Source organism: Poecile atricapillus, chromosome 2 (assembly GCF_030490865.1).
Source record: "Poecile atricapillus isolate bPoeAtr1 chromosome 2, bPoeAtr1.hap1, whole genome shotgun sequence".
Classification (NCBI taxonomy): Eukaryota; Metazoa; Chordata; class Aves; order Passeriformes; family Paridae; genus Poecile; species Poecile atricapillus.
In genome coordinates, this window is record NC_081250.1 from 127,036,296 (window position 1) to 127,108,384 (window position 72,089).

General features: G+C 39.7%; 1 protein-coding gene and 2 long non-coding RNA genes across 6 annotated transcripts in view; 2 read left to right on the forward strand and 1 right to left on the reverse strand.

Annotated features, from left to right (window-relative positions):
• The first annotated feature begins 17,260 nt into the window (after positions 1-17,260).
• LOC131576407 (uncharacterized) lies at positions 17,261-25,754 on the forward strand. 3 transcript variants are annotated; one of them, XR_009276970.1, is made up of 3 exons: positions 17,261-17,679; positions 20,492-20,635; positions 24,675-25,199. It is a non-coding gene; the product is annotated as an uncharacterized LOC131576407 (long non-coding RNA). The 3 variants fall into 3 exon arrangements; XR_009276969.1 differs by lacking the exon at positions 24,675-25,199 and adding an exon at positions 20,935-24,659; XR_009276968.1 differs by lacking the exon at positions 24,675-25,199 and adding an exon at positions 25,206-25,754 and having other exon boundaries at positions 17,262-17,679.
• Positions 25,755-33,966: 8,212 nt separating this feature from the next.
• LOC131576406 (carbonic anhydrase 2) lies at positions 33,967-51,839 on the forward strand. 2 transcript variants are annotated; one of them, XM_058833114.1, is made up of 7 exons: positions 33,967-34,211; positions 34,720-34,917; positions 45,113-45,231; positions 46,629-46,721; positions 47,471-47,533; positions 48,553-48,708; positions 50,994-51,839. In XM_058833114.1, exons 1-7 carry the CDS (start codon positions 34,178-34,180, stop codon positions 51,111-51,113), a joined length of 783 nt encoding a protein of 260 aa, XP_058689097.1. In that variant the 5' UTR covers positions 33,967-34,177; the 3' UTR covers positions 51,114-51,839. The 2 variants fall into 2 exon arrangements, with proteins under 2 accessions (XP_058689097.1, XP_058689098.1); XM_058833115.1 differs by lacking the exons at positions 33,967-34,211; positions 34,720-34,917 and adding an exon at positions 42,954-42,972.
• A 17,189-nt stretch (positions 51,840-69,028) lies between these two features.
• LOC131576408 (uncharacterized) overlaps positions 69,029-72,089 on the reverse strand; it is a 4,749-nt gene continuing 1,688 nt past the window's right edge. The window contains exon 3 of the long non-coding RNA XR_009276971.1: positions 69,029-69,483. This is a non-coding gene — a long non-coding RNA (uncharacterized LOC131576408). The remainder of the gene's footprint in view (positions 69,484-72,089) is intronic.

The following is a 72,089-nucleotide window of genomic DNA, read 5'->3' on the forward strand; positions in this document are numbered from 1 at the left end:
TGTTTCTTCTGCAAAGGTGCCTTATTAGGTAAGTTCCTGGTTTAAATCCTTGATGGATTTAATGAAACAAGCAAAGTTCTGCAAGTAGATGTGAACTCTTGACATACCTAGTTTCTACTTAAATTGACTGTTTTGGTTCACTTTGCTAATGATAACTCCTGCAGCAAGATGACATGTGGGATGGTATTCCTGAGTGTCTTTATTAAAATTGCGTAAAGTAGGTTGCAGTTCCAAAGTAATTTATAAGCTTCAGAAAGAGTAGCTGAAGAGACACTTGAACAGATGCCCTAGGAGAAAAACTGTGTCTGTGCATATAAAGTGTCATGTCTTTATTTTGCCCATTTAATGATAAAGGCAAAACCAGACACACAAACTGATAAATGCTCTGTCAGTGCTGCTCATGGTTACCTACCAGCCCTTATAAATTTATAAATGAAAAATACCTTACTGCTTAATTATTGATGGGCTTTTTGCACATCTCCAATGAAAGCTAACACTATTGGGGCTTTCACAAGTAATTCATTTTGCAGTGAGTCAGGGTAAAATGCATGACACACCGATTTCAGAAGCCTCTGTGACCTGTGGGAATTGTCAGTGGAATGATTGCTCTGTCCTCTTTGAAATGGCTGTGCAGCAAAACCCAAGGAAAGTCAAAGCCCTTTCCCAGAGGGGGCCTGGATTGCTCCCATCTTCCTAGCTGCTCCATGCAACCTGCAGGAGAGAAAAACCTCAAGACAATTTCTTACTTTATCAAATTTGGCCAATAGATTCAAACGTGGAGGGGCCACCTGCCAGACACGTGCACATAAGGATATGCAAAAAACCATTTTGTTTTGCTAAACAAAATGACATGTCAGCTATTAAAAATCAAAATGGCCTTTATAAAGAACAGAAAAATATGAGCTTGCTCATCTAAAATTTCATTATTGCAAATATGTTTCCATCTCTTATAAGATGATAAAGACACTATTTCTGTGGGCTTACTGTTTTGCTAACATTTATGAATAAAGACAGTAATAATACTTACGTGGATACGAGCTGAACACAAAGCATGACATAATGCATTTAATTGATGGCATATAATAAAGAGTGAGCTTGTTTTGCTTAGTGGTTGTCGTTTGAAACTGGTAAACTCCTGTTCTTTTTTACTGAGATTTTAAATCACTCTCACTCCCTCCCTTCCTGGTTCTCTTGTAAGGATATAAAATTACTGATATTCTTTTGAAGAGATTGGTAATAGGCAGATCTTTATAGATCAGTATTTCAGATGATACTTTCAAAATATAGATTTTTTTAATAATAAAAATAATAAAATCAGGGCAGATTCTTAGCTGAAACACATACTTAAGCAACATGAAAGTGTGATTGAAATGAATTGTTTGTGAGGGTCACCCATTTTTTTACTTTTTCATTAAAATAAATCTAACTATTTGCATCTGCATAAGGCCATTAAGAAAGAGGAATGAATATCAGTAGCTACACTCTTCCCTATTACAAGCCCTTCCAGGCTGCTATTTGACCCTCCAATCTGGCAGACCAACTCTTTTATAGCTTTTTACTCATGACATTGGTGTGGGAGGTTTCTGAGGCCAGGGCCCAATGTGTCTGAGCAGCTGTTCTTCTAGGGATCACCGATGATCTTTGTGTGAAAAAAGGTGATTCACTAGAAGATTAAGTGTATATTTGCCCTACATACAAGTCACATAACTGACATCTATCCCTTTGTTTATTCTGGCAGACCTAGGAAAAGATGCAGACAGGTTTCACCTCAGATACGTCAGTGCCTCCCCAGTGTCTTGCTCTGTCCAGCCAGGCCAGGATGAGTTTCCCTCAGTGTCTTTACAGAGTGCAATGTAGCCCTAGGGCTAACACTGACACTAGTCTTACCTTGCAAAAGTATTCAGTCAATGAGTGGAGTTCAGTGACTCAAGCCACTAAGGTACTTCATGGCCTTTGGCAGGTTCTTTTCATCTTTACATCGGAATACAGAAACTAGTCCTAGGAGAAGGCATGTAGAGTCCTGCCAGTGTTTGGCCCAAGCAATGACTTAGAATAAGCAGTCACTGTGCATAATGAATGCAGCATCTTTCGGGACTAGGAGATGGGTCTCATATCCATGTGAAAATCCCAACTGTCCTACTAAGGGAGTTGGGCATCCTTTTTTCCTCCCTCTCTCACTCTAGACCCCTGAATATTTCACATTTTTCTTCAGGAACTCACCAGCTTCAACTCTTGGAGTATCAAGAATCTCCAGGACCTGGAGATATATGCTATATATTGTAGCGTATGAACCTTGGCTGGAAAAAGTCTTATGTCTGAACACTCTTTGGCTGGACAACTGCAAGGTCTAATACATGCAGACTGTCCCAAAAAAACATTTTAAAGAACAGTGGCAAAAACTACTTTAGAGAAGGTTTTGCTCTGCATTTTGTATTAGTTTTGCTTGAAAAAAAAAATGCATACTATATGGCTGCTTCTTGGGTCTATCAAGAAATACAGTAAAATTCTGAGTGTAGAATATGTTTAATAATTTAAACGCTGTTGAAACCTTAGGTACCAGAGTGGCTGTCAGTCCAGATATGAAGGCTTCTCTATTTTCTTTGCAGAATTTTTTTCATTTCATTTTTGTTCTTCTGCAGCTATATTTGGCTAAGATTTATTGGATGTTTAGCAGTAAACATCAAATATATGAGAAGAAAATTTATCTGTGATCTGGCAGCAAATAATCTCACCTACTAGAACTGCAATTGTATTTTTTCAAGGTACAACAAGATTTTAGTTTATTGATTTTATCTTCTATATGTCTAGGCAAGGTGTGCATTTAAAGTTGTTTGTCTTATGAATAAAGTTGAGATATTAGCATCCATTTCTTGGGTCCAACCCCTGTCTCCTGAGCACAGTCCCACTGAAAGCCTTTAAGCAGAAAAGCTATTTCAGGGTTTCTAGGAGTGTTCTGCTCTACTCTGCAGTGGTGAGCTCTCAATGTGTAATGAATTTCAAGAACATGCACACTGTGATCATTTGTTGAAAACGGTTTCTCTGTAACAATAACACAAACAGTGGACATTTTCACCTGAAACACTGAGGTTTTCTGTTCCTTCTTTCTTCAGGGGTGTACCACGTTGAGAGGTTTTCCACAGCAAGTTAGGAATGTGGATTCACTTGTTACCATCTAGGCTAGAATTGATAGATCTTATACATTACAGCCTTCTGCATTCAAAAGAAAAAAAAAAATGGGAAGACACAGGAATTGGTGTGCTTTTCTGGAAAAGGTTGCTTTTATGTTTGCATATAAATTCTACACATCTCCTGGCAGATATTGCACTGAAGATTACCAGCCACACTCCTTAGAAAATATGGATACTGGCAAATTATAGAAATATATTAAAATTTCTGATCATTTCCTAAGTTTATAAAAGGTTATCATTCTATTAGTCTCAGTAAGCAGCATGGTCTTAAGCCTGTTCTGACAAATCAATTGGTTTTAAGGGCTGTGAAGAAATTCTAGCCTTGCTTGCCCTACTAAGCCTTGAAGTTTCATCCTAGTTCTTTTCACCCCTTTCCTATTTTCTTCCTTTGAGCTATTCCAGTGTGACTCCATATTCTCTTCAGACTTCAAGGGAAGGTCAGTATCTGTCAAACTTAAACTTTGCCTTGGGAGACTCATCAATCTGATGGAATTTCACAGTGAGTCTGGAGTTGATAAATAAGCTTAGGTCAAACTTTCAATCCTGTATTACTCCAAGCAGGCTGTGCCAGAGCACGTGTGCAGACAGATCAGATCAGATTTTCATTCTTGAAAATTCTTGCAGCCTTGAGTTTCAGCAAGCACATCATTCAAGTGAGTTCATATGAAAGCATGGCAATAATCACCTAAGGAAAGAGAGTATGCACTATGCATGAACCCTGCACGCTTTTGTTTTAAAGGAAGCAATTACAACTGGAGGGTAACACTTTTTTATAGAAAGGCCGGGGGGGTCAATGACCTCCATGAAAGAGAATGAGATTGAATAAATGTTTAAATATAATTTGGGTCTTTAGCAGGGTTACCTGGTACTGACATGTACAGTGATTTATACAGTGCGTGGCATAACAAACCCCAGATATAAATTTTCTTCTCAGACACTTATCAACATAGCTATGAGAGATCATGTTATTGCCAGCAGAATTGCCACATTGGGATGGCAACATTTATCATCTCAGTTCGTGTGGGTCACATGGATTGCAATCTAAATAGTTAATACAAACATATATATATATATAAACACAAACATGCATATTGAAGCACATAGGTAGTATCACTGAAATCCATGATTTTTAAAAGGTAAGTCTCTAGTATCTGTCATAATAATTTTATTTACTTAACGTCACAGGAAACTATTAAGCAACAGTTTCACCTGCCTTTCTTTCTAATTTACAGATCTCATACCCAGAGAGAGGAGATGGAAGAAGGCAAGGAAATTCAAACTCGGATAATTATACCAACATGTAAGCTGAAGGACTGAATTCCCTTGGATGATTTTCAAGGACCTGGTATAGCTGGATCAGAAAACGGAGTACAGAAAAAAAAAGAATACTGGTTTTCATTTCCCCATTACATTCAAAACTCATAAGGAAATTCCTGCAGAGAAGCAGAGAAAGTTCAGCTGTCTGAGCTGGCTGGAAAGACAATTGTGCAGGTGGGATCCAGTGCTTCTTCTTTACACATGGAGAAAGAGGGAACCACTGGGCTTACCTTAGCTGCAAGTCTGAAATCTGTTGCTTGGCAGCTCCCTTTTTATGTGCACAGCTTTGTTGTTGCACCACTTTGAGCCCTCATCATTACCAGTCCCAATACCAAAACCTTCAGGCACTGAGATACTCTCCCCCATGTAATTTCTTTGCATATCACAGTCCTGATACTCCTGCCACACATGGTGGAAATCTCACTAGAGGACAGTATTTAAAAAAAAAATTAAAAAAAAAAAAAAACAGGAAAAAGGAAAAAATATTCAGGTTGTAATTAATCTTCATGCATTTTATCTTGGATGAGGCAGCTAGCTTGAGTTGGTTATTAATTAATTACTCACATCTGTTTCTGCAATAGATGAGCCTACCAGAGGTCTCCAACACTCAGACCCAGGAAGCACCTTTGATGCCTGCTTGCCTTCAGTATTTTGGTTGAGTTGATGCTATCTCTCATTTCTCTGACACAAAATGATTGTATCTCAAAACAGAAAATTTCATTTGCTGAATGGGAAACTGAATCGTAAGGTACTGTCAATGCTATTGCTCTTGTCCATACTCAGGGAGGGAACTACCATTCAGAAAGTACTATTGCAGGTCTAGAGAAATCCAGATAGGCTGTTAGTTTCTCTCAGAATCCTTTGCACTAAAAGTTAGTAGCAACAGAGGAAAAGCAGTTGTAACTGCCATGAGTCCCACGCAAGTAGCCCATTGGGACCCCTATTGTCCCAGGGGTATGTGGCCAGGCAGGTTCATGGAGTGGCTCTCACTGACTTCAGAAAATCTGGATCAAGCCTGAGGGCTGTGCACAACTTCCCTGATGATCAGAGTTTTCCACACAGCTGTCTGGAGGAGACAAGCAGACTGGTATAGGACCACGCAAGGCTGTCTTAGGGTTGTCACTGTAAAAGCTTAGACATTACACTTCAAATAGCTCCCCGATGGAATACAGATCCCACTCTGTGATAATCTCCGTTGGTGACTCACTTGTGGCAGCAGCTCATTAGTTTGTCCAATATTTTCCCACTTCTGCACCCCCACTCTCTCTGGCTCTTCTCGCTTGCACACATCTACCCAGACATATTCCCACAGAGCCAGGAACAAAGGTGCTGTGAGCTGGGGAAGCTGGTGGTGAGGAGAAGGTGCCATGACCATGTGTCAGAGTGGAACAGCTTTCTCCCTGCTCCTGGCACGCAGGAGTGTCTGGCACAGGGGGACAAGATACCAGTGACTGTCTGGGATGTCAGCAGTGTGCTGGGTCATCAGGGAAAAAACCCTGCAGTTGCAGGGGTAGCATCCCCTCAGTAAATCTGTTTTTAAAAAAGCAAAACCCCTGAATAATTCATTACCATACTCCAGAACTAGAGAAAGACTCCACAGGAGTCAAAGTAAAGCAGCTCAAACCAAAGACACTAATAACTAGTGGAGATCAGCTGGGAAATAGACCCTTCTGCAAACACAAGATGAAGGAGAAATCTGACAGCTTAATATTTTATTCTGGGGCTTCAGGAAACTTACATAGTGCCTGACATCTAAAATATTAAAAAACTTAAGAGATTTCAGATAAAACAGCAAAATGTAATCAGTGAAATTTTTGTCAGAATATCAAAGTTGCTTTTTAATAAACACCTTGACACTGCAGCATTTTTATGATCCTTTCAGTGGCCTAGTATTTATAATTGAGTTTTTTCTTCTGGTGCATATCTGGGAAGATATGAGGAAATCTCTACAATCACCACAATGCTCACAAGGTTTTGAATATTTTCATCCCAAGTTCAAAATGTATTAATTGTCCTAAGTTATCTCACTGAATTCAGAAAGGTATTTCATGTATCATATCTGAATGCTCCAACTGAATGTCAGAGCATGCACTCCTTTTCAGCCCTTCACCTGATCCAGGCTGTGATAGGGGCTATGGTATAGGGTATGATAGGGGCAGGGGTGTTCCAGAGACCCCACAGGGCACTGTCCACTCCCTGCTTCCAACTGGCCACCTAAATACCCACCCACAAGGTTGTGAGATACACTCATAAAGCACTTACTTTCTGGGGACAACAGCTTGCTTAAATGCCTTATTGCTTTTCTTAAGTCACTGTTCCAGAATTCATTGTTATGAGACAGAACCTGAGGACTGAGAATTTTAAAAAATTCTTTAAACAAGCTGTAAAACAAAACAAAACACAAAACAAAACAGCTAGCTAATAAAAAACATTTATAAGTAGATTCCAGGGAAAAAATGCTCCCCTACTACAAAAACAGCATTTCCAAACTGTTTTTAGGCACAAGATCAATGCTAGCCAATTAGACCATGCTTGATAATTTGGAAAATAAAATTGTTTTTTCATTCTTTACACTAAGTATCTTATACACAGGCAAATGATTTATACTGTGATGTCTGCTCTCATGCCATGCTTTCAGACAAAGTGCTACAGTAGAAACAGAACAAGTCCCAGATTTCCTTTTTGCCTGGTTTTAAGAAAAGTAAATAAAGAATACCAAAAAAATCTTTACTTTGTTACTTTTCTTAAGATAAATGAGAAACTAGTTTAGCACATGAAAAATTAGTTTGCAGGCCCTCATAGATATTGGAGAAATTCCTATTACCTTAGGAAAGATTTCTTCATTAGCATTCTTAGTATAAATTTAGTTTCTTAGTATTTTCTCTATTTTTATGTTGAAAAATGATAGTGAGGTGAGGGAATCGTACTATCTTTGGTGGGGCATAATAAGCCTGGACTTTGAGAAGCTGCAGTTCAGTCATTGAGCCATCTCTCACCTGTTCATGGAGTTGATCATTCAGCCAGCTAAGCCTCCTGCCAGAGCTGGGATGTTTTCTGCAGCCCCAGCACTCCTAGTAGAAGGCAGAGGACAAGCAACGCAAGCTTCAGTGCTTCGCTCACGATGTGCCGTGAGTGATTTTGTGATAAGGGACTTTTTTTCTCTTGCACATGGGTGGACCTGAGGCTCGCCTGGGCTGCAGAAGTTCCCAGCTGCTGTGGCCAGGAGTGCCCTTTATCATTCCATCTCAGTCTTGTGTGAATGAAATCTGCTAGCAGGAGCAGCAGGTCATAGACACCGCACCTTTCCTCACCTCTGCCAAAAGAGGTGAGGACCTCTGCCTGGTCCACATCATCAGGAGTCACAGTCAGCAGGAAATCCAGCCAAAAAATTAAATTGGCACCTACAAGTGATAAAAGTCACAAAGCATTGATGGAACCATAAAGGCAGGAATAAGCATGATCCTTTTGCCTTTTCAATTTTGATTGCTGATCTCTGAAAGGTATTTTCTCTTTTTTTCCCCTCTTTGTTTCCCAGGTTTCTATTCAGTCCCCTCTTCACATGTCTGTTTTATATTTCTGTTTCTGTGGTTTCCACCTTCCTGAAAAGATCCTGCAGGCCTTTCAACAGTATTGTTAGATACATAAAGCCATGGTAAATCTCACTTACTTATTTTTATATATGCATATATTATATAACAGTAATTAGTTACTTTCTTTTTTTAGTCAAAGCTGCTTCATTTTATTCTTCTTCTGCTGGTAATTTGGTTCAAGACATGTGAGGGAGTCTGCTTTCTGCAGTGGCCCGAGGCAAAGCTACAGGGACTTCAAAGGAAAATGTAGAAATTAGCTGGTGGCAAAGACCTCTCTGAAGAAGTATGACTCTTCTTGCCAAACTCCTACCAAGCAGATCATTGGACTGGTTTGCATTATTGTCATTTTGCACAGTGCCCCCCCATCCCAAAATAGACTTCCTGAAGCTCTGACGAAGTAGGATTTCAGCTCCATGTTTCTGAAGTGGACAGCTGTGAACAGGACAGCTCTAATGGGACCTGGAACAAAGTGCAGAGGCAAACCTCCACGAGCTTTACTCTGAACCTGTGCAGAGCTGCAGACCGAGGGCCTTGTTTGGTCAGCAAAAATGAAGTCAGTCCTTAACACAAGTGCAAAGCATCGTCTCTGCAAAGAACTGAATGTTTCTGGCCCATTTTTTATTAACACGGCACTCCGACTTCCCAGTCCATACTCCTCTGTTTTCTTCGTTCGGGCCATTCAGCACCTCCTTCTGTCACTGCAAATGCCCATTTTCTGCCTCACTTTCTGTGACATCAGCGTCGACAGACACCCATCCCCTTCTTCTTAAGAGGCCTCACTTCAGAAATACGACCAGACCTTGGAAAAGGGCCAAGCGTAGCGTGTGGAGGGAGCGCAGCCGGTGCCGGAGTGTTTGTGTGGCGGAGCACGGCTGCCCGGCCTGCCCGGCTGCCCCCGCTCCCGCAGCCTGTCCTGCCCTCTAGTGCCGGCCGGCGGCTCCCGGGCCTCCGTCTCCGGGACAAGGTGCCAGAAACAGCCGAGCCCAGGGTGCGCTGCTGCGAACCCCTGAGGGATGCTGTGAACCCTGGCCCAGGAGGACTGTGCAGTTTCCATCCTTGAAGCCACTCAAAAACCCGAGTGGACGTGGTCCTGGACAGTCTGCGCTGCCTTGCACTGCTTCAGCAGGGGGACTGGGCTAGATGATCTGAAGAGGTCACATCCAACCTAAATGATGTTTTTTCCAGGCTTAAGCATGGCTAAATTTATCAACATCTATTAAAAATAATTTCTATAATTCTGTTTGCTTGAAACAAATCTATCAGCAGCATTTGTATGTTTGTAGATGCCTTTGACTTGGTGTACATGCTTATATATTTTTGAGACATTCCTTTTAGCCTTAGACTTGGTGAAGCATGAGGAAGCTTATAATGTCTTTCCTTGATTTTCTGGTTTCTTTTGAGCTTTGTACTAAAGACATAACTAAGAGCAAGCATATTAGGGCAGAAAATCAACATTGTGCCTTTGGGAAGTAGAATAATTTATTTGGATAGTTGGGTTGTTTTTTTTTTTGCGGGGGGAGGTTGGGTTTTTTTAGGGTTTTTTGGGTTTTTTTTTTTTTGTTTGTTTGTTTGTTTCTGATTTGTGGTTTTGGTTTTGTTTTTTAATTCTGGGTTTAATTAATGAGGTGTTTTCATCATTGATGGCTGCAGTAACTTCCTCACAGGCAACAGCTGAAATCACTGTAGAAGGATGTAACTCTTCAGCCTCATCTCTCTTTGCTGAGGCAGGAGCAGCAGTACCTTCCAGCTAGATGTGAGAAATCATATTTTTTTTCTTCAGAAAAAAACCCCACCAAAACCCCTCAGAATAGATGGATATATAACCTGTAGACCAGATTAGTTGGATCTTGTTGAATAGATATTATATTTTTTCCTTTCCTCCCTCGTATGTCAGAAATTGGACACATCTAGGGATATGATGACAGATTTGATGTATCACCAGTGTTTTGGTGAGACACAAACAATTTTCAGTGCTGTCTCTTGAGCACATCAGTTTGAATTATTTCAAATCTGTATGCAGTGTAATAACCTGTGAAACAACCACTATAAAGATATAAAATTACACAACATTACACCAAAGTCAAGTTTGTAATAAGGAATTTTTGCTGTTTACAGCTAAGAAAAGCATTACTCACAAAAATAGGTCACAAAGTGCTCAGTAAACCTATATGCTTTTGTCTGAAAACAAAGTAAATAGATGCCAATGAGGAGTGAGTAAACACATATGCAAGATGATTAACCACATAAATAATCCGTATCATTCTTTGCACTTTTTATCAACAGTAAAATTTAATCTGACTAGTCTTGCTTGCATGTGATCAGTGGCAAAATTATCTTTATTACTGTATTACTTTATCTTTACTATCAAATTTTATAATAACTTTGTGAGATGAAGTGCCTGCTCTGTGTTCATTATTACAAAAGGATTATGGTGAGATAAAAGCTTATCCATTTCTACAATTTAATTGTACCGAATACATTTTTTAACTCCGCTGCTTCTTTTTCATATTCTTTTTCTTTTTCAAAAGACAACATTTAATATGTTGAATAATTGGGATTTTTTTTTCAAGCTGTGAGTTACCACTCCAGTTTGCAGAACTGGTTTCTGCTGGAAGTTTAATGCTTTCTTATAAGGACAGACACTGATTTCCAAGTCTATGCCTGACATCCTTCTACCACTGCTGAACACTCAGTACAGAGGCCACCAAGGAATCCTGTCTTTGTTGTTTCACTTAAATTAATCCTTCTTTCGGGAACATTATTTTCTGCTTCCTTCAGATGCTCAGACAACAACTTGCATTGTCCTTGCATTGCTGGTGTGATCTCATCAGCTTCTGACTATTTCTGAAGCAACAAATTCTGAAAGCCATTTCTAGGCACATTAGGGACAAAAAAATGATCAGGAGTAGTCAGCATGGCTTCATCAAGGGGAAGTCTCGCTTCACCAACTTGATAAATGACTTACAATGATCTACAATGACTTGAGTGACCTGACAGACGAGGAAAGTGCAGCAGATATTGTCTACCTGGACTTCAGTGAGGCCTTTGACAATGTCTCTCATAAGATCCTCATAGAAAAGCTGTTGGTATACAGGCTGGATGAGCAAACATTGAGGTGGACCAAAAACTGGCTGAATGGCCAGGTCCAGAGGGTGGTCTTGAGAAGCATGGCACCTAGTTGGAAGCCAGTAACTACTGATGTATGCTGTGAGTCAATACTGCATTCAGTCCTGTTTAACATCTTCATTAGTGATCTGGATGATTGGGCAGTGTCCCAACAGCAATTGTCCTGATGACTCAAAACTGGGAGGAGTGACTAAAACACCCGAAGGTCGTGCTGCCATCCAGAGTGACCTTGGCAAGCTGGAGAAATGGGCCAACAGGAATGAACTTCAACAAGGAGAAGTATGAAGTGCTGCATGTGGGGAGGAACAACCCTCTGCACCAGTGTATGATGGAGGCCATTATAAGTAAAGGGTTAATGACATTTGCATTTTATACATTAAACAATGGGTGGTGAAATCTGTTGCAGAAAACATCATAGGTGCCTATGCACAAGCTGAAAACAGAACAAAGTCCCAGATCTGGCCTTGCCAAGGCAGGACCAAAACTGATATTTTTCATTAAAACATTAATCTGTTGAGACTCATAGAGTAGATCCCTCCCCAGACACTGAACTGAGACCTGAGAAAACGGAGTGGTAAAACACACACACTCTCTTGCCTCTCATGCTAACGAGGGATTGTAAATGGAAACTCAGGGAATGAACTGGATAAGACCTCACCAGCAAGAAGCCCAGGACACTGAAGGACCAATGGGATGCTACTGGATCCATGGTGGTGATTATCTTCTGCTTGCAGTATCTGTCTCCTGCTTCCTTTCTCTTGCTCATTTTGTCTTTCTCTCTTGATTCCCTATACAAATAATTTTACAAAATAAAGCTGGTATTTTTGAACCATCATTTGGTCTCATTTGTACCTTAATTTGGGCAGAGGACTTTAAGATTGAATCATAACAGCCATTCATCTGAAAATACCTAAAATGCATGCAGGACAGTGTGTTTCAAGGTCTTCCATGTGGTACTTTTATAAACAGATGAAAATTTCCAAGACTATTTTGCATTGTTTACCTAAGTTAAACCAACGACATATAATTAAAACCAGGAGCAGTAATTTTTGAGTTCTTTCAGGCCCTTTATTAATTCCTGACCAAGACAAATATAATTTTCAAAAAGATGAAATTTTGTGACTAAAAGTGGCCCAGACACTCTAATCATATCTGCCTGAAAATTCATAAATTGTGACAGAATAATTATTGGTCCCAGAAGTCAATATAAAAATACAATATGAGATAAGCCTTGCTGACGTCCTAGAGAACATGAATCTGTTAGAGAACATCCTTGGAATACACATGTCTTAATGACTCAGGGCTCATATCTCTGAAACCAAAGATAGAATTGGCAGAACTGTCTTAGCTATATGCCTTCTCCACCCAAAACCAAGATGTAAGGAAATAGGACAAGAGGAAAACCAGTGTTCCCATGAAAGAAGAGATAAGGCCATTACCTAGCAAGTCCTTCACCTCAATAGTGAGCAAAGACAGAAAGTTTATTCTACCACAAGGTAGCAGATACCTGTGATTACTGACTACAATATTAGAGCAAAACGATGATTTGACCCACCTTTTGAACAGCTATAAACAGAGATACCTGTTTACTTCATTGTTATGAGAAAGCTTTAAATTCTCTAGCTGGCATAATGGAAACCACAGGTAGCATTTTGCATCTGTCTCTTAGGATTCTTGCAGTATTTTTATCAAGCCTGATTTTCAGTGCAGTTCATGCCTGTTTTACCTACCTGAAGCCACATGTCTCTATCCATGAGAGCGTGCACGTGCTGTTGCCATCCATCAATGCCACACACAGAGGTGAAATTGCAAAGCCAGCCTTGAAGGTTGTGTTACTGTGTGCCACTGAACCACCAGCAGGTGTGAAGACACTATTCCCACAGCACCTGTTGCATGGTCCTGAAAATCTGCCCCGGTGTCTCTGCCCTACAGAAGGGAGGGCTGTGTTTTACTCTCTAAGGCAAAGTCCTGGGAACTTAAAATTTTACTAGAATGACTGCTACTAACAATCAGCCAGGGCCTGGCATTTGATTTTAAGCCCTCTGAGGGCAAGGGCCATGTATTTGTTTCATGCATCTGCAGTACCTAAGTACCTGCTATTGCTGAGTAATGTCTCATGATTGAAAGTGTTGCTACCATATATATAGGTGAGTTTATGAGTGGCAAATAATTACCTCTGAAATAATGAAACCCCAAATCAATGTGACACTGCCAGATTAATTAAATGTCCATCAAAACAGTCATTTTCCTCTCTTATCAGCCCAAGTGTTCTGAACAGTATACGTAGATCTGTCCAGCTATCAGATGAATGATCCATTCCTCTTTCAAACCTAGTGATGATAATACTGAAAAAAGAACCCGAATCCCAGCTGAGATCAAAAACATGCTGCAAAAAAATTAGACCAGTGAGTCAGCACTTATCTTTTATGTTGTAAATTAATTTCATACTGAAATTAATATACTCAGGTGAGCAAAAGAACAGGATCTCGGCATTTTTGTCCCTGAGGGAACAGTGACTCAGTAATGACCCTGCTTTCATCAGAGGCACAGATAAATCTGTAGCTGATGCTATGCAACGTCGATAGCTGAGTCAGAAACAAGGATCTGTATTTTGCAGCCAGAAGCTCATGAGATCACACCAGCATGCAAGGACAAGTTTTAAAATATCAAATAACTTTAGTACCACAAATAAGAAATTGAAAAATGCCTTCGAGGCAGCTCCTAAGAATTTGAGAAATGCCTTCCAGGCAGCTCCATTCAAATGAGCTGGTCAGTACTAGGTATTTAAACACAGCTGTGCAAAAGCTTGTGTTAACTTTAGCCTAAGACTTAGGTTCACATCATATTTGCGCCCAAGTGAAATCATGGTTGTCCATTTAAAAAACAAAATAAATAAGCAGACATATTTGTATGGCATACTAACTTGAACAAAAATACTGCCCTTAGCTTAGTTTTACATTACCCATTAATTATCATGAAATATAAGGATAGTTTATAAAACGATCATACAAAACCACATAAAACAACTTCTAAGTGAAAGAAATGGAGGTTTACATTCCCAGTATATCACACAGAGTACTTAAATTTTGAGCACTTATGTAGTACTTATGCACAAGAATTAGCTGAATAGAAAAACAATTGCCAGAAGTTGAATGTATCAAAATGTCAACAATTTTAGTATCCCTACATGGTCTATGGAGAGAGGCAGTGCCCTTTAGAATTGACCTAAGTGGCTTTGTGTCAAACACGGGGCTTTTGGCAGTGAGGAGAGTTAACTTCATTTGACAGCAATTGGGTTGCTGGATTCATGTTCCTCCCTATCTCTTGCCATTGACTGCAACTCTTTCAATGCTACAATTCTTAACTCAGAACCTCTGCTTTTAGTCTCCCTTTCACTAGGAGGAGATGGGGGAAGAGAGCAGCTTAAGTGGGGTTTAATTTTCTAACTGTGTTTTAAACCAGCACCGCCATGCAGAATAATAATTTTCTTCTTGAGAATTATTGCTTTACTCAAAACCAGTGTATATCCTATTTCCTTGAGTGTAAAACCCATGTTATAAATAATATTGCAAATCTGGTCTAGAAGTACTAGTGATCTTCCCTCCCCTCCCCCTACAAAAAACCGAACATGTATCCAGGACGTCAAGAATGGTATTAAGTCAAACACAATACAAAACTGTTCATTTGATTCTTGTTAAAAAATACATAAATGAGCAATTGCTCATTGCAATTTGGCAGGAGGTTGTTTTGTTGGGTTTTTTGGGGTTTTTTGTTTGTTTTGTTTTGTTTTGGTTTTTGTTCTGGTTACTGGTTGTTTGTTTTTTTTTATTTTATTCTAGGACTTTACAATTTAATTATGATGAACTGGCATTACCTCCCCCATATATTTAGATTCAGTGTTCATCCTTATTATTTAGCTGTGTGTACACCTTCAACCACATGGCATTACCCAGCTATAGTAGGTACTTAGCTACTGGGTACACAGTTCTTGCCCTCAAAGGACATACCACCTGGCCCCGGCTGGTTTTTAGTAGCAGATATTCTAGTAAGTTTTGAAGTGCTCAGGACTTTGTCTTAGAGAATAAAATTTTGCCTCTCCTGTTGTAGGGATGTGTAGAATAGTTGCCTGTAGTTGATGGAACTGAAGAGAGTAGATAAAACTAGAGGTACACTAGAGGTGGGTAAGCTTAAAAAATGTAAATGTTTACAGCAGCATTCAACACGAACAGATGTGAAAAAATATTTTTGGTCATAGTCAGCAAATTTCCAGCCCATTGCTATCTCACTTTTAGAATGAAAGGTCACATTTTAAATAAACTTTGCTCTTATATTTTCAGAAGAAAACATTTATGAAGTGTTTTAGTTGCACTGGGTGATCTTAGTGGTCTTCTCAAACCTTTGCGATTTTATGATTCTATCTGCATCTTTCTGAACAAGATCACAGAATCAGAGAATTGTTAGGGTTGGAAGGGACCTCTGGAGGTCATCTAGTCCAACTCCCCAGCCAAGATAGGGTTGCCTAGAGCAGGTTACAGGCAAACACATCTGTGTGGGATTTGAATGCCTCCAGACGAAGGTTCACGACCTCTCTGGGCAGCGTGTTCTAGTGCTCTGCCACCCTGCACCTAAAGAAGATGAGGGGAGAGTTGCTTGCATCTGCTGGAGTGTTTCTAGGAGCTTTATTCCAGCCAGTGTGGGCACAGGGATTCGGTGGAAGGTCTTGGTGTTCTTTTCTCTGGAACGCCATCCTGATTCACACAGATGGACAGGACAGCTTTGAGCAAGTCCTTTGATTTGTGAAGTCGTTCATGAGAGTTAATTTCTACTTGTTTATGTGCTGAACAGGCACATTGAGTTTCTGAACAGACCTTGCAGTTCCTAATGTGGGCACCAGTGAGAGGCAGAACTCGCTACAGACTGAGCTCCCAGCAGACACCCACGAATGGGCGCTGGGCAGCCCGCACTTTCCACAGAACGAGATTAAAAAGGGGGGACGATTCGAGTCACCTCCCGTTTGTGCCGCTACTGCCATGCTCAATGCCAGCGCCTGGACAAAAGCCCGGGCGGGACGAGCCCTCGCCGCCGCGCCCCGGCCGCGTCCCGCCAGGCAGCGCCGCGCTCCGCCCGCCGAGCGGCAGCAGCGGCCCAGGGCTCGGGCGGCTTCGGCCCTCGCCTCAGCTGGGCCGGGCCGGGCCGGGCTGGACTCGCCGCTTCGCTCTGGCTGGAGCCGCGTTCCTCCCTGCTCACGGGCAGTCTTAACGTAGGAACTGCCGGGAGTCCCGGGGCCAGCCATCCCGACGGCCTGTGAACAGCAGCGGCCGCCTGCTAGGACCGTGTAGTTCATCGTACGCAGAAGCCGATGCGGGGATGGGCAGCTTGAGGCAGGCACTGTCAGCTCGTGTCCCGCTCTGCCGGTCCTCGCTACGTGCCCTGGGTTTACCCGGTGCGAACTGTGGCGCTGAACCAGGGACGAGCCCGGCCTCTGCCGAGGCGCAGGCTCTGCCCTCTCCCGCCGGCCCAGGGAAGCCCGGGATTTGGGGAGCAGCCCGGGATTTGGGGAGCAGCCCGGGATTTGGGGAGCAGCCCGGGATTTGGGGAGCAGCCCGGGATTTGGGGAGCAGATTGGAATTTGGGGAGCAGCCCGGGATTTGGGGAGCAGCCTGGTCATACTGCGCTGAGCAAACCCCATGGCACAGCCGAGCGTGTGGGCTGAGATGTGGGGCGCGGGGAGATATAATCGGGTTGTGAGCTGCAAGCAGAGAGCAGATTAATGCGGATTTGAACTCCTTGCTGAGGCAATTGGAGGGGATGTGTTCAGGCGTTTGCAATGTGTTTGTATTTGGTATAAGCTTTCCTCTCCCGCATATGCACATTGGATTTAATAGCACAAATGTAGACCTTTGCCTTCGCCTTTCAGAGGAACATCTCATCACCACGGAGGTGTAGTCACTGATACAGCTCCATGCAGTCACAAGACCCAGTGCAATAGAGACAGAACATAAACAGCATTTGTATGCACATCTGAACGACAGTAATAATGCAGGCAGACACAGGCACATTCAGTTGAATTTGTGCCTTCTGAATATGCGGTGTTTTTTAGCTCCGTTGTTTTTGGGGTCTTCTTGGGTCAGCCCTATTGTGCCATTTTCCTGTAGACCTTCAGATGCCCTCTCCTACTCAGTATGCCCTGTGCTAGAACACTGTATTCAAGTGGTTAAATTTCCATGATGCAAGTAGAAACAAACCTTATAAACCTTGTCAGAGGAAGAAGATTCAGTGGTATTAGATGGCAGGGTTTAAAATGTTTAAAGCCTAAATCGGGAAAAGAGCTTGTAAGGCTTTTCTCCTACAGGTTGAAGTACCAAAAAGGCATGGACCTGTGGTTCTGAAACCCCTGCTTAAGGTCCAGCAGGGCCAGGCTTCCAGATGTGGTGTGGCATGCTCTCTGCTGTGTATCTGTGAGTAAATGAGAGATGGTTTTATCTCTCACACATATTTAAGTCCTTTTATCTGAGGAAAGAAAAAGGGAATAAAGATGAACTCCCAATGGAGAAATTATTTCTATTGTATAAGTCTATTTTCTCTAACTTTGAGAATAATTCTGAGTCAAAATCCCTTTGCCAAAATATAGATTGGTATAAAATTTATCTGAACTGAGGAGTGGCCTTAGTAAAGCTGTAGGAAGTGCTTCTCTCCAGTTGCTCCCTGGAAGACCCCAGCAGCAGTGGCAAGTGATTGCAGAAGTTTTCTTCTGTACCTCTTCACAGCCACAGAAGAAACATTCCAACCTGCTTCTATTTGCCAGGTTTCTCAGGGTGGGCAGGAAGAAAACCAGAGAGGGCTAGGCTGCACCTGATGCTGGCCAAGCCACTATTTTTTGCTGTCATCAGAGGTAAACATTAACATTGCCATAGAACTCAATAGATTGAGCTTTTTTCTAGAACAGTTGCATTTAATGACAATTATTTAGCATGGTTTGTTGTACGACTTTTTGCCCTGTACAGTGTCTTCCCTACCTCCCTTAAATCTGTGATTTTGTGCCTCAGTGACTTTATTATTACTGTTTCTTCTTTCTTTGTTTATTAAAATAGAAAGTATGCTATGTTATGTTTGGGTTATCTGATCTGATCTGATCTGCTCTGCTCTGTACACCAATAGCTTTTGGAAGTGCACCCAAGATAATTATTACTTGCTGAAGTCAAGGTGAAGTCTCTGAGTGACTGAATGTGCACATATATATGTTTGCATTGACAGAGGTCATCTGGTGCATTATTTTATCTATGTGTTGCTTAGTTTCCAAGTTATGTAGGAGGCCTAGCAAATGGAGCTGCTGTAACTGTGACTAGGTATGTCTTTGCATTATTTGCACTGTCACTGCATTTTATGGAGAAAATACTTTCTTTTTGTGTCTGCATATTGTTGTTTTCTATATATCTGCATATTGTCGCATATTGGTTTTTTTTGGTTTTTTTTCTGCTAGCATCAATTTGTGTTGAATTGTCTAATAGAGTTTGTGTAATAAAACTAGGTTTATATTCCAAGGCACTGACATTTCCTTGAATTTTCATGAAACTTTTATGCTCAAGTATTGATATTTATTTCTTTGTAAGCTTAAAACTGTGCAAGAAAATAAAAAATATTAAATAAACAGAGGAAAAGTAGCCAGCAAAATAATACAAGTACAACAGGACACAGTGAGATAATTAACCCTAAGTTCATGAAACAGGTTCAACAAAGGCTTGCAGGCAGCCTGCCTAATAGCAGTTATATAATAGCAATAATTTGTTGCCTTGCTGCAGAGCCCTTTTTACCCCCCCTCTCTCCCTGATAAAATGTTTAGCACACCTTGTACTGTGCTTCAGGGGCTTGAGCACATGAGCTTATTGTTTTGCTGTTTATACCTCTCTTTCCCAAATGCCTGGAATTTCTGGTTCCCCAGCAACCCCAGGGGTATCCAAATCCTGCACTTTGCACTATGCAATAATGTCTGTATGGTCTGGAGTGGGTTTAGGGCTGAAAAGTCATGGTACTTTAACCTGCATAAAAAACAAGGAATGAAACCTGTGGACTGTAGTACCTGAATTTAATAAGAATGGGTCACAGGGAGAATTTCAGCCGTAGTGATTTATGAATTTGGAACCACTTAACGACTCTGTCTTGCTTCAGTTTATCCTATCTTCTGAGACATTATCCATCCAACGCAAGACTCTGATCCCTGATAACTGTAGGAATGAAAACTGACATATTAAACAGACTTACCATGCTCTGAGGTTTTCTGCATCCACTGTCCCTCATCAGTTTTAGAAAATTATTGCCTTCAACTACAGAGGGCTTATTAATGTAAAATTGCAACAGTGGTATTATAATGCAGTGGTAGCATAATGCAGGAAGGGCTTTGCTGCTGAATTTTTTTCCCTTTCTGGTAGGAAAGTATGTAAATGAGGGGGGCATCAGCGGAGTTAGGAAAGGAAAAGCAGCACTGTAAGGTACTTAGCCGTCTTTTCCTCATAGTTAAACTAAGTGCTCCATTTGGCAAGCAATAACCTTCATGACAATAGCTATTAACTATGTTGTCATTTCTTTGGTGTCAAAACTTTTTGTACAGAAATACAGACACATTTTGTGAAAGCAGGGAAGTTGACTCTATTAATATTAAACCTTAGGAAGCTTCCACAGGCTTGTGGTTCTCCTTCTCCCAGATCATCTCAAGTTTCAGTCCTGCCTTCCAAAAATTGTAAGATATCCATTTTGGAGCATAATGTTGGAAAAAACTTCCTAAGTATATTGTTCCTGGTTAGATGATCTCATGTGATTGGATGCTGCTGTTCAGAACCATCCTCTTCTTGGAATCAGATTTTCCAGAGACTGATTATGAGAGAGTTTAAGGCTCCATGCTTTGGATAGGGCCTTACCAAAAAGCTGTCAAAGGGGCTCATGGTGTGTGTAAGAGACACACTTTTGAGTGACATCCTTAGCCTCACCCTGCTGCAGGTTGATCTGCTAAGGTCATTGATAGAGCATCCTGTAGATACCCAACTGCACCTGATGTTGCAAGATCTTGACACAATGATGCCTGGAACTTCTGCAAATGTCACCCTTCCAGGTCACCCTTCATACTTTCCATCAGGCTGTGAGAATTCTAGCATGATTCCACCATCAGGGAGTTTCAGGGACTGTTCCTTGACTTGAGAGGACAAGAATTAAGATTAATTATGAAAGTCTTTTGAGAAAAAAATTAAGGTTAACCAGCAGTGTCGTATGTCTATACAGTTTTCAGAAAACAGGAATGTCGGAGGAAATGAATACCCAGTTTGCAGAAGCACTGGAAGACACAGAAATGTGAATAGTCTGCCTGGTCCTCATTACTTCTCTCTCTGCTACAATTTACCTGAGAAATTATGGGAAAAAAAGAAGGTAAGTTTTAGTTTTCTAACTCAGTTATATTCTCATAAGATTATTTTGCTAATTCAGATTACTATCCCATAAGATATGTTTGCTAACTCAGGCTGCTATCATTGCAGACATATAAAGGCATTGAAATCTTAGTTGTGGGGTTGCAGTATAGATGTCATTAACAATAAAAGGGCTTGTGTTGCAGACAAGTCTTTTATTGGAAGAGTTTAGATGTCCTCCAGAAGAGTCAAAAACTGCATGTGCACTATGGAAGATGTAAGGGACAAAAGAGGTAAAAATGGCACATTTAATTTGAACAGAACTCTTCAGGAATCAGTCAGGAAGATCAAAAGACAAACTAAGAAGCCTGAGAAATAAGGCAGGAACTGATATTGTCAGAAATCCATCAAATCACAGTGAAAAACAGAGCAACATGAATTGCTGAATATTGGCAGATAAAGAAAGTGAAAAGGCCTGGATAATTTCCACGAATTAACCACAGAAGTAGACTCAAAGTGAGAAGGAAAGAGAAGCATTTAAAGGACAGAGATAACATTATAGTGGAGAATTTGGCGAAAGGAAAATGTCAGCTCCAAAACTGGTGCTTCTGGATAGTAGAATTAAAATAAGGCACATCAGAAAGATTGACTCAAGAGTGGACCAAGACAGAGACTGAGATGCTTCAAAAGAAATGTGGATATATTGGGGGGAAAATAGCGTTTACTGAAATAACCATAATTTATAAAGAGAAGAAACTTGGATTAAAGAATAATACTCATAAAAAATTACATACTAATAATACCAGCATTTAGTTCATGAATCCTGGAAACTAAAGTAGGAGCCAGTTGGGAGAAAAGGTAAATAATGTTATATTGTGTGTCTCTACTATTACTTTAATCAGCCTGACTTTTATGTTAAGAACACTTAAGCTAGAAAAACCTGTTCATCTCCTGTACAAATATTAGTATAAAATAGATGTCTCAGAACAATACCACATCCACTAGCCATTAAACACCTTGTAATCAAACAAAATATTTAGTTTGTTTCAAAGCCAATCCCATGGGATCAAGCTTATTTCGTGTTTTATCAACACTAAAGGATACCCTGTCATCTCTTATCTGTCTTCTCAAGGAAAAAGAATTCCTTTTTAATTAGGTCATTGCAGTTCTAATGTGCTGCTGCTCTCATATAGACTCTTCCTGGTATATAACAATGGATAAATACAGTATAGCATTTAAGGAGGTTTGATGCTGGCATGGATATATTAATATGCAGGCTGTAGAGGAGGTAGAGACGACAGACTTTGATAATACAAATTCCTTTCCTGAGTTTTGTCCCAGTTCTGACCAAACCTAAGGCTGGCATTTAAGTTAGGGTCATTTTTACCAATACTGCCAAGCTAGGTATTGATAATTGATATCAAAGGCCTACACTGTAGCCATTGAATAAAATCTGCTTTTCAAGTCATTCAGTGCTTAGAAATCTAACAAAGATCAAGAGATGATCATCCTATATACATAATTCTGAGCTATCCACACCATATTCTTTTGTGAGGTCAAGTCAGACAAGAGAAGTGGGAAGGATTTAAGAGTGATGTTGGTTGTTGTTCACCTGGAAAGGAGATGGGTGATAGTTTTCAGAGAAGATTCAGTTTGTTTATAAGTTAAAGGAGTTTATTGAAATAAAACAAAAACTACACAGCTAATGCATAAAAATGTTGTTAAGCAGAAAGTCCAAAAAATGTTGAATTAAGCCTCATTTTAATTTAGATTTATTGTGATAAAAATATTTTAAGACATAGTTTTAAAACACCTTGTTTATAAGACTTTAAATTTTGAAATATCACCGTATGTTTTTGTCCTTAATACAGTTTAGACTGAATTTTCATTATGTAATAGTCATATTAAAAAAATTAATAGATTCTGAATTTGGCTCAATTGCAATTTTTTGCTAGGAACAATTACAGATTCTTCTAAAAGTAATTATAAAGAGAGTTGATTATTTGTGTGTGTCTGAGGCTGCCTCTGTAATGTTATTGTAACTGGACAAATTATATAATTGAAAGAAATAGTAATTTGCTACTGAAGTGCCATATAGTTGTTGTTCAGAGTGACTTTCAGTTTTGTAGCAGCTTCTTGGGACTGGAATATTTCTGCTAGAGGTGGATCCTGAGTAACCTTTTCCTCAGAACCCTTCTTGTGGGGTAATGTCAGACTGTTGCTGTACATCACTTGTAAAGATCTGAGGAAGAGAGAGTGAGTTAACGAGGTCAGGGAGTGTAGAGCCGCCTGTGCCAGTCTATATGCAATAAAGGCCCTGTATTACACAACTTGCAGTGGGGTTCAGAGCTCTTCTGTTTGCTGCTGTTCTTTCTGCCAACACTATTGATCAGTCCTTTGCCTTGTGTGCACTCCAGTCCAAAATAAAGCTGTTCCTGCCCAGAGGGGCTTTTGCCTTATCTTAGTCTCCATTATTCTGTGCAGCAAATCATTGATATGAATTGATGTTAACCACACCTAGTCTTTTGGGCTAGAGATGGCTGTAGTTTGGCCTGTACGTTCCCTGTAATTTGCCACACATTTAGGCACAGCTCCCACCCTAGAGGAGTGTGCTATTTGACTGACAGGGAGTCTGTGCTAGTGTAGGATCTCATGAGTAGCCCCTAGCTGTGGGAGGAAGTGAGCTGGTACAAGCTGATGAATCCAGCTAGTCACACCAGCAAGTGGTGTACATACAGCAAGCACAGCCTTGGCTCTGCACACAGTGAGAAGCTGCTGTCATGTGTGAACTATCCCCAGACTTCTTCCATCTCTCAGCTTCTCAACGGATCTGGTATATGTCTCATGTCAATCAAATAAAGCTTTGCATTGTTCACCAGTTCCTGGCTCTCGATCTTATCAGCTACAGGAGGTCTTTTCATGTTTTTTCTTTCCCTATCCAAAGCTTTTTAGTCCTTCACACCTCAAACTGTATTGTGAGTTCTGCCCATCGTGGTGGAACTATTATCAATAATGTCTTTATGATAAAGCAGTCAATATGCTGCAAGGCTTCATCACAGATCAGCTTGTTATATCACCTTATAAATCAGCTCATATTGGTTGTGGGAAGTCATCTTCTGTTAAATAGCCAAGTTTTGTACTTGTCTGGCAGAGAGGTAAGGTACAAGAGCTTGGTACAGATTTACTTTAGCAGAGAGCTTGATCCTGTGTTGACCATATAGTTACCGTGAAAATTCATCATAAATTATGATTCTTTCCTTTTTTAGGAGATCATTTGTGTGTCTCCAATGACAAGGTGGTTCTAAATTAGGCAAACTCATTAATGACTTAAAACTTGGTTCTATTGATAGATACAAAATGAAAGTTACGTTTTTTTCCAGAGCTTTCTCATAAACAGCCTTAGCAATTTATTCAGAGGTGTTCAGTAAGTAAATCATTAGCATGAACAGATCTTATTAATCCCTCTGCAAAGGTGAATGAAAAAACACTGACTTTTGTAGTCTAAATTGAGTCTGAGAACCCTTTTTGGAGGTTACAGATCATTGTGCCTCATGGCCTAAGCAAGACAAGCAGGATGTGCTTCAAGATGCATCCTGTTTTAATGTTCCTTATAACAACAAAGTGCTTAAAAGGGCTTGATTGACCTTTATTCTACCTTACATCTCATCATGGAGATACTTCAAAATTAAGAACTGCTCTAGGCCAGGAGAGACTTTCCAGGAATCTTGAAAGTCTGGGTTTCTGATTGCATCAGAGGTTTTAATAAACTCATTGAAGCAATGTAAATGCCTTAAGTTTTACTTCTTCCTTTTCCTGTCTTTCTATGGTGATAAATGCTATAAAAAAATTCCTATTGTTTGCCTGAAAACTGCTTTTTGATTTCGCAAAATAAGAATTGGCAGAGTATGAATACTGTTAACACTGATGCTCTACCACAGTAGTCTTTTATGTCATACAACTTGATCTAGATTCAGTGACAAACGGCCTTTAATCCAGTTTGTCAGCAGGTATGTCTGACTAAGATAACAAGTCTGAGAAATACATGTTTCCTTTCCAAACAGAAGCTGACTGGCCTTATTACTGCTGGCAAATCAGCTGGGATGCTTTCACTTCATACTGTCAAACCATCCCTGTATGAAATGACAAGCCTCATCTGCGCTATTTCTTCAAATAAAGCACAATCTCTCTGACTTTGCACAGTCAACCTCACTAGCTATTTTTATTCAGCACAGCAGCTATGGCAGTTGCCCTTCAGCGTTACTTTGCATTCTGGAAGAAGGTTCCATAATTTTTTCCTCTGTGCACAGAAGTTTCAGATGGTAGCTGTAACTGACTGCAATAATGCTTGGTTTCGACCACAGGAAAAGAAACAAGTATTAAGCAGACACAGCATGTGATGTCTTTCAGGAAAACACACAATTTTTAGAAGTTTACCTAGTAATCTTAATTCCCAGTTGCGAGTTATCTGTACAAGCACAGAAGAGCGCTGTTGCCTTTTTATGAATTTTTTTTACAGCACCCTGTATTCTAGGCTGGCTGTACACAGCTTTATCCTCACATTACCACCCTTCTGCCTGCATACTTTTCTACAGGATTTGCTCCCAGCACTGGCAACTGCAGGACATCACTGACACTGAAAGAGCTATAACAGCTTATACAGCACCATCATGGATCTTTTTCTGGGTCAATACATCACTGTGCTAAGTGTCTCCACTCCTGTGAAGTTATTATTTAGAGGTTTTCACCATTTTTGTAACCCAAAATTTGCATGTTAAAATTAAACTTATTCAAAAAATGTCAGCTGTGCATTCTGACAAAGCCACATACATAGTTTAACTGGTCAGCCAAGCCTGTTTCCCAGGGAATTGCTGACAGACAAAATCATGACTACCAAAATCATGTTCTTGGTAAAATCAGCTTTTGTAAGCAACTCTTTCTCCTCTAAACTCTGGCAATAAGATGTAATTAATTTCTATGTCTAAATTCAGTTTGATTTCCATTCTTTGAAGAATATTCAGCTCAATACAAGTGTGGGAAATAGGTTACATCCTGCTGCCAGTCCAATATAGAATGCTATTTAGAATTTAAAGGCAAACATAATTTCTGCAATGCTTTGATGTAAAAGAGGTGGTACCTGTAATAGCAGACAATTTGGTACACAGTGTACAGTTATTTGTACATTTTGAAAAGCTTTTTACAATGAGCTGTATAATCAAACCAGTTTTGTGTTGTATATCAGTCCTGGGAAAATACTAATCCAGTCAGAATCCTTAAGGCTGACTAATGCTAATGCTTACTGGAAAGAAGTTTTCGGAGTTGCATGCGAGAAACACAACGAAAAATGAGGAAATATGAAAATAGTAGTTACTGAACTTTGCTTTCTGAGTAGAAAAGTCAATTTTGTGAGCTATGCAATAAATCCGAATGTGATAAATTAGAAGTATTCAATTTAAATTTTGATTAGTTTACAGCAATCCAAATTCAAAGCATCTATTTTCTAGTCATTCTTGTTGAAGATCAAGTCCTGCATTCCACCTGCAAGTAAGGTCTTCCTGTAGCTGTAAAGTAGACATGAATTTGGATTTTTAATTTTCCTCCACTTCCTACTTCTTTTGAAAAAGAAAGACATATAGCTTGGACAGATATGAAGAACAAAAGGAACTCTATAGAAGCATTTACAATCCATGACTTTGTAAAGTGTCTAAAACTCTGATGAGCTTCTAACAATAATCTTTATTTTTAATGGGTGCTAATCCACATGCCCAGAGTAAGCCTCTTAAAATGCTAAAACCATAAAAACGTGAACTGTTATTTTTTCTAGATTGTCCTATGCTTTTTGAAAATACTGTCACCCCACTGCTTGTTTCTGAAAACAGTTATCATTTCCTCTAATAGCAGCAGCTAGCCAATTTCACTTTACCTAAAGCCATCTTGTCAAAAAAAATCTATGGCAAAGCTAAGTTCTGTCACTGATGTGTTTTAATAATTTGTGGGGAATGTTGCAGGGTGACACAAATATTTTCAGTTAGCCTGGTTGCTTGCAAGGTAGCTGCCCCCTAAGCAAGTAGAAGAGATATTTCATGAAATCCGCTCTAGGATGGAAAAGCTCGTAGAAGATTTTCAGAGAAAGGAAGAGAGTGGAGACCAGACAATATCCATTCCAACACAAAGCATTAAACGTGGCTGGGATAACCAGTGGTGTTATCCACTGACAGGGGCTGAATTTTTCAATGACTTTCTGACTAAAAACTGGTTCAGCCAGCTCTCTACTGCTTTTCCTTTTCACACTACCTCAGGCCTTAATCTGGAGAGGACATTCTGGGGTCAAGCTCTGACATGAGTAGGAGATGAAGTATTATCCCCAGTTTAAACTGTTTGCAAGATAACATATTTGAAATAGTTATCTCAGTACCTTGTGTAAAGGAGTGAGGAAAGTATCAGCAACTCCATGGGTCAACATTCAGAAAACTACCATGAAAGAACCATTTCTTTATTTTTTCAGTGCTGGAAGCAGTTTAGCCACAAGGCTGGCTTTACATTTTGCTTTGATTGCATATGCCAGTGAAAAGGTTGAACTGATTTGAACTTTGTGAGATGGATAGCAGCTGTTGTACTAAGCTGTTTAAACCCACCAATTTGGGCTTAAACCTTGGCTGAGTAAATACAAAGCCTTAACCATACATAGTACCCGTAATGAGCTTTCCTCTTTCAATTTCTGTGAACAGAATTTATTTTTAAATCAACAACATTTTACTGCCAGATTTTCCAATACCAAATTTTCCAATGCCAGATACAGAAGCATCTTACAAAAAAAAAAAAAAAAAAACAACTAAAAATAAAGCAGGTGTGTATATTTTCATTTTTCATGAATGAAGTTACTGTTCATCACTGCTGAATGCAGTATAGCTCTCTCCTCCCTAAAACAAAGTTTAAAACGTCTAGCACTGGAATCATGAAAAAATTGGAAAAAATATTTCTTTGCGCATATGTGTGCATTTCTAGTATGTCGCTGGAATAGGATAAAGGAAGATAAAGGGGATGAGAAGAAATGTAAACAAAACCAGCCTACGAAGTGTACTACTTCCAACTTCCTGTTGGTTTCTGTAACCTTTAAAGTCTAAAAATCAGTATATGCATATAAGAACAGCAAAAGTTCCAAAGCATTCCTTTGGAAGTCACAAGGTTGTTTCCTTATCACTGAGTAAGGCATCTAATGCTGACACAAGTAAGACAATAATGTTAATTTTTTACCCAGAAAAGAATGAGTGAGCAGTTAATAGTGTAGAGAAAGAAACATTAGTTCTGAGACACAAGGTTGTTACAATTCAGAATTATACTTAACCCCAGAAAATCTGAAGGTCCTTTGCCCAGTATCTCAGCATATCACAGAATTTCACAGAGAATGCAGAACCTTTAATTTAGTGGCAGCTTGACATAGAAATACATAGCAAAATAGATTTCTCAGTATCATACTGTAGGTTTTCCTAGACAGAAACATAAACAAACCAACAGATACTTTGTCAAAATAAAACTCAACTACAGGAACCAAAAAGAGGTATGCATTATGTGACTATTTCACCGATTTACTATTTGCAAACCTTGGCAGGTTTCATTGCTGCTTTTAAGCTACCTCCAATTCAGTGACAGATGCACACAGCTACTAGGATAGTCCAGTTCAATCTGCAGTATTTCATTAGAACCAGAAGCCTCAGGTATAGGCTTTGGATCAAAGGTTAGGGTTTGTATCCATCCTCCTTCTTTACAGCCATTGATGGCAAAAGGCACAGGTTCAGATGAAAGTCTTTTGGGCAAAGCTAGGTGAATGCCTTTTGTTACTAAGACGGTTTGCTCTGCTATTTCCTGCTCTATTGGATGTGAAACTTTAGTAAGAGAAACTAAAAAGAAAAACAATTTTAAAAAATCAATATTTATTCTCTTGTGACATTCTTGGAAGCTTTGCACAGTGCAGTCATTGGTGCTCAGCCACCATCTAACTCCCATCCTGGGGGCAACTGAGAGCTCCTGTGTAAGCTCTCCTTGGTCACTGCTTTGCTCAGAGCTCATAGTTCTTCTGTGTGCTTAGCACTGCTTTTTTCAACCCCTGAGCATTTTCATGACACTGTCTGTAGTTGGAGTAGGAAGTTCACTCAAAGGGTAAAAGAGGAGCTTGTCACCATTCCCTTGTACCCTGAGAAGCAGCATTCCTCTGTTCAAAGAGGATCTCATGTTAAATAAATCTTACAATGCCCATCACAGGGGTATCTGGTTGAATACTATTTTCAGTGACTTCACTTTACACATTCAGCAAACAAAAGCAGAGTATGGTGTGGTCTCTAGTAACAAAAATAGAATACCTCAGAGTGTGTGTTTTTGTTTATTTTATTTAATTTGAAATTAGGAAGTTGTCACAGAAGATCAAATCTCATTTCTTCCTAAGTTGTACATTTTTATCTGCAATGAAGGTGAAGGTGATATGGCTATTTGATTTTGGTTGGATTTTTAAGTTCAGGTTATTTAATTGATCTACATTTAGCAGGACAGATGACCTTAATAACTCATCAGAGAACCTAACAGAATTACTGAGGTACATACAATTATGTATTTGAACATTTGTATGTTAATAGTTGACACCAAGGTAAACACCAAATTTTCTTAAAATCTATTTTCTGTTATTTCCTTCAGCTGTACTTAAGAGATTAGGTTAATAGCTGTCTCTTAGCATGTTGTAATAGACACATGTATAATTACCATGACACATGTATAATTAGGTACTCCTGTTTCCATTTCTCTCTTCTTTAGTTCAGTTTCATAAATTGATTTCCTACCTATTCTTTTGTATTTGGAAAGATACAAAAGTTTACTTTGGAACTCTGGTCCGTCTTTGAGAATGCCCTTCTCACTCATGCTGCTCTCATTTTAACGTTCCTAAAGCTGTAATATTTCGTGATTCCAAATATGTGTATGTGCTACATCAACTATTTGTGACTACAGCAGAGGAAAGCCTTGATTTTCATCAGTGTACCAGGACAGAAAAGATTTTTTATCTTCTAGCCAAATGTAACTTTGGTTCCCGAATTTACTGAGCATCTCAGAAGCAAGTACCTTTTGGTTACTTTTTAGAAGAAGAATCTGTAACTTGCTTGATCTTGGTGGGCAAGCACTCTAGGGTTATCTCTTCTGTCTTCCAAATAGTGCTCGCACCTCTTACAGAGGAAGAGTAAGTGACTTCCCCATGACCAGCTGGAAGCTGGTGTCTTTATTTTATAAACCAGTTTTAAATCCTTTGCATGTGCAATGCTGTACTGTGTCAGACTGCTGAGCTGCTGCTGCTGTTGCCTTGCAATACGCTCATGTACATCCTGGTAATAGACTTCCAGCGGGAGTTGATATAAGTTTACCACATGGTGCAATGCCAACTACAGGAAGCAGAGGTTTTCAAAACTTAAGGGAGTGTATTTGCAGGAAGTTACATAGTGAGAAGTCAGGATGATGACCACGGACACAGTTGTGTGTGAGAAGGAAGGCACACTATCACATGAACAAGGAAATAGCACCTGAAATCGTAAAGATCAGACACCTAAAGACCAGGTTGTCAGACAGTTCAAAACATCATGGAAGCTAGTGAACCAATTCATTAGCCTGGTATGAGTAGGTACATACAGAGATTTCCCTCAAGATGCAGCACTTAACTAAAATGTCCTTATTGACATTAATTTTTACACTGCACGGGGCTTTATCAAGTGGATGTAATTTCACTGAATCATAACAAATAGCTTTTGTCTGGGAACTGAAGTTTTTTTTCATGTAGTCAAGCTTGTTCATTTTAACAGCAGAGATTACTTAAATACGGTATCTTTCAAAGTGTATATGTATATTTCAAAATGCATTAAAGTGGCTTGTATCAGCAAGTTAGAACTCAGCAAGACAGGCAGACTTTTTCCACTGCACTGACATGTCACAAAGCTTGGCCTGCTAGTACTTGCATTAGTCTCTCATTAGAAATTAGTGGTAAACCATCGTTTTTATAATACAAGAAAGGACTCTAACCCAAGGACCAAAAATTACTTTCATTTTCTTAACTGCATTTACTTTCACAGAATTGCTAGAATGAATCAGAACACTCCAAGGTTCTTCTGCATCTTGCTCAGCACTGAACAGTAAAATGACTGTTAATGTTAAAAAAATATTTCAAATAGATTTTCAGATTTTAAAATCTACCATAAAGATTAAAAGGTAGATTTACAACATAATCATTGAATGCACTTCTGCTGAAAATGTCTGGCAGGTTAAAGCCTGTGTGCGATGTCATCACTGCTACAGCCAGAATACTACTAGAATCTGGTAATTTACTAAGGAAAAAAAGACTTTTGATACAGAAGAATCTGTGCCATTTTCCATCTGTACTGCCATTTCCTGTGCTTCACAAATAGTAATAATCACAGTAAAAATACATTTAAGAAGATTTCATAAAACAAACACAAACAGGATGTGTCCTTCCTATGCACAGAGTCAACTGTTCTGTGACATGTAAAACTTCAAAACACAATTCAAGTGGGGCCCAAGTCATGTATGGCTTTGTACTGTCCTTTGCCCAAAAATGACCACCATAAACATGGAGGTATCTGAGTGAGTGAAGAGTTTGCACTTACTGAAGTTATTGATGCTCCTCCTATTTGTATTTGATTCCAAAGTACCATCAAATCAGGAAACACCAGTTTGTTTACCACATTCAGATGTGATCTTTCTCTAAAACATTGAGGAGAGTTGAAGAATAGCATCTGGTTTTATTAGTTTCTATAAACCTTCACAGTATGTGGTACTGGTAGCAACAGAAGAGGGAGACAAAATTACACTGTTAATGTAAATGTTAATGTCAATAGTAAGTAATCAAATGGCTACAGTAACTATCTAATCTGTTCCCTGTATTTGTATTGTTTGAAATTTATAATGCCTCTGTTGCCACAGGATTTGTGAATATGTGCTTTAGGAGCTGCTCCTACACATTCTGTATATGCAAGTAGGCCTCACTGCTGTGTGTCATTCTACTGACTTCATCACAACTGTGGCAGAGAGGAGCAGCCTTATGGAGCACAGTTTGGATTTCTGTGAGAGGCCTGAACTTCTGCAGGCACTGAGCTGATGTGTTTTGTGTCCTTTTATTGCTGCTAACATGCCTTGCAGCTTCACCCATGCACAGTGTTACTGATTGTACCATTTCTAGTATCTGCCTTCCTCTCAAGGCTAGCTTATGGCTATGCCTGAGGCACTGAATTCTGCCATAAAACCACTGTCACAGATTATGAGTTTGATGCAGATGAGAGACAGAAAAGAAAAAGGCTGCAATCAACACGCCCAAGTCAATGCCAGGCTCTCATTAGTCCCTTGACATGGGCTCAAGCCTGCAAGTACTGCTGAACAATCAAGGAAAATAAGTATTTGATTTTAAGAGCACTGGACTTTCTATTTGTGGATGTATGTCTCTGCGCTTAGCATGCACCACATATCTACTGATAAGAAAACTAAGATTAAAGTAATTAAAAATCCCAGTCCCTTGGTGATGCTGGTGACTGACTTTATTTCCCTGGTAAGAACTGTAAGATCTTTTAGGAAGTCTACCATGCCAAACATTGTGTCATGTTTAATGTGTCAGTGGAAACTTGACTTGTGAGAGTAGAGAAGACTCAGGCTGAATGGATTTTTTCAATAGTAAAACTGAATGGAAGGAAACCTTCTGAAAGGTACCAAAATCTTATTCCTTCTTACAACATAAAGGGATGTATTTTGATTTGTTCTTCAAGGGTTCTCACCTATATGGATTTGTGTATCTCTACATTTACTGACTGTTGATATACTGGATAGCACGACTGGCATATTTGAAAGTGATTGATTCAAAGTATCTATAATGAGCAAACAAGGAATGACTAATAAATGTGTAACATGCATTTCCATTTGTTGTTCTACATCACACGCCACAGCCATTTCTAAATAACTTCTGTGTATACCGTTTTGCCATCACACTTCCATTTTGCGGTCACTAAACCATATTGAAGCATGCAAATGTGAGAACACACACTGTGTTAATCACTAATAAGCTTTAAATATTTTCTGTTTATATTTGAAAGGGTCTGAGAAACGCCTGTAAGTTTTCAAAGCAATTTCCAGCTGGTTACGTTTGCTTGTCACCAATAGTACCCATTACACAAATAGACTTTTCTCCCTCCTCTTACAAATACAAACAAAAGAGACAGATTTTACAATGCTGAATGTAAATGATGAAGTCATTCTGGTGTTATTATGCTAGATTTACAATGACCTCGCCGAAAACAGAACCTAGACCCCTGTGGTTAAATCACAACAGAACAATATTAAAACCAGATTTGAATGAACCATCTTAAGAAGAAAATGGGGTTAAGTTACAATGCCATTTCCATACCGAAAACTGCTCAGAGCAAGATACGCACAGAAAAGCCTTCAAACAGGACCATCTGCAAGCGCGCTCGGGTAGGAGCTGCGCCTCGGGGTCAGCCCGCCCCACCACAGCGCCGGGCCGAGGGAAGCCGGCACGACACGGAACGGAGCCGCCGCTGAAGGGCTGCCAAGGTCCGATCCCTCCTGTCCTGCCACAGAACACGGGAGCGTTGCGCAATAGGAAAACATCTAAAATATGTATTGCACAGTTTTGTTCTCGCTAATCCAGCCTCGAGAGCGGTAGCTCAGCCGCACTCAGAGTTAAGTGTGTAATGCCTCAATGGTAAAAATTACACGTAAGCGCAGCTCGACCTGCAGCTTCTCCGGAGGCGAGCAGGAAAAACGCACTACGGAGTAATAAGCGGTGACGTCCCCGTTCTGAAGCCCCATCACAGCTCCTCTCCACAACTCCGCCGATCTCCGCGTCCAAAACCTGTGACAAACCCTGCCTGCAGGACCCTCCGGCACGGCTGAAGTGCCCTGCCGTGCTGCCCTCCTCCCTCCTTTCCCTGCGCTCCCGGCAGGGAGCAGCACCCGCCCGCCCTGCCGCGCCGCGCACCCGCACGTACGCACACAGAGCCCCACACACAGGGGCACGCGGCCGCCCGCGCGCTCCCTCACACCGCGCTCTCGCGCCCGCCGCCCGCCCCGCACCGGTCCCGGCGCGCTGCTCGGCCCGGCCGCCGGCACCTCCCAAGGTCACGGCGCCCCGCACCGCCCGCGCAGCGCGGCGCGGCACGGCACGGCACGGCGCCCGCAGGTGCGCGATGCGCGGAAAGAGGGCTGCAGCGCGGAAGAAGGGCGGCCCGGCACCCCCGCCCCGCCTGCGGCCGCGCCGGACCGCCCGGCGCCGCCCGCCCGGCTGCTGGGGGCGCTCTTCGCCGGGCCCGCCGCGGCTCCGCGGCCGATCGCGGATTATAAGGGACCGCTCTCTCCGCCCCCAGCGAAGTCTCCCTCCGCCCTCCCCCTCACTCCCCACCCCTCCTCCGGCCGCAGAGAAGGGCATGGAGTTGGCGGGAGCCTATAAAAGCCCCTGAGAGCGTGCTGGGGCCACGGCGCTGTGACATCCTCCACCGGCAGAGCAGGGCTGTGCACCATGTCCCACCACTGGGGATACGGCAGCCACGACGGTGAGTGCCCGGCAGTGCAGGACACCTGCCGGCAGCTCCCCGGGAACCGCGCCCGGGACGTGCCCGCTGCTGCCCCGCGGAACCCTTGCCCGGAGCGGCAATGAGCTCGGTGGCGCTTTTTTTCTCGTAACCTTGAAATGCACCTGCGCCCGGGCAGCCTGTCCGCCGCTCCGCACGCTGTGCCGGAGCATCTCCTGCTTCCCCGCTGACATTCCTGTACTTCGGGAAGAGAACGACGGGCGCTACTCCACAGGACGGGGTGGTCCCGAGGACTCCCCGGTACGACCCTCGCCTCAGCCGCCGAGGCTTTGGGGCTGCCGGGTGCCTCGGTGCCCAGGTGGGATCTCCGCTCGCCTGTGCTGCCCGCTGCCGCCAGCCCACACAAGTGGTACGCAGTTAAAGGCTGATGCTGGTGTTCGAACGTCTGTATTTCCAGAAGGAGGGCTATCGCTTATATCCCCCGAACTTTGTGTCTTTTCCCGCTGACTTGCTTTCCGCTGTCTTGCAGGACCAGCTCACTGGCATGAGCACTTTCCCATCGCCAATGGAGAGCGCCAGTCCCCAATTGACATCTGCCGCAAGTCCGTCAAGTACGACTCCTCTCTGAAGCCTCTTAGCTTCAGTTATGATGCCAGCACCGCCAGAAACATCGTCAACAACGGACACTCCTTCAACGTGGAGTTTGATGATTCTTCCGACAAGTCAGGTAAGACCTCATCTTCGTGAGCAGGAGGGGAATGGGAGAAATTGCTACTAACACTCCTACTAAAGTGCATAGTAAATCCAAAAGGTTTTTTAAATATGAAAACATACCAAAATGTTCTGGTTTCTGTGAGATGTTCAGCAAACAGAAAACTTGGATCCCATTAGAAAAAAACTAAGGCTATCTAGGCAGCTAAACTCGAGTGCAGTGAATTGGTTTATTTTTGTATAAATCAGAAGGCTCTGGATAAGGGGCTTGGCTGTGGAAAGAAAGAAATTTGAAAGTATTTGACAGGAATAATTTCAGGCATAGTTTATCATAAGCTACTGATCAAATAGTTAAAAGAAGAGGCAAAGTATATTGTAAGAAAGAAATGGCCTTAGAATAGGAAAGAAGTACAGTTAACAACTTGAAATGGAAATAGTTCGGAAATAGTTTCTTTGGTTATCAAAATATTATTTCATATTTCTGAAGCCAGTATGCTCCCAGGTTAGTACAGAAACAGGAATGATTAGAAAATACCTCTTTGTTTTTTTGTGATTCAAAAAAGCATTATCCCTGGTATTTCTTTATGCTGTGGGCTCTCTAGATTAAGTATCTGACACATTCCTACAAAGTTTGCTAGCAGGCAGTCGGTCCACAGTGTCTTGCTGTTCACTGTGCTCTGTGGTGAAATTAATCACTGAATCCTGCAAACCCTTAGTAATCCTTACGGAAGGGAATGGCCTTTCTGATGGGCAGACTGAATCCAAACTGTCCTTGCAACAAGGGTTCTGTATGTTGGCTTTGATTGTAGTTTTTCATTTGACTGTGTTTGTAGACATCATCACCCACCCACAATGAATGTGCCTTTATTTTTAATTTGGACAACAATACCAATCCTGTTGTAAGTCACTGCCTTCTCTAGACACTGCCAGATTTAACTTGCTTGAGCAAGTGTCCTGTTTTTCCTAAGTGTTTTGTTGGCCATGTCATTTAGGGAATGGTGCTGAAACCAAATGATCTGTGCCTGCTAATACAAGGTGTTTGTAATTAATGTAATACAGCAAGATAACAGACTCTCAGCATAACAGACATTCAGCAGTGCTCCAAGAATTTGACTTTGTATTTTAACTATAGTCTTTGTGCTGAACAATATTAAGTGGTCAGATATAAGTGTTAACAGTTGTATAAATACATATAGGTCCATATATACTTTACAAAAAGCATCAATGTTAATATCTGTATGGCTTTAAAAAGAAGAAAAAGGTATTCTGACCTCTGTTTATTTTTCTGAAACACTGGGAAGCTAAAGGAGCTGCATTGTGTTCAATTTTACAGTGTCATGGAGAATGTGGTAAATGATCCAGAGTACAAAATAAAGGTTTTCTTTTCTAACCAGATACATGCAAGTCTGCTCTTGCTGCCATCCTGCTGTCATTGAGCCCAAAGGAATCAGGTTTAGGTCTCCACAGTGTGAAAAACTATTGTGTTCACTTTGTGTCTACCCAAGTCTAGAAAGAACTGTGAAAATCAGGTGGTAAGGAAAAAATGGCAGTAACATAAAATAATTTAAAGAAATGTCTGTAGGAAGAATGCTTTTGTGAGAAGTCAGTGCAGAACCAGAACATCTGTGACAGGGATCCTTTGACAAATATGCAGTGACACAGCTTTCAGAGTGGGAGGATAGGAGATGCAAGTAGAAACATTCTCAGTATCTCTATTAGTGAATCAAAAAATTATTATTCTTTAGAAACAAAAACCACCAAGCGGATTTCTGTGAAATAGGTAAGGGTGGATCATTCACTACTAGACTTCCTACTGGAATTTACAGTGCACAGAATCTACCTGGCAGCACACTTAATGGCTTCATTTGTATGCGGTTAACTAGGTAACCTACTTTCCTTACACGAAATAGAGCTGTCTTTGACTTGGATCTACTTGATTCTGAATTTGATTCAGCATACCCAGTTCTTGGTTAGACATCACACAACAATCACAGGGAGAAGCTATGTGAGGTTATGTGATGTGCTGGTATGTTTTACAGAAGACAATGGAATAATATCCTGTAAATACTTCCCACAGCCTGTATTGCTTGTTTCTGTGAGCTGTCCCGTATGTGGTAATGAATTATCTGTAGTAGTAGGTGCAAAATGAAGTAATAAGATCATTGTTTGTGAGTAATCCTCAAGATGTGTAACTGCACGCAAAGTAGATCTATTTCATTAAGAACTGTCAGTCTCATAACTAATGACACTGAAGCAAACTGAACGGCAGTTCTAGGTCTTAGTGTCTATTTGATCACTGCTGCTCTTCTAAGTATACAAAATGAGTTCTTGCAAAAAAAAACAACAAACCCAAATAGGTAGTAATAGCATAATAAAAATAGGTAAGAAAGCTAAAATGCATGTTTGGATAAAACTCTCTGAAGGAACCTGTTACTTCTTTGATTCAGAAAATATGTAATGCAGATAATGTAGATCACAGTTGAGAGCAAGTAGATATAAGACTTATCAAAATTTTTCCTGCAGAATGTGTATTTGTTACATGTATGCATCAGGAAAGTCTATGGAGCTTCTGCCCATGTCTGTGAAAAACAAAAAGAAAAACTGGGATTCCTTAAAATTATATCTGTATTACTTTGAGTAAGAAAGTAAAATAAAAGTTGAGCTTTTTCAACAAAAATAACCTTTTGTGTAATTTTTGTGACTGATGTAACTGCACAGAAGAAAATGTTTTCTTCTTTGCTTTCAGAAGATTTCTTTATATTAATCTGTGGAGCTTTAAAGACATAACTTTTGATTCAGATTGTAATTATGCTTATGATCTATACAGTTTTATCATACAATGAATTTCTAACAGAGAAATTGTATTTATTTTTTGTAATAGCTTTAGAACCATTGTTTTGCTTTCATGATAATTTTTTTAGGTATGCCTAGATGCTACTAATAATGCTTAGAAAAATGCTCTTCCTAAGCAATTACCTCCAAATCTTTAATTTCAGTTCCTGTAGCAACTGTCTTGGTTTGTGTGACAGCTGTTACACTCGAAAATATACTTGCAAAGGTTCTGTTAATTCCCAAAGTGAATCCCCTTCATATTTTGCAGTTGCAAATTGGTAGAAGTGGTGTATGGAAAGGATATTTACAGGACAGCTTTGACACAGTAATGAACATTTTTTGTCTGGAAAAATTCCATGGCTTTCCCTTGCATAAAATAGTATTTTCTATTTTGTATCCTTGCAGCCTTTTGGAATGCTTTCTTGGGTTTGTATGTCGAAAATGAACTGTGAACTTCCCCATTCAGTTGTTACTTAGTCTTTGCCTTCAGTTCTTGCAGTTGCTTTCTTAATTTTCATGTCCGCTGTCTTTTAATAGTATGGAACATTAAGTATTTTTAATCATTTATCTTTAAAATTCTTTAATTCTAAGAATTTTTTCTTCATTTTGACAGCAAAAAGTCATTATGATAAAAGTGTAACTAGGAATATTGAATTCATATTTATCCACTTTTGTGGTGGAACCAGACCTTACATGTCTGAGTAAAGCAAGTGGTGATAATTCTTACAATAAGGTGTGTTACTATAACCCAGGAATTTTACAGAAAAGGAGTGTCATTAAGGGTGCTTCTTTTATCATATTAAACACTGCATATTCTAATCTTTTGAAAGGACTTGCATATCATTTCCCTCACTTTAAAAGTAAACGCTGACTTCTCAGAGCTGTAAAACCACAGGACGTGGGTCTGCTCAAAAACCCCTCAAGAGCCTGAAGGATTTTGTAACATATATGAAGTGTGTTCTCTGTGTCAGTTTTCCCAGTAAAAAGTTTGAGGATTTATCTAAATTCTGAAATTCAGGTGGGACATGTTCACAACAGTAGACTAAGTATTCTGTATTTTCTGATCAAGCGTGTGATGAGCTTACAAAAGAAACAAGTCAATCAGCCATGAATTTATTCTATAACAAGAATATTAAAATACCATATTTTAGCTGTAGATCCTGACAGAAGTGAATTGCAACTATAGTGTAAAACTCTAGAGGCTTTACAAAATGTGCTGGTAATTTATGCTTGTGGGTAAGTCTCTTAATTGTTTCCTTCTCCTTGCTGCTGAGCAAGAGTATTGAAATTCAAGTCAGTGTCCCAAGTAAATCTGACATTTTTGCAAATATTGTCAGAGTAGAACTTAAAAATTATGAGAAGACCTTGAAAATGAAAACACTGTATTTGTCTTGATGCTAGCTCCCCTTGAGGGTCTTTCAGTAGTTGTAATGTAATATATTGTCTGATTCTTTCTGTAATTGTAAATATTAATGCATACACTTAATCTGTCTTGAATTATGACTCACTGTAAATAAACTAATCTATTTTGTTACAGTGGTTATTGAGGAGCCAGCACATTAGCACTGCTCAGTTGGCAGTGTGTTTCTTTGAAAACAGTGCCACTGTTGCTCTTCTACACTTCCACCTCAGCTGGTAAATGAAGAAGAAACATGTAGGTCTGCTGTCTTTAACGCTCAACTCTTAATCAAAGTCACTGCTACTGGTCTATTTTTAGGTTTCCCAGATCTAAAGATATAATATTAGCCATGCTAGAATAATATTGCATGTCATCAGTATAGGGTCATGGATTGAAGGTTCAGAGTGCACTATAGCTTGAGTGATGAATGTGTTGATCCTTTGGAATCAGAAATCAGAGCACTTATTGATTATAGGCTTAGAGGACTGTATTCAGACACCTGCTTAAGTCACAAGTAATGTTGTGCATGGCTTGGCTAAAAAGTCAGAGGTTTCAAGGTCATGTGATCTTTTAAGTCACTTTTCCTGTGAACTGGGATCACCAGAAGCTGCAAAGTCTGTATAAACAAGTGACTTGAATAGCTCCAGTACTTCCAGGAATTGGAAGGGAAGATGAGAGGGCATGAGATTAGTCCTGCGTGTTTCAGGTCTTCATTTCTTTACAGAAAAGTGCCCTTCTTCATTTACACTGGGGTGGGGTTGGTTTGCTGGTGGGTTTTTTTTTGGGGTTTTTTTTTTTTTTTTTTTTTTGGGGTTGTTTTTTTAATGTTAACATGCAATTTCTGAGCAGAAATTTGACCTGGATTGTGCATTTAACAATCATGGATACTTCCTTTTTGCTAATCCTTCCTCTGGAGGTGCTTTTAATGTAAAACCAAGAGAAGCTAGTCAGCTGTTATCAGCTGGGGCCACTTGGGAAAGTTTATTTTTAAGATGTAATGAAGCTGTGTGCCAGATGTCACGATTACCACTCGTCCCAGCTGATAATTTGTTTATTTACTTACAGGCATGAGGGACTGCTGCATACTTAGAGATAATGCTCACACCTTGAATTTGTTAGTCCTTCATTAGATCTCAGCATAGTATGAACACTATCAAATACAAAATTTTCAGTACAGTAAGCAGCCACTGGATTAGTTTTTAAGTATTACGATTAGAAATTAAATCAGTTGATACTTGTGAGAGAATTTTAGTGCTTCCATCTTGGTTCTTAAAGTTGTTGTCAGTGTGAAATAGTGTGAAATGTGAGGGCTGAAGGCTGGTCAGAGATTCAATACAGCATCTTATGATTCTCAAAGAATTTAAGGGACTACATGAGAAATAAGCTTTACTGGTCCCAGGGACTTGAAAGAATGTTAAGAACCTAAATGACTTTGTATCCTGAAGCAGGTCAGAGTCTTCCTGGCTGCTGCCCAGTCTGGATGAAATAGTTCAGCTGAGGTGAATTGGAACCACTGACCTGCTGCAGATACACGTCTTCAGACTTGCTGCGTTTTAGCAGCTGTTTCATTCTGGTCTGTCTCTGTGGAACATCCTTGTAGCCTTATCAGGCCAAATTTCTAGCAAGGTCAGCAGTAGGTTTGTTTTGGTTTTTTTTCCTTATGATACACTTTTTTTTTTTTTTTCTCATAGTGAAACCCATTACAGATATTTTCTACAAATATGAACCATATAGTCAGATGCTTCGATACTGTCTTGCTCTTGTTGGTTGCATGATAGACTGTACTTGGAGGAGTGTCTGAAAGAGATAACGTAAAGAAAGAAATACCCCAAAAAATGTGACTCTCTGTACTCCAGGTTTCACAGAAATGACAGCTCCCCCTAACAGAACTCAGGACTGTCAGATGTGAAGCCCATCCTTGCATAAGAACACAAGGTTAATTCCTGAGCATCCTCATAAGAGCCTTTTTCATGTCATTAATAGTACATGGTGCTCAAGTAGGTTTTACTCTTGCCTCAAGTAATGCTCCATCTGGTTTGTCTCTTCAAGTCCTGTTTTCCATTGTAGGGATGTCTGTGTATACACAAAAGTTTACCAGATATTAACACTAATGTATGTACTCTGCATATGTTTAGATAAACATACCTAAAATGTTATTTACATGTCACATAAAATACAAAATCATAGTTTTCTTTGTGCTAAAGCATTGTGTGTGTGAGAGGTCTGTTCTCAAAGATAGATGCTTGAAATGGCCTGCTGCTGGGATTTTGTTTGGAGGAATCTCAATTAGAATTAATTCTTGAAGTTTGGAGCTTCTGGACATTTACCATTATTTTAGCTACTGGAAGAAGCTTTGTAGTCAGTGATCATCATTTATAGAATATCTTCTCATCCTGCATTTTCTCAGATAAACAAATTTTACAGTAGTGTTTTTTTTCTTGTTGCACTAATGTATATGACAGGAAGGAATTCAATCTAACTCATTAAACAGTCTTGTAGTTCCTCCATTTTGATTAATCCTTCAACATGGTCATTGGCTTGATGAGATTTATTAGTCAGAAGACTCTGTATAGAGAGAATATTCCATAGGAGTTAACTAAATAATAGTAATTCCCATAGTATTCCTGCAAAAATTTAGATGTGGATGCTTCCACTTTCTGAAAAAAAGGTATGAAGTGGTCCACAGTATTTCTTTACAAGGTTGTTCTGGTTTACATTGGAAGGATAGCTGCTCACTGACTTGCCTTTAAATAGAACAGTGAAGGTGTGTAGCCTCGGTAAACAGCTGTACCAGATGCAGCAAAACACGGTTTGATTTTTGTGTGTTTTCAAAAATCCCAAGGAAGTATAATGGAGTGAAATCAACTTCATCTTCTATATCCAAGAAATCCCACAGTTGGTATAAGTCACATAAATGGAAGAGTTTGTGTGGTTATTTGACCTCCCAAATTAGTGCTGCTAATACTTATATTCACTTAATTTAGACCATGTTATGAGATCATTTAAGAGTGAAATATAATTACTGGATGTTACTAGTAACTCTTCCAGTAAAGGGTAGAAGACAGTATGGTAATGGAAAACCATTACCATTTCTTAATCTAAGGAAAGTAGCTCCGAATTTGTTTAATGAGTATCTAATAGTGAAAAGAAGAAAGGGCAGTGTCAAACTGTCACCTCTTGGGCTGTAACACAAGACCAGTTTATGATGTAAACTGTCTTGAGTAGATGGAATGTGTGAGAAAAGAATGTTTTTTTCAGCTCATCTTGTGCTGTCTTCACACAGTGTTGCACCTGAAGTTGTGCTATAAAACAGAAAGGATCACAGCTACATATGTATTTTCAGGATGGTTTTCACTGATACTGATTTCAAAAGTAAGGGAGCTATTGATGAAATGCTCAAATATGGATCAGAACTTTCCATTCTTTTTAAAAAAAGGGATGGAAAGGTTAGACTTCTTCTGAACATAGCCTGGAGTTGATATTCCTGTCACATGGAACAAAGACAGGGAAGTTGCTGGAAGAAGAATGTTCTTCTGATTCTCTGAACTTTTATATTGGAAAAGCTCGTAGCATTTATTCATGGTTTAAAAAGCTTGTTCTGAAGAAAAAAGCAGTTCTATCGTTCGTACTTTGCCTTTTAAGTTTAGTTTTTACTTTCTTTGAAAGGCTGAGAAATATTAAAAATAACTGCCTAATGTAGGCTAGAACAAGAGGGCCATTCTGTAATTAAGCCTGCTGAATTTGTATTCATTAACACTAATCTAATTATTACTTTCTTTAATGCTCTGCTGTGAGTCAAAATAAGCTAGTGCTGGATTTGAGAACCACAGAATGAGAAAAGTAAGCAAAAACTGCAGAGGTTTTTCTGCATCTTTTGGGGTTTTGAGACTATAGCAAACTTTGTGTAGAGAAATAACACTGCAAATGAACTGAAGAACATTGCATGGTTCTGCTTTTCAGCATGCTTTCCATTGATTAATAATGGCAGATTAACCTGTACTGTGCTAGTGCTTTCTGAAGTCAAGGAGTGGTGGAACCTCAGTCCATTTGTACCTGCAATGACCAGCAAGACCATGAGCCAAAGGAACTGAAACATTGCAACTCCATGCCATCACTGTAAAATGAAACGTGATATTGTATGCATTAAACGATTTTGCATCTGTAAAGACACAGCAACCAGTTGCTTCATTTTCAGAAGGAACTAATGCCTTTTTACAGCTGCTATTCTGAAAAAAGTACTCAGATTTGTAGTCCTGTGCTTGAAACATTTATGCTTCTTGGTAACTAGCCCATGCAGAAATGTAAAAGTATAATAAGATATGTTCCTATTTGATTACTTTAAGTAGCCATTCTTCTTTGCATCACATATCTTAGAAATAGGTAGGACAAGTCCTGGTCTGTTGGCTACAGTATTGGAAATTACATGCATTGCAGTGGAACATCTATTTGTGTTTTTCAAATAAAAATACGTTTTGGGAGACTTCTAAATATATTTATCCAAAGGAGCCCTAGGCAAATGCTAGATTGGTCCATTGAACCCAAATTTTGCATGCATAGGGGACACTGGTAGAAACTGATTTTTAAGAAATCTTATTTCATTTTCATGTATTGCAATTTTTTAGTGAAATCCTTTTCACCTTATTGTTTATATCCATGGCTGGTGTTGTCCATGCTTGTATATAATGGGACTTTTTCAAACCTGAACATGCAGCCATCTTTTCCAATCAGCATTTGATGTATGTTTTCACATATGCACGTATTGTGCTAATGTCTAGACTAATTGATGACTTTACTCCACAGAATCATTTTGTAGCACATACACAGAGCACACTTACATGCAATATCTGATGTCAACACTCTTCTGTCACTTTTCTATATATATATATTTATAGAGAGAAATTGGTCTCTTAAAATACTTAACACTTCAAATTACCTTTTCTTTTTAATTTTTTAAATCGTAACAGTTTAAAGATTTAATTTTGAATTTGGATTTGAGATGCCTGGGGAGAAAAAAAGGAAAAAATACACAACCAAATTATAAACTGGTGTGAGACCTTGCTCTGAAAACTTAGATAAATAGTTCTATTTAATAGAACTATTTGTTATTATTCTGTGCTTTATGCTGCACTGGAGGAGACATTGTCTATGCCCTGAGCATTTTGCAGTGCTAGGGCTTGATCCTGCATATCATAATGGTGATTGGTCACAGCTGGAGTGGAAGGGTAAAACTAACAAGCAGAATAAGGGAGCTTGCTCTTGTATAATTCAAAGTGTGGCTGCAAACTTCACTAGAGCAGTCCCATAGCACTAGTGCCAGATAATGGAGAGCATAAATAAACAATTTGTGTCCAATCCATGTTTTAAAAAAATCTCAGTGTAGGCATTGACATTTTTACCGCAGTGGGAAGGATAAGAGATTTGAATTCACATCTCTGCACTGTCTTGTCCTATGCCTAGTGCTTTACCTTGCTGCAACAAAGCTAACCCATGGCTAACAGGTGTTCAGGTTTAAATTGGAACCAAAAACATTTTACTCAATCCAATCTGCCACAGGATTTGCAGGATTAAGGCCTAAATGGATGAATGTCTAAAATGAAAAGACAGAGTACATTAGTACAAGGAAGATGATTCAGTCTTTAAATGTACTTCCTTAGAATGATTCTATGTGGGCCTCTTACAAAAGGCTTTTTTAATCTATTTGGTGACAGAAAAGTTACATCTTTACTCATCACTTGTACTACTAGCATGCCTGTTAAATTGCTGATGAGATGCTCACTGTAAAGTCACTTATGTTTTTATGCATTTATTATCGATTCTGGTGTATTGCAGTAATGTACCATTGAGGATGATCTGGAGTAGCATGGCAGCATGCAGTGAACTGTGAATCATGTAAAAGACTTGAGATAGCTGTTTCAGTTCAAAGGGAGACTTGATAACAGAAGTTCAGTGAGTTGCTAAATAAAGGTTCTTTTCTTTGCAGTGCTGCAAGGAGGAGCGCTGGATGGAGTTTACAGGCTGGTGCAGTTTCACATTCACTGGGGATCCTGTGATGGCCAGGGATCTGAGCACACTGTGGATGGTGTGAAGTATGAGGCAGAGGTAGGACATGTTTTACTTTTTGCAGTCTTCTTTGTATAACGAGGGGTTGTTTTTAAGTATTCCACCACAGTAGCACTTTCACTACAGATCTTCATAGGAGAAAGTTACCACAGACAGTTTTGGTATGATGCTGCCTAAGAACGTAGTCCTTGCAAGAGCAGGAGATTAGATTTGTCATTTTTCTCAGCTACTTCATGTCAAAGAGAAACCGAAAACCCCACATTAATAATACTTGGTTTTTTCCCTGCTTTCTTAGTGACTTTTGGAAATTATGAAGAAAGAGAATTGTAGTGTGTCTGTACATGCACATCCTCTTTTTCTAGCTTCAATTTTTAACACCAGAGGTATTTATAAATGGAGCAGAATAATTTTAGGCAGATACTTTCATATTTTGGTAGCAAAGAATCAAGGGGAGCTGTGAAGAGGGCAGACAGTAAAGTGCAGTCTTACAGGCGGCACTCTTTGTGGTACCCCTAAGATGCCAGATGTCCCTCAGACCACTTAAGACTCCATATTAGTCTGACACAGAAACTGAGTAACTTTAGTGCCTTGAATACCACATTTTGTTGTCCCCTGTTTAGAAATCTACTGGTTTCTGTGACTGACTTATAAAATATATCTATAAATACACATTTGTGGAACATACTTGTGATTTGTGTTGACAGATAAAAGAAATTACCCCGCAAAATCATTGGCTCTGCTGCTTTTTCATGAGGGAAGTAGCTTTTATCTTATCTGAGAAACTTTCAATTGCCTTCTGTCATTCACAGTACCATAATTACTTGTTCGACTTGACTTGCAGGTGTGGGGAAACAGCCCAATGAATTAAATTAGAAATTTAAAAAAAAATTAGAAATAACTTGGAAATTAAAAAGAAAGTAACATCCTGGCTAACGTGATCTTCCTTTCATATTATTTTCCAAGTCTTTCCAGAAAAGGAAATGACTGTTTTTTTAAAAAACTTTAAAATTGTAAGTCAAATCTGTAGTTAATGTGTCTTCTGACACTGGCAATGTATATCTGTGGTAGGAACTCCAGGATATATAGCATTAAAATAATACGTTGAAATCTTGCAAGCTGTATGTGAGAAAAACTTATGCTGAAGATAACAGTTTTACCACATGAAAAGCAGAATGATACAGCCACAGCTTGCCTTTGAAACTCACCAGGGAATAGGAGTGAGGAGCAAAATAAAATACATTATAGAAATCTCTTTGAATAAATGAAACTTTCAAGTAGATAAATAATTCAACAAATTCTTAACTGTACACAAAAGCTTTCAAACCTCAGCAGTAAAACATCATCTTGCTCTTAATAAATTACTTCCCTGCATCTTCATTTGTGAAGTATTCTGGATGGAATATCATCTTCACAGTCCTTTTTTTTCTTGCTCCTAGCTCCATATTGTTCACTGGAATGTAAAATATGGTAAATTTGCTGAAGCTGTGAAGCATCCTGATGGTTTAGCTGTGGTGGGCATCTTCATGAAGGTTTGTTAAACTTTTTTATTGTTTGTCCGGTACATTGATTGTGTTGCAGGAGGACACAAAAGAACAGAAAATAGAGAATAAGGCTGCATTGTGCTATACTGCCCAAATCCATAGCAAATTTGATGGTGTTCCAAATTCTTGCCTCCCTTTATCTATAAAAGTTGTAAACTGGCCATGGAATGACTGCCATCCATCACTGTGGCAGCCCTGCAGCAGCATTCTTCCCTTCATTGAGACAGTGATGCTACCGTAACTCTTACCAGTGAATGGTGATGTGCATAACTGACCAAGTTGTGTGTATGAATCTGCAGTGTGACCAGCCTAAATAACACCTATTTTCCTTTTCTTGGTATTGTTAAATGGCAGAGTGTTTTGTGTTAGTTGAACACAGCTGGCTGGAGGAGGTGTCTGGTCCAGCAGTATGTAGTACTCCATCCTGGCCTCACTGAGAGTGACTGTTTTATTAGGAGGGTGACTTCCATAAAAGAAGAGCAGCTTAGGTCCAAAAATAAATCCACATACTTTAAATGAAAATAGCTTTATTATGTCCAATGTCCTTGGCTGACCCGTTTATGCTCACTGTCAACTGGCATGATTTTACAGAGACTGTTCTAGTCACTTATGCTGTAACACTCCTATTACAAAATGAAATGCAGCTGGAAAAAAGTTCCCTTGAGAACTGTAACAGAAAACTAAAGGTGTCATGCGAATGCATTGTGATTTTTATTTTCATATCGTTTGTGTTACAGGTGGGAAATGCCAAGCCTGAGATGCAGAAGGTTGTGGATGCTCTGAGCTCCATTCAAACCAAGGTAATACTTGCTGTCTGTGCTGATGGATACCACCACAGCTGTGCTATCTTATCTTCTTTGGAAAGTAGATTTTTTACTTCTTCCCAGCCTGCTGCATATAGGAAAGTAAAACAAACTTTCCTGCCATCAGCACAGGTGTTCCTATAATTGTGAAAGCAAAACAGATTTGAATGAAGTTGAGGTAGAAAGCATGGAGTACTAGAAACAGTGATTATTTCCTATCTTTGTGACTACATTTTTCTGTCTTTTAACTGTATGTAAACCTATAGGATAGAATTCATCTTCCTAATCTAAGCTACGTATCTAGGTGCCCTTTCTAGTCAGTGGTAACAGATGGAAAAGACATTTCTTCTCATCTGTGCATTTGTGGTCTAAATTTCCTTTTACCAAGAGGGCATGCTTCTCTTGGCTGTTTCTATAGAGTTCAAATAAACAGTTTGATCAGGATATATAATTCAGGGGAAAAAAGTCTTTCTGCATTTTAAATATTGTGTGTGTGTGATTTTAGTGTGCTGAGTAATGAGTAACTAAAAGTACTTAGTGAGTAATTGGGTACGTTCATAGTGTGTAAAGGCCTGTACCAATGAGAAATGTGGACAGGAAAGGTAAAAATGAGACTATCATCTTTCTCATCAAGCTCCCTTTGAGGTAAATGAATATTGTTGCTTACTGCAATGGACTCTCCAACAGGTCTCACAGGTTCTGTGCTTGCAGTGCAATCAGTGTATGTGGCATCTGAAATCTCATTGTTTTTCAGGCAAGGTCAAGTATTATCTCTAAGACCAAGGAACATAAATGCAGCATTTGATATGACAAGCAATATTTTGAAAACCTTGTAAGAAATATATTGCTGAGAGTATTTAATCCAAAATATACTGTAGTTGGTATGTAACACTTTATGCCAATTTCTATTCTGCCTTTCTACAAACATGGAGCTTTCCTAGGAGATTTCACTACTGCAATCCCAGTGTGTGTATGTGGTCTCTCTGACATCAGCCCATCTGCTTACTTTATTGTAGGGAAAGCAAGCTCCCTTTACAAATTTTGACCCCACTGGACTCCTTCCTGCATGCAGAGACTACTGGACATACCCTGGCTCGCTGACCACTCCACCACTGCTTGAATGTGTGATCTGGCACGTTCTGAAGGAGCCCATCACAGTGAGCTCTGAGCAGGTAGGTTTCCAATGAATGGTGCCAGTAGATGTGTTACACCAGTGGCTTCAGTTCAGCCCATCAGGTGATTTCTGAAGTGGCAGTGTTAGTGTAGAGCTGTACAGGGTATTAGCTAGCATCACAGGTAAAAAATACCTATCTGAAGTGGTAATCCTCTTCTGACAGGACTGCTTCTGCCTGTGGATGTAGAGTTTGTTGCAGAGTGTAAGGCTGTCCTCTAGCTGGACACTCCAGGGAAGATGGGGGTGGGGGGGGGGGGGTGGGAAGTTAAAATTATCAAGATATTTTCCGGATATACGGTTAGAGCTGTCGTGTGGTAAAAACCTGGAAAATTGAGGCATGCATGAAAGGACTATTTGCACATGCAGAGTTAGTCTAGCATGTATTGTGAGCATCAGCAGGTTTGCTGTACATGCAATTACCTCTCTGGCTGCACTTGCCCTGAAAAGACCAGGTTTACAAAGCACCTGGGGAAGCATGTGTGCTGCATCCACAATCTCACAGTGTAGAGCTGTGGTTGGTCTATTGATTTTCCAGCATTTCCAGGACACAGAGCTCTTTTTGCAAGTTCTGTTTGTCACAGAACAGACTGGGAAATCCTACGCAGATTTGTGATGATTCTAACAAAGCTCCCATTCTTTGGAAGAGGCAAAATTTGCAGATTCCAGAAGTCTGCTGCATAAGAAAATACTCTGTTGACCAGCCTGAGAAGGATAGTCTTCCTAGTAGGAAGAAGCTTGTGCAGAATAAATCACTCTTGGCCCCAGCTTTCTGTGCCATCCATTAATTAAATTACATACAGACAAGATTCCATTCTTGGGTTTAGATCTCTGTGCTTGAGAGATATAAATAGAATCTAGAGCCTATAAATAGAAAACAGCCCTGAAGGGCTTTAGTTTAACCTTCAAATTCCTAAGTATCTTTTATTGATGACAGATAGGCTAACAATCTGCACTTACTTCTAGGGGGTTTGTTCATGTGATATGAAAGAAAATGCAACTGAGCTGTTGTAGAACTTAACATAATAAAAGATAGAATACATGATGAGGAAGAACTGTTGGAAGTAATAACTGTAGCAGTGATTGATTGCCATTAGTAAACTGCATTAAAGTTGACACTATTTACTAACTAAACTATTCTTATTGCTGTTGATAATCCAAAATTTGCAAATACAGTTTTATTATTTGTTATTATGTGCAAGAGCACAGTCACCAAATTAGTGGGTTTTTTTCTACTATACCTACTCCAAACACCTACAAGTGGTAAAAGTTACCACTTACTTCTCCCCCACACATCCCTCCATATCACTATTTCCACACTGTGTAGCAGTCTGCTTTTTCATTCCCATACTGATCAAAACGAGAAACCATATATCAGAGTATTGACACAAGGTTTAAGATGGGTAGGTTTTCCAAAGCTAGAAAGTAGCTGGATATAGCAGCAGGGTGTAGCAAGCCTGCTATCATTTGTTGTGACACAGCAGTTTCTGGCAGAGGTTGAGCTCTGAATTTTGTTCTGGTTGGTCCTGAAGGTAAACTTCAGTGGAGACAGGTCACTGCTGAGGCTATTTTCCCTCGAATGTGGGAAAACCTGACTTTTAGGAAATCCTGTGTCCCACCTACATATATTCATCAGCAGTTCTACCTGTCTGTGTGAGATCGTATTTGGGGTGGGTTATTATTTTGGCACAATCTTTCTGTGAGATTCCTGCTTAGACATAAAGGTGCTGTTGTTACATCAGATTGTGCAAACACCAATTTTACTTTAGGAACAAGTACCATAACTATACAGTATGTTCCTATTGATGTGAAGCAGTTTTCTCCTCTCACAGCATTTGAAAATTAGGATAACTTGAATTTATTCAATAGCTTTATTTTGACCCAAGGGTAAAGCCATTTTTAATTGTTATTATTTCAAGTGGACTTAAAAAAAAAGAGCCAAAAGTGTATAAGTTGCAGAGGACTCTGAAAGGATTTCAGTTCATATCTGGATCAAGGACAAACAGCTCTTTGCTTATGGAGTTCAGAAAAAGTGTGTTTATGTCCTTGTTTTTTGTGCTTTCATAGTTGTTCTTGCCAGGATATTTTATGGACAGGAGAAGTTATGCCAAGGCTGGAAATGGTGTGGATGAAATGCAGACACATGGGTGCTGATGCCATCTCTAGACTACTAGTAGAGGCAAAACTTTGAGTTGGTGCTCTGGCTCAGGCCCAAGATGTGTAGTTTCAAAAAGTCCTGCTGAAATGAGAGGATGCATTTGAGGTTATTTGTGCCTTTTTCCACAGATGTGCAAACTCCGTGGCCTTTGCTTCAATGCTGAGAATGAGCCCGTGTGCCATATGGTGGACAACTGGCGCCCATGTCAGCCTTTGAAGAACAGAGAAGTCAGAGCCTCCTTCCAGTAACCTCGGTGCTGAGAGTGTTAAGAATTGCTGTGTTTGTGAGGAGCCCCTTTTGCTAAACCCAAATCAAACTTTGCCATGTGTGCCCAGGCAACATCTCGTCTCCCAGATCCATTCTTTCTTTTGCTCTGCATCTGAAATGCCAGCTAATGAAATGTGAAAGGCTCTTGGCCAAATGGGAAAGGGTTCTTAAGGTGGGGGGAGGAAAGGGGTGGGTGGCTGTGTGCATTTTGGTGACTATTACTGCAACTGACATTTTGGTACAAGAGTAGGTTGGCTACTTGGGAGAGGATATGGTGGTAGCAAAATAAGCCATTTTAAGAAACCTCATCCACTGGTGTGATAGTACACGTAACTAATGATAACTTGAAGCTTTGTAAGAAGCACAGGAGTACAGAATCTAGCTATAATTTAGAAAAAAAAGTATTTTGAGAAAGTTAAGCAAAATGAATATTTAGAACTAGACTTCTTAGATTTTAAGAAACTGACGTAAATATTTTTGAGACTGTTTTGCATTTTTACCCATGCTGTCAACAGCCTTAGTTATGTCTTAATGGTAGTGTTGGGATTTTTAATTAAAAATGTTCTAAATCAAATGTTTTCTTTAAAAGTTGTTATTACCATAGAAATAATACAAAATATCTTTTCATTGAAATAATATATGTTCTAATTTAAAAAGGAAAATAATATTGTATTTTAGATAACTTCTCTAATAAATCTATACTTCTATTTTTGCTTCCCTGCTGTTATTTTAAGTCCAGTAGGGAGTCACTGATCTGTTCACATGGTTGCATATTAAACATAATTACTAAATAGATACATTGGGAATTGGCTTCAATGACACTGAGCATGAATGCAAGACTATATGGATATGTTAAGAAATTTTCTCTAAGTAACTCTCTTCTCTCTGATAGCAGAAGGAAGTGTTAATTTTGAGCAATCACTACAAATTATCATCAAAATTGAATGTATAATGAAAGATGCCCTCACAAAACTTTTGAACAAAATTATACAGAAGAATGGCCTCATTAGATTCTGATCCTAGTTTTAAAATGAATTTATTATGAGCTTGCTACCCTGTCAAGAATCACTTTTTAATTTTAAGGTATCAGTTGGGCAGGCTATGTTCTGGATCTTGAAATGTGTGAGACGGAAATGAAGATACCTCAAAATGCATACAAAGATCTTTGGAAAACTGTCAAATCTCAACCTTTGAAAAGCTTCCACATTTAAAATGCCCACCATCTTACCTCCACAAAAAAAACCAAAAAAAACAACAAACCAAAATAGAAAAACCAAATGTTATTTTGTCTTAAGTTCAATTTTTTTTCATGGAGCTACAAAGGTAAGCTACAAGCTTATCTCTTGCTACAACAACCATGCTGTTGGATTCAAGTTCATGTTGAGTGGTTTGAGTACCTTTTGGACTCCAAGCATCACCCCCAGGCCTGAGAGCTATGCATTCTTCCTAAAACAATGCAAGAGAGGCTACACATGGTTCATAATGGGAATTATAGATCCAATTTATTGTGGCTTAAAGCTGCTGAAGCAAGCTAAGAGGCAATACAGAATCATAGGATGACTGATGTTGGATGAGATCTTCAGGGGGTCACCTGGTCCACCACTTCTGTTGATGCTGGAGGACCAACAGCAGGTTGCTGTTGCCCAGGACCATACCAAAATATCCTCCAAATATCTCTAAGGATGATTAAAAAAAATTACTCCTAAACTTAATAAAATATAGGAGCCCTGGATTTTAAAACTCTAAACCTATACCTTCACAGCCATGATGCCCTGAATAGTAGGCAGCAAGACTGCCTGAGGTGTGGTAATCTCATTGGTACCTGGACAGCTGAAAAATTATCCAGGCTGTTACATGACAGAGAATGTCAGCTAATGTCTGGGGTAAAAATCTGGAAATGCCCTTGAGGTTCTAGCCACTGCTGCAATGAAGAGTTTCGTATCTTGCATTCCATCACACTTCAAGGTTGCTCCATAAATAATAGCTAACAGCTAAGACAATCAACAACAGTCTTATATTTATCATCTTGTTTATTTGAGCCTGTTGACCTGGAATGTTGCCAGTGCCATATGTTTGCCTTTGCTGAGGATGAAGTACTTCTGTATTCAGCCAGACAGTGCAAGCTGGTGTTCCTATACACCAGCTTCCCGGATACAGGAAGAGCCTGTAGTAAGTCTTACCTGTGTGGTCTACCAGGGGAACACTGGTCTTTTTTTGTAAATAAGCCAAATTACAGAATCACACCTCAAAATCCTCACCAAAAAATCCTTTCCAGCCCCTCTCCAGTATAAAATGATACATGAATTTACTACAAATTCACATTTTGCAGTTAGATTCTAATGCAATGGATAGATAACCTTTTCCAAGGGAGATGTGTTAAGTCCAACCTGGAAATAAAGAAAACAATTTCCCTGGCATTCATGATTCATTTCCTGAATGGTGAGTTCAATTAAGGTAATGGTGAACAGAAGTATCCAGCTCTTCTTTTTGACCTTTATTCTTATTTAGTGCTTGCTCATATGAAGAGTTGGTAATTAGGTCTTGCAGTTGTTGCACAGCAGACATAACACCCATTCTAACATCATCCTATTTTAACTGAAAAACTGTTGCTGAATTCATAATGTAACTTAAGAGACCAGTTTGGTCATGGAACCAAAGATGTTCCAGTGCACGTAATTCTGTTACTGTCAAGTAGCAGCTCTGATTAATGGGAAATTCACATAGGAGGAAGCAAAAACCAGGGCTAATGCATTAATCTGAAATCATCATAGGATACTCAGCCAGCACTTGGATGAGGGAAAGAGGGAAGCACATTCACTTGCAAACTGTTCATTTTGCACAGTTTGTGATCTTGTCTGTCACTTGTCTGCCAACTCCATGTGTTAGAACATTTTATGATTTTTCCACTGCTATTTCTAAGACTTGGATGTGTCCTAGATTGACATGGGCGGGTAGAAGTGTGATTAGAGATGTTCCCAGGAAGATAAGATTAATGATGCCCTGCATGGAATCAGCAATATTTATAGAAGTCCAGATAGTTTATAGAAGAGTATCACTCACTAAATAACAGCTTTAGGATTTTCTAACTCTTCAAAGAAAAGCCATGCAAGCAACAGCTGTGTCAAATCTAGTACCATAGAAACAAGGACTGATGAAAGTACAAGCAGTAGCTTTATTGAAAAACTCCCATGGACCCTCTAACATCCACCACTTCCTCTTCCAGACCACAGCACCCCATACATTCATGTAGCACCTGGTGACAGTTGCTTAAACTGAATGTTTGGTATATTTTAAGTCTATTTGGGAACTGGACATTTCACTGCTGTGCACTTCCTCTTTCTGTATGATGGTAAACATCTGTGCTGCCTTGATGCCATCAATGGTTCACTCAGCCATGAGGCTCCCCAGCCACCTAAAGGCAGATGCACGAAACTTTTCAGGGATCCCTAACTAATTCTAGACCACATTTCATACTTGTCTTTTATCCAAACCGCAAACCAAAGCCATGTGGTTTGGGTATGTCCCCAGCCCAGTGTGGGTTACAGTGCAGTGATTCTCACGTTCACCCTAATAAGGAGTTCTCCAGAATGCTCACTTTGTTCAGAGCTCAAAGCAACTGAGCTCTGTTGCCTGAGCTGATGGACCCAGATGCTCAGCAGACTCGGTGCTAACACAGAGTAGCTGTGCTGCTTCTAATCCCCAATTAGTCAGTTTTGTCCAGTGAGGATGCCAGTGCACTCCAGTGTATTGATCAGTAAAAAGACACCCTCAGGTCATTTGGAAAAAGGCAATACATAAGCCTTGTCTTTACAATCCTGCACGGTGTGAGGTATTCTATGTATGGAGGAAGTCACTGCTCTTTTGAACTCACACCCTTGAAAGAGCAAAGAAACGCATTGATACCAGGTGCAATAAATGGGTAAACAGGTGCATATTAAGTTTTCCTAAGGAATAGAGTTTAATGAGGCTTGTAATATTATTCAGTGGTCAAAAACCTGGAAAATTCACTGCAAAGTATTGACCTCCTTCTGTCTTGGGAAACCCAAAGTGTTGAGGACCCTCACTCTGGTGAACCTGCAGGGCTCATCAGTGTAAAAACTGGAGCCCTTGACCACTGAAGGATCCTCTTTGCTCATCCTGTGCCACTCTGCCTTACAAAGGAAAAAGTGGGCTGGTGTAATGACTCACTGGATATTCTCTTCCTTTCTGCTCCACAGCCAGGCCTTCAGGAGTCCAGTGCACCTAAGTAGGGAAATGGAGAGCCCTTTTCCAAGCAAAGGAGGAAGGATACCAAATGATCTCGGGTTTGTGAAACTGTGTAGCAGCAAAATAATTTGTTGGAATTACTCCAAGGTCAGGGAGAGCTTCCTCTTTCCTTTGCTTAAATCCTTCTTTAATCAGATGACTTGAGCTTGATTCAAGAAAAGGAACAGGAGCTTATTTAATGGGCTGATACATCAGGTGATGCAGGATACTGTAATTTGGATGGTGCATCTCTTCAGCACTTTGTTAGCTGTACAAAAAGTTATATCAAAAATTACTATAAATAGTCTAATTGTGTTATTCTCAAATGATATTCTCTAAATAATACATTCCCTGAATCAAAATCAATACCTAAAATGCCTCTAGATATTTGAGGATGTGCTTTGGTTGTTTTAGTGATTAACAGTCATGCTTCAAGAAGGAAGGTAGATGTAGTAAAGAAAACAAAAGCAGCATTTTTCTGGAACAAAAGAGAAAAACAAGGCTTGAAAATATACCATCCTCACTCTGAATCTGTTCTTGGGAGACATTTAAAAGGACAGCATTTTGCAGATCAGCTTAAAAGAGGGTGGTAAACATAATTTCCTCCTACTCTCTGTGGAAGTGCATCAGGCTTTCTAAATACTTTCTGACTGGTAATAGAAGTCATACCCAGACTGCATTTTGAAATCAAAGTATTTGAAATTATTTTTAGAGATATAAACAAGCGTTCAATTAATGATAATGCCTACAGATACAAAATGCAGTAGTCCCAGAATGAGTAAAATTCTCCTGCTGTGAGTTTGTAAATGTCACCTTCTGCTCTGCATTTCCTAAGGTTCTCTCTCCCTGGAGAAGAGCTCATCACGTCATCAAGTGTATGGGGGAAGAAACACCAGAAGTTAAGGCCTGATCATGAAAACTCTGATGTGAATAATCACTTACATGAGTAAACCTATCCATTAATTGAAGTTTAATTGTTTTCCCACACCCATTGCACAGGAAGGGCCATTCTCCTTCCATGAGCAGTAGAGTTAGGAGGCTGCATACTTGAAAGGTCAGGTGTCCTGTTTCTTTCAGTTTCAGTTTAGGGATGTGTCCTGAGGAATAGTGGAAGGGGGATAGGAGAAGGAATGGGGGTAAGCTAGGCTGTTGGGACTGTTCATGTGAAGAAATCTGAGCATGCTCATAAGTGACTTGCAGGACCCAGCTCCAAATTTCTGTTGAGTAAAATTCTATTCCAGTCTAGTTATCTAATCCTTGTATATTCTCCAGGTAAATGGAAGTGTCAGATCATTCCCCTATGAAAATCTGTTACTATTTCTCAATTGAGCAGCTATCTAGGTTAAGGAGAGGGGACTGTGAAAGTATCTTTGCCTTTCAGAAAAAAAAATAGCAATCAGGGAAAAACCCCTAAACTAATGGAATATTGAGATTATTTTTATTTTGAGGAATAATGTCAGAGCAATTGACCTGGTTTGTCATTAATCTATGTCCGTACTATGTTTAATAAACTTATATGATAATAACGAAGTATATGAATAATGTTTTTTTAGACCTTAGGCCTCGTATCTAACTACTGCAATATATCTGACTGCATGATAAATGTCAATCCCAATGAGTAAGAAGGAAATTCTGCCCTCCTTCAGCATGCTATCTTCTCAGTAATATAAACTTTTGAAAAAGTGTTTATTTTTGTCATTCAGAGACCATTTTTCTTAGAATGTATATGAAAGAGAAAAGCAATATACCAATTATCACCCAGAGCAAATAATCCTCATCAAGCCAATCAAATATTTTGTACTTAGGAAGTAGTCAATTTGTCTTTGATTTCAACCCTTTGCACTTTGATCAAAACTGTACCTTTTGAAGTGTTCACTACTCATAATAGGAAAAAACTGGGTCATATGTCTGCTCTAGTAAAACATACTGTGTATTTCAGACACCACAGATTTGTTTATGGTTGCTTAAAGAAACTAGAGATTCCCAGTAGGATTGAAAAAAAAAGCTTTATTAAAAGATGTTTCAAGGACTCAAATGAAACTAATTGCCCAAGAAGGATAGGGAGATAAGAAAAAAGTAGGTCTGACATAGGCAGCCATCACTCCTAGTCATTGCATTCCCAGTGACTGAAGAGCTAATCATGCCAGACTCTTAGGAAATTCAGTGCCTGCAAGCTTGATTAGGTAAGACAGCAAGTCTAATCTGCATTTAATGAATGATTCAGGAATAACGTTAAGAGCCTAGCTTTATGGTAGCAGGGTGTTGACAGAATTAGGTACATGCTCTATGCCTATCTTGTGACCTAGCTAATTATGGGTTTCTAAAAAAGTTATTACACTTCTTCCATCCAGTTTCATAATTTGTTGTCTGTTTATTCTGCCAGCTAAGATCTAGCATTTTGTTAAAACTCATGCTACTATGAAAGCAGAAGCAGAAGCTATAAAATAATGAAAGAAAAAGGAAAACTGACTAAACCTGTTATTTCTGCAGTGCAGTGTAGACAGACAGATATTTATGCCTCCATGGAGCCCCAGTATTATTAGTGTGTATTCACAGAGATCAGTAAGAGGATTTTGACCTATATTGTTCTGAGTGCTGAAAACATAAAAGTAAATACGAACAAAGAAAACTGATCAAATATAAAAAGAAGATTAGGACATCATTCTTTTTAATCCGAGTAATATTTTCTTTAATATAGGGAAGAATGGCAATTTACTTTTAAGAGGTGGTTCTTAGATGTATCATTTTTCAAAAATAAATGATTTGTGAATGTTGGCAGCACTGCAAAATGTCACAAAGGGAAAATGATATTGATAAGCACAACCTGCAGTGACACCATCAAGGTATCAGTCCTTCCTGAAGTCTGAAAACCTTTCAGCATATTCCTTTTGCTTTAGCAGGGAAAACTCGCTGAAGCATATCTAAAGCTGACCATGTATGCCCAGGTTCCAGCAGGGAATGTTCAGGAGACAGATAATCACCACGCTTTTCAGGCCTTTCTGAATGCCTTGGTCCTTCAGTCACTGAAATATATGTGGGGAATTCATTCAGCAAGTACCACTGGTGATTGCCTCCCTGCACCTTACAACCCTCACTTTCTCAACTCCCACAGCCTCCATCGCTTACCTGGTTCCCTAGCTCAGACCACACACACACTACTGTGGTCTAGGCTACCACTTTGAGTGTAGATTCCCATTTCATGTTCCATGTCTTAAAAATTGGGATAACCAGGACATTGTGACACAGGAGTCACGCTCTGACAAGAAAAAAGTTGCTACCAAAATAATATAGTGATAACCTATTGAGTGTCTGAGTTATGGCAACTGGCTCCTTTCTTGTGGTTAGCAGATTAGGATTCTCTTGTGGTTTTCTGGTTTTGTGTCCAACTGAATTTCTTTAGTGCTTTGGACAGCAGTGTGGCTAAAAGCAAAGCATTTGGAACTATTGCTTGTATTTTACAATGGAGAAAATAAAAGCAAACACAGAATTAAAAGTGATCTCCAAAGTCATCCTCTGTACAATCAGAAAAAAGCCCAAGGCTCATACATTAACTAACGAGACTATTTTTACTTCCCAGCAGTAAGAAATGAGCCACTGATTGGAAGAGCAATAGAGATGTGCTTGAGAGAATGAGGGCTCTCAGCCCTTTGAAGCAGTCAAGGGAATCTGGGTTAGACAGTGGCACCACCAGTCATGCAGCCTGTGCTTAAACAGCTTTGCACCGCAGAGCTTTCCTCCTGCAGGCTGCTGTACGTACCAGCAGCCTCATGAAGGCTGTGACGCAAGATCTCCGCAGATTTATAAGGTTGAAAATATCCTCAACAGCTTCAGCTCTTGCAAGGCATTTTGAGATGTACGCAAAACCTGCTGCAACAAGCCCAGTCTGGATATGCAGAGCTGAAAAGAGTGATGTACCATGCAGAATTTCTGTTATAAATCCTCTGTTCCAAGGGACTGAAACACAACTGTAATTAATCACTGTAGGACAGAGCTAGGCAAGAAAGCGTTCCAGATAAGCACATACTATTTTTCTTCCAGCAAAACTGAAAATATTGCACATGTGTGTGAAACACTGGACAGATTACTCCAGAGCCCTGAGATTATTTCATTTTCCATGTTAATAAAAATAGATTTAACAGCAAAAACTGGCATACCACGAGATTTTGTAGCAATGGAATTTCACTAGATAAAAATGCTACGACCAAATTAGAACCTGTCTACCTCTGTTCCCATGTCTCAATCAAAGGTCCTTTATTTAGCCCTTCCCCCAGTTCTGCTAGGGGTTTTTACACACAAAAGCTAGGCTTTTTCTCATGACCATAAACTAAACCAGTGCTACAGAGTTTCTTCACAGAGAGCCATTATTGGCCTTCTGTGAGTTTGAGCTTTAAAATGAGGTCCTGGAAATTCATACACCTTCAAATCCATTTTATGGCTGTGGCTCTGTGACTACTCTGAATCTTTCTGGTGTTCTTATAGAAGCTGTGCTGTCAACAATGTCTGACAATATTTTTTACTGTGCTTTTTTCCACCTGTTTTTGTTGGTCATCTGTGAGTCTTACATCCAGACAACTTAGTTAAATCTCCTCCTACAACCAAAGCATCAAGAAAAAAAAGGGGGGGAAAAATATCTATTCTGCAGGCAGTTCAAACCTGTTTCCCAAGAAGATGGCAGGTAGGAGTATATTTACATGAGATTTTTCCCTTAGTTGTTCTGGATAGACAATATCTGTGGAAAGTTCACTGATGGCAAACTAACTATGGGACAAACATCACCCAGAAGATGTAAGCACAAGAATCACTTCTTTTGTTGTATGGCACATAATCAGATGCTGTGCAAGAAGCTGATGGTTGACTTTGTGATTGCTTATAGCAAGTAAAGATAGACCCTGGAATTGAAGGGTCTCTGGTAAGTGCTGCACACTACGGACACCAGCAGCTGTAAGCGTGCACTAGCAGGTCTTCTGTCACTGTTTATGTGCTCTTTGTTTCATTTCACAGAAATTAAATTTTTCAAGTCATGTTCTTTATCTCTCTGTTTGGATAAAACTTAAGCTTTTTTCAACAGATTTGCAACACCCAATGAAAACTCAGTCATATTTTATCTGTTCAAACTGAATGGGTTTTTCTATTGGGACTCTAATAGAGTGTCAATCAATTTCTAATGCCAAAAATATTTTAAATGTTCATCTTTAAACACATATTGAAGAAAGCTTGGCATTCATAAATTTTAAAAAATTAAATTTTAGTAATATGCATATCTTATGTCTTTTTTCTTTTCAGTTTAATGTTCCTCACCTGGATTTATTATGTGCTAGGCCATGACTTCATCATCACCACACAGAAAGAAATAAAAAAGCAGCATACATTAGAGAGAGACAAATAGAAATGTCTAAATATGTTAGTTATACCATGAAAGCTCTTGAATACAGCAAACCATGTATTGTGGAGCAAACCAGAGAAAAAGAGATGTCAGTAACAGAATTACTTTCTCATGATAACTGACAGGAAACTTTCTACACCGAGATTATTCTTTTTGGCCATAAAGATAAAACATTATCAGGACACTGAATTTCAACAGTTTTCCACTAATTGAAGGTCTTTATCTCCAAAATCAAAAATGAAGATACAAATCACGTTAATATGCTATCAATTTTTAAGCGGTAACCAAAGACTCAAGTAAGAAATCTCTTCTAAATCCACATAGCAGTACATTGCCCATTGTGCTGAGCTGATAACAAAATTGGAAATTCAGTATTGAAATTTCTGTGGTTCTTGGTCTTATCTTTTAGTAAATGCATGAGCTAGAGTAACTGCTGCCCTGGAGTTTGGTCTAGAGCTGTTGAGTCTTGTAGTCTGTGCTGAAATTTGCTAACTCAAAACCAACAAAAATATAAAAAAACTAAGGTGAGAAAAAACATTATTTGATGTCCAAACAGACAGTATACCCCTTTTTTTTCTCCTCATCTTACTGTCTTGCAGTCTCTTTATTATCACTGTAGACCAATATCTATAACAGCATTCAACATTAATTCAGGTCTATGGTGGCAATTCCTGGGGTGGGAGGGGCCTGATATTCCAACAAGGAATTCATTAGGGTACATCAGCTCTTATGTCCTCGCCCTGCATGAACATGGGGAGAGGTTTAGCTCCTGATTTCTTGCAATGAACATAAAATCAATTTCTTACACTACCCCTTTCCCCCAGAATCCAGTTCAGACCCCACAGAGAGCAAAGCTCTCTAAGATGAGGTCTAGTACCTTCCACTAGTACTACACTAACTTAACACCAGTTTCCAGGTTTTCATTTGAATGTAGCAAAATGTTGTGGTGGGAGTAAATTACTCTGTAAAATTGAACATGATGAGGCATGTGAGGGCTTTTAAAAGGGCTTGAATCATCTCAGTCATCTTCACGCTTTCCCCACTGTTTGGCAAATGGTAAAAGACGTCTCGTTTCTAAAGGTCTGTTGCAGGCTGCCTGGTACTACTTGTGATTCAGCCTCCTTTTTGCAGACAGGTTTTCTTCCAACCTACACAGCAGGGAGGCGGTGAAACAACTTCAATTCACTCAGTCTCTGAGATATGGAGTCTAGTGGCAATTTTCAGGAATGTATTACTGCAGAAATCATAAGAAAATCTCAGGTGTATCACCAAGGATTTGCTTCATTTTGCTACAGAAAAGAACCAAAAACCCAAAACCATTCCTCAACCTCAAGTAATACAAAGTCAACAAGCCTGAATTTGCCTGTATTATTCTCTATTTATCTTTCACATGCAGCAGTGGTGAAAATGATTGTTTGAACTAGTAACTCTATAAACCACAACCATGAGGATGAGACCTAGCTACCTTAAGGTACAGCAACTTTACTCACAGTAGCAAACTGTAGTAGTAGAGGAAGCTTAATTTATAAGCTTCTTTTTCTCTGTCAATATTTTTGCAAGTAAAATTCCAAACCAGAAGCCATTAGACAAGGGCTAAATTTGTGGGACATTTTATCAGTCCAGGCAATCAGATCTGTAATGATCATAATGCTTTCACCTTTTTTAAGAACAAGAAAAAAATATGTTCTCTGGATGCTTCAAACAAAGAAGATTGTCTGATTTTGAGCAAAATTAATGAATATAAAACACTTGGAGCTGTTTTAATCTGGTTATAAATAAAAGTATCAGTTGACGGATCACTGTAAATTTACTGGTATACATTTATCCATAACATTCTGGAAGTACCTATTTGTTTGATTGTGCTAATATTTCATTCTGGTTTTGCCAGATGGAGGTACAGGCATGCAATATTTTCAGAAGCTAATATGGGATATGCCAAGGTGGGGACTGAGACACTGACTCCATGGTTTGTTGGAGTAAAAAACTTCTGCTAGTGACAGGAGGGAGAGAGAGCTGTGGTGTTTTAATGACAGGGATTGTATTCAGCTTCAGAATGAAACACAACTGCTATTGCAATTTTCAAGAGAATAACACTCATAGTATTCTATTCCTTTACCAAAACTGACAATTACTGCATACCTACATTTCGTGATACTGTCAATGTAACTTTTCTTCTTTGACTTAGCACATAAAAGATGTACATGCCCATCCTGTCTACAATTGCTCACCATATAATTGTAAATCTTATGTAAATCAGCAAAAAATTCTACTGTTCTACTTCTAGAAATGGAATAATCAGGGAAAGAAATGAACAGCCTACAGATTTCAGCTTGAACAAAGAGAAAGGGCATTAAATAAGTACAAGTTTTTCTAGTATTGTTCATTACATTTGTTTTTTAGCATCCTGATGTAATGAGCATTCATATAAATATGCCTCAGATATTTTGAAATTTTGTCATGTGTATTAGATTGTGAGTTATGTTTTTGGGATCCCAGTCCTGAGTTTTAATTCTTTTTATTGATCTCAGGACGCTATTATCTCCTCCAGGCAGTCTCTACAAAGTTCAGCCTAGCAATCAAATTAAGTTCTTTTGTCCTGTTTTGAAATGCAGAACATTTACATCCTAAAGACAGCTATCCTGAGCTAATCTGCCAGTGAACAGATTCTCTACAGCCATTGTCTCTGGGGGTTGGGAAGGGTGAAAGAGAAGTTATTTATTTACCAGAGATTTATTCTACCTGAGCCTCTGATATGCAAAGTATGAGCCATAGCTTTCCACTGGCTATCAGGCAGAAGAAGCAGATGTCTGACAGCTTTGTTGCACAACTGATCACACAATATAAACTAAACTAATCTTTGATCCAGATCCTGGACCAGGGCCATGCTTTGACATGGCCAAAACATGCTGATCTCTGAGGTCAGTGAGACTCTGTGAGACTTGACAAAGCATTTTGGGGAAGAAAGAAGACCCTCCCCTAAAAAAAAAATCCAGGTCACTCTCTTTCTGACAGTTCACTTCCTTTACCCATGGTTGATTCAACAACTACATCCAGACAGTCCCAAATAGCTCCAGGCTTTTGTCACCCAACAATTAATCCTTCTGGGAAGTATAACAACAAGAAACCTTAATATATGACAAGACTCCAGGCAAAATCACTCCTCAGGCATGGCCACAGTGGCTTCTACTCAGAGAAAAATGTGTCACTGGCTGTAAAGAGATGAGTTTGCTATGTCTCTGCTATCTGAGAATTCCCTCAAGGGATCTCACAAATAATTGATTGGTCCTCTTGGGACCCTAAAGGATAGAAAAGGAATGTCATAACCATGAACATGTCTTTGCAGGATTTTAATTGGAGAGAGGTCTGCTGCTCTTTGCAGGTATTACTCAGATACAAGCTCTAACAGGATATCTATGATACTCAGATACAAGCTCTAACAGGAACTGATGCTCAGCCATGCCAGCTGAATTCATGCATCAGGCACTATAAATCTTATGAGCAAAGGCATTATCCTTACATGAAGGTCTGCCAATATTTTAGCTTCAGGATCCAAGAGAATTGCCTTTCAACATACATTACAGTCTGGCTGTTCCCTTAAAAATCGGTACTAGCCAAGGACCTTCTGTAAGAACAAAGAAAGCTACTTCTCATCTCTCAGAAGACATCAAATATTTATTGAAATCTTCATTTATTTAGCCACCCACAGAGAACCACATACAAGAGATCTTAGCTGCTGGTTTGACCTTGACTACTTAATGAGATGTATAATGATTCCGTTGCAGCAAGCAGAGCCTGGCAGGACAAATGCAAGCAGCCACTGCATTAAGATCTCTCATCTTCTACAAAACCAGCTATGGGGAAAAATGGTAATATTAGATGAAGGAAAAAAATCTCAACAGGCAAGATCAACATATGATGGCACCAAATTTCAGATGCCAAAAGAAGAACTAATGCTATTTGCTGGCCTATTTCATGCCATAGTTTTTTCTGTGTAAGACATAGGAAACATGCATATTTTATGGTGGCTGGTAGCAACAAATTTGTTATTGCTCAAAATAAAATGTATTTAAGTAGTGTCTTCTCTCCTATTGTATATTTGCTGCTATTTACATCTGTGCAAAGCAAGTGTATTTCAATCACAAAACAGACATTTAGAGATTTTTTTTTAGAAGTAGTAAGTGTTTGTCCAAGTGTTATATGACAGTGAAGGAATAAATCACTTTCCAAAAGTCTTTCCAAAAGTCTTCCCAAAAGTCTTTCCAAAAGCAGCAGGGAGTATTAAAGATCCATTAAGCTTGTCATGACATAAAACTGCAAGATGTGCCTCCTGCTCAGAAGACAGGTTTGCACTGTGTCCATACCTCTCCATCTGGAGACACTGTGAGGAAACTAAATGTAATTCTAGTCTCTTGAGTTTCTTTATTGTACCAAGGGACAAAGCTTTCAGAATACAAGTACAGAGGATGCTTTGCCTACTTTCTGGTTTTTTTTAAGTTAACTTCTTTAAGAGGAATATTTGTCTCAATTCTGCACATTTCTTCACTGCAAAATTTTCACCTATCCAGAGAATGGCTGTCCCAGCTCCCTGTAAGCCTCCTCATTTGGAGAGTCAGAGGTGCTCTACAATGTCATATATTACACAAGCTATAATGATACTTTTCAGATGGCTTTTAAAACATAGTCATTGTTTTTAGGTACTTAAGTCTGACTGCTCTTTAAATTCGGCCATAAAGATGGCCTGTGTCATGTAGATATCTTGGAAGAAGTGCATATGAATGAGGGAGGTGGAGGTGGGAAGGTCAACTACTTTATAGGTCAGGTCAAAGAGACATTTTAGTGAATGGAAAGGGCTGGGTTAAAGAAAGTTCACAGTCTGATTTGGGGAAGGGGACCGGTGTCCCTGAGAGAGGCACATATGTTTAGGATAAGCAATTAATAGCAATTAGGATTAGGATTTAGGATAGCAATTAATTAATTTCCAAGACAAAGCTAAGTTTTGGTCTTTCAGAAAAAGACCAAATAAACTTTTTCTCTTTCAGAAATACACTTTGATAATTGATTTCATTGAGGAACACCTCTAATACAGAGATAGGTCACTGGGAATGAATGGAGAAGGTGAATTCTCATGTGGCCTGTCTCCTTTGAGTGCTCTCCCATTGTGTGAACAACCTCAAGGCACACTGCCTAACACAGATGAACTTCCTCACTCTATCTGATCTTACACTCTACTAAAAACATGTTTTTAATGACCAGAAAGTTCACCTTCAAAATGGAGTAGTAAACCAACCTGTAGGTCATGCCTAACCTGTTGGAAGTTGGTGGACTTTCCAACAGGAAGAGCATCAGGTGTAGAGTAGGAATATCCCCACTGGCAGACATTTACTCTCCAACCTCTCAGTGCAGATCTGTCTTTGCTCTTCCCTGCTGAGCTGCTGCCCCAGTACCAGGCCCCTTCTCTATCCCTTGCACAGCCCCTTCCAAATCTGTAATTCCTGACCCCACTGAACTCATCTCTGGGAGCATCATGTAAATTATGGACATAGTTACAGACAAGAGTTTACCAAATCCCAGTATTATTGGGTTATCTGAGGTGAGTTTTTTGCCAGGCCAGCTTTTACCAGTGTATAATAGCCACTTCAGCTTGGCCATAGGGTGATGGGGATGATTGCAGTCAAGGGTCAACAGTATTCTTGCTCCTTTTGAACACAGCTCCTAAGAAGCCTTTTCACCTTGGGCTGTCAACTCGTAGAGTCACAGGCAATACAGAGGGTAAAAGTGTGCCTTGTACATTCTTTTGCCTTGCATGGCACTGTAAGCCAAGCCACAGATATTTTTATTTGCTTCTAGGCCTGTGCAGATTCATGGTAACAACTTTTCAACAAGCATTGCTGAAGATATTTCTTCTGCAGTAGAAACTGAAAAATATTTCCATTGTAAAAGAGACTTTTACAAGTACTTTTAATCAGATTTTTCCCTGAGAGCCACTTAAAACTCCAAGTCAATTTTTTCAGCAGAATAACACCACTGTGGCCTTGCTGTTGTGTTACATTCACTGTGCATATCTCTATGGACACTTCACAAACAAACAAAGATACTCTCCTAATATCTGTCTGCATTCAGTGGGACTTACAAGTGCACTTAAGAAGCAAGATTAGAAACTGCTTTTCAAATACATTTCTCTGAGTTCTTGCATGTTTTTTTCCCCATCTTAAAAAAAAATCTTAGAAGACAGGTGTTGTGAAATAGGATAAATATATACTGTAATACTATCACTAACTTAATGAAATAGTTAATAAGAGAGTTTATAAAGAGCTCTGTTATCATACAACCATCAGGAACTAATGGTGCAAACCCATCAAAATTAGTTTTCCTAGTTAATGTGTTCTCTTGTGCAATCTGGATAATAATTCCTAGCTCAAAGTTTGTTGACAACACGGGAGTGTCCTTCTGGATTGATAGTCCTTCATGAGATATCTGTATAACATTTGCTTGGAAATTTTTTCTTGTTGAAATTTCTTGGTTATCAGTCCTGTGGCAGAAATCCTCTTGGGTTTAAGAGTCTAGTGATAATCAATGTGATCAGCTGCATTTCATGTTATCTGTTGTACAAACCAGAAGACTCAAATCAGAGACAAAATCATGGAATATTTCTAGAACTAATGTTTAGATTAGGCCACCTAAATCTTAATATATTTTCAGTTTATACGGTCTTGACTTTGAATTATGTATTTTGAAAAAAAAATATATATTGACTCAGTGGCCACTTTTTAAACAGTGAAATGGAACAAAGAATAAAATATACCAATGGTAAAGCATGGTTTCAAGTCTGGCTTCCCTTCTTTATTCAGGAATTCAGAAAGACAAGCCCAGACTTTCTGTCTTGGCCATTATACTTTCACTTTTACAGCACAAAGTCATAAAGAAAGCAATTACACTGACAGAATATTCCTGAAGTTTGAAATTTGGGGAAGAAAAACATGAGGGATTTCTGTTAGTAACACACAAGAGGCAGAATTTTTTTCTGATTTTTCAGCTAAAGGGGTCAGAAAATTGTTCAATCCATGCATTTCCGGGAATAGGAAGCTCTTGTGCATGCTTTTCACAGTAGAGAAGAGGGATGCACACATAAACATGCAGCTCTAGGATCCTCTTCTCCCTTCTGCTCTCACATAAAGACAAAAGGTTTCAGGGATTCTGAAAACTTGTTCCTTTTGAGGGCCTGATCAGTTGCTGTGCCTGATGTACCCAGGACAGGGCTGGCCCTCCTGGCTGCCAGGGCACTGCTGATCCACCTTCAACTTTCCATCAACCAGGACCCTCAGGGCCCTTTCCCCAGCACTGCTTTCCAGTATCTCATTCCCCAGGATGTCTGTACATCCAGGGTTGCCCCATCCCAGGTGCAGAATCCGGTTCTTTCCCTTGTTCAACTTCCTATGGTTGGTGATTGCCCAGCCCTGATTTGTCAAGGTCTCTCTGCGGGGCCTCCCTGACTTTGAGGGAGTCAACAGCTCCTCCCAGTTTTGTATCTGCAAACTTGCTCAGTGTCCCTTCCAGTCCTGAGTCCAGATGGTTTATGAAGCTGTTAAAGATCACAGGGCCTAAGATGGATCACTGTGGAACCCCACTGGTGACAGGACCCCAGTCTGATGTCACCCCATTCCCTGTCAGGCTTTGTGCCTGATCCATGAGCCAGCTGTTCATCCATCACATGATGTGTTTTTCCAGCTGTGAGCTGGACATTTTATCCAGGAGGATTCTATGAGACAGCACTGAAAGCTTTACTGAAATCCAAAAAGATCAGCTGGCTTCCCTTGATCAACCAGGTGGGTTACCTTGCCATAAAAGGAAATAAAGCTTGACAAGCAGCACTTTCCTCACATGAAGCTGTGCTGGTTGTGGTCAGTGACTGCATTCTCTTTCAAGAGTATTTCAGTACCTCCCAGAATAATCTTCTCCATAACTTTACCAGTCACTGAAGGGAGACTGACAGGCCTGGAGTGTCCAGGGTCCTCCTTTCTCTACTTTAAAACTTGGGCAAGATTCCAGTCAGCTGGGACCTCTCTGGATTCCCAAAACCACTCAAAAATCATCAAGAGAGGTTTTGTAATGACTTCAGCCAGCTCTTTGAGGATTCTCAGATGAATGTCATCAGGCCACATGCATTTGTAGGCGGCGCGTTCTGCAACTGCAGGATCATGTCCAGAGAAGCTACAGTTACTGGGAACCAGCATGGGACAGGAACGAGATGGGCTTCTGCTCATGAAACCATTTATTCAGCATGGGAACAAACTCAGATTCAGAGACAGAGAGGGCCAAAGGCAGGGTGAGGGGTTTTGAGGGACAGAACCAGGGTGGGGTTCAGGGTCAGGGACCACTAGAAACACAACAAGGGAGAAACCCCAGGGGCTCAAACCCAGTCAGAACTCCTGGGCCACCCCCCACGAGATCTGGGGTGGGACAACTTCATCCAGGCCTCACATGGCCTATCTCCAAAGCAGGAGGTCAAAATTCACACTAGCCAGGCTTACAGCCATGCATCTCACTTATACAATGCTTATCTGAAACTAAATCTTTGCCTCCCTGAGGCACCTCACAACATGTAGGGATCTAGCTGGATCAGCAGCAGCTGTAGGGAGCAACAGCCTCAGGGTCAACAGGGAGCTGATCACACTTGCAGTCATGGTCCTCTAGGTCAGGGCACTGAGACCCCCTTGGTTTGTCATCTGTGTTAAAGACAGAGATAAAGAATGAGTTAAATACCTCTGCTTTGTCTATGTTCCTGTTTTTGAAGTGACCATTCTCACCCTGTAATGGGCTGGGGTTGTTTTCATACTGCCTTTCATCATTAATATATTTGAAAAAATTACTTTTATTGTCCTCTACATTTCTAACCAGTTTTATCTCCAGTTGAGCTCTGGCCACATGAATTTTCTCCCTGCAGTGGCAAGCAACATCTCTGTATTCTTCCCATGTCCACTGGGCATACACCTTTCTTCTTTTGCCTTATTTTCAAGAGAAGATTCTGTTCTGCCTCTCCTGCTTGATTTCTGACATTTGTGAATTTCCTGTTCCCATGCCCTTAGGAGGTGGTTTAAAAAGTGAGCAGTAGTGATGAAAAAAACCTCAAGCTTCTGCTTACAGAAAGTCATGGGGCTTTCAGAAACAGCAACAATGCCTCTTCTCAGGCACAGCCATCCACCTTACCCACACATATTTCATGGAATATTCTGAGTTGGAAGGGACACACAAGTATCATTGAATCCAGCCATTAAGTGAAGGGCCCATATGGGGATCAGACCCACTACTCTGGTGTTATTACTCTGCTCTAATCAGCTGAGCTACACCCAGACCATTTCTTAGAATCCCCCACGAAATAGGGAAAGGGAAGATTGTAGGCTGGCTTTTCCACAGGAGAACAGAATATTATATGACTTGGTGAGCCCTAAGAACATGTGAGGACATTTCAGATAATAATTGCATATTTGGATATTTCTACGAGAACATCTCGTCCCAGCTGATCCAGAATCCTTCCTGTGGGGAGTGAAATGTCTGAGCCCTCTACAGAATGAAAGGAAAGGAGCACTAAGGCAAAGTAGTAAGTAACCGCATTTTTGTGAAACTACAAGAAACTGAAAAATGACTTTATTTTCTACAGTGAATTTAATTTGGATAAGAAATTAAAGAAAACCAGAAGCCTCTCAAAAAAAAAATAAAATTGACAAAAGTAAAACCTTTGCATTTTAAGTGCTTCAGTTTATTATTTTAGAAAGTTTAATAAATTGAGAGATTTTACATAGCTGTTAATTCCCTGCATCCTGCTGCTCTTTACTTCCTGAGCTAGTTCTATTGCTGGGTGAAACAGAAAGATATCTTAGAAGCAGCACTGCTTTGCACAGTGAGTCACAAGATGGAATAGCTAAAAAGAGCTCCACAATTTATTCCTGATCTTAAATGGGATCTGACTTGGATCCTTTTGATCAAACTGCTGCTGGAAACCTCCGCTTGTGAGCCATCATTAACACTTTTTGTCTTCTTGTGTACTTCCCTTGATGTTATTACAAGCAATAATCACTGAACTAGGGAATCAAATGTACTTTTGAGGGAATCAAGGACATTCAGAGCATTTCAAGGTGACTTTTCTTAGTGAATGAACTGATTCCCCATAACAGCAAAAATATCGTGATTTTAGACAGAGTTGGCAGCTCAAAGTGCAGCGTCTTCAATTATAAGTGGTATAGAAAGCAACATGTCAAGAAAAGAACAGAGTGATTCAGTAAAACACCCTTGTAAGCAACAGAATTAATATAATTCCATCTCTAGATCAGGGAATCATAGAATCATAGAATAGTTTGGGTTGGAAGAGACCTTAAAATCATCCGGTTCCAACCCTCCTGTCATAGGCACAGACACCTTCCTCTGGACCAGGTTACTCAGGAGCCCATCCAACCTGGTGTTGAACCAGAGAGGGGGCTCCCACAGCTTCTCTGGGCACACTGTTCCAGTGCCTAACCACTCCACAGTAAGTAATTTCTTCCTAATATCTAACCTAAACCTACCCTCTTTCAGTTTGAAGTCATCCCCCTCTTTCCTATCACTACGTACCCTTTAGGTACAGGAAGGCCAGTAATCTCAGATAGTCACTGAAGAGTGATTAGAGATGGGCTTACATTGATTATCCATTTGTTAGGACTTTTAAAGGGAAAAAGCCCCTCAAAATTACCTGCCTAACAGCACAATTAAAATAATTCTGGGTCATAGGATTGATGAAGCAGGGCTTTTTTGTTATAAATGTTGCAAAAACACCCAATACACTTACTAGAGTAGCTCTGAATACACAGCAAAGTATCAAGATGCATTAAAAACATCATCCTTTCAGGCTATGTGTTTTCTTATGTCACTAATTTCTTAATCTATTTTAAATCTACCCACTCACTGTCAGACTGCAATAATTCTTCAGTCAGATTCCCATTTATATGAAGATGTCCTGAGAGCTGACATCAATGGAAAATGCAAGCATTCACTTCTTTGCCAGATTTATCCACACACTGCTCCACAGCCTCTTATAAAACATATTTTCCACTACAGTTACCTCACTCAGTAGCTGGCGTATTTTATACTATAAAACTCCTAGAATGTAATCTTCTAGTCCTGGGATAAATTCTATATCCTTTAGAAAGATACAATGGAAAGTTAGTGACCCTGCAAACAACTGAATAATAAAAAATGAAGTGTGGATAAACTTGACATACATGAGACATGAGTAAACTACCCAAGTTAGAAGTGAGGAATAAACACTGCTAGAGTGGGTTCAACTTTAATATAACCTTTG

Bases quoted from the DNA above. Each gene is read 5' to 3' on its own strand.
- LOC131576406 (XM_058833114.1), top strand. From the start codon at position 34,178: ATGTCCCACCACTGGGGATACGGCAGCCACGACG. The intron at 45,232-46,628 runs GTAGGACATGTT...TCTTGCTCCTAG, and splicing joins GTGTGAAGTATGAGGCAGAG to CTCCATATTGTTCACTGGAA. The intron at 46,722-47,470 runs GTTTGTTAAACT...TTTGTGTTACAG, and splicing joins TGGTGGGCATCTTCATGAAG to GTGGGAAATGCCAAGCCTGA.